The sequence below is a fragment of the Toxotes jaculatrix genome, chromosome 12 (genome assembly GCF_017976425.1).
Source record: "Toxotes jaculatrix isolate fToxJac2 chromosome 12, fToxJac2.pri, whole genome shotgun sequence".
Taxonomy (NCBI): domain Eukaryota; kingdom Metazoa; phylum Chordata; class Actinopteri; family Toxotidae; genus Toxotes; species Toxotes jaculatrix.
The window spans coordinates 410,416-482,504 of NC_054405.1; the positions used below are offsets into that span (position 1 = coordinate 410,416).

Sequence of the window (72,089 nt, forward strand, 5' to 3'; positions counted from 1 at the left end):
AACACGACCTGTCAAAGCCCGCATTTTTGCGACACTGTTTTCCCTTTTTTTAAATTTTTGATGGCGGGGGGGAGAGGGGGGGGGGGGGGGGGAATTTTCTTATGTACCAAAGGGGGGGCCCAGCAGAGAAAGTTTGGGAACCACTGGGTTAATGCATCTGTGCACATTTATTTATTTATTTCCCTTATCAATAAAATCTCTGCCTGAGATCATCTCTCCTCTATATGTCAGACATGCTGCTGTCAGTCAGGAGAGATTCAGATATTTGTTTGTACCAAACCTCATTCAACCTCTGATATTTTCTCTTTTTCTTTGGAGATGACATCACATTAAATGTATTCTTTCAATAACTTTCACTAAATTTTAAAACACATCATGTGCTTTAACCTCCAGATGATATTGAACTGCTTTATTCTCGAATGCAACCCTTTTAACTTATCAGGCTCAGCACTGAACCACATTACTTTCATTATTTTTCTGGTTTCTATGAACAAGTGAAGGATCATCAGATGTGACAAATTTAATGTGACTCCTGCTGCAGGAGGTTGTTAAAAGGATGAGACAGAGAGAGAAAAACCAAAAGCTAATATCAGAGTGTGGAAGTACAAACATGGTGTGGACGTCAGTTTTTTTTAGAACAGCCTGCTCCAGACAGACAGACATCATTCACCATGTCACACTCCTTCCATTTCATAGTGATTGGTTTAACTGTTCTTCAAGGGAAGTTCAGTGACTTGGAAATTCTCTTGTAATCAGCCACTAATTTCTGCTTTTCAATCCCATTTTCTCAGAGACACTCAGTGTTGTTCTGTCTTCATGGTGGAGAGTTTCTCTGCTCACTCAGCAAAAGCTGGATCCTCCAGATGCAGGTGTATTTATACTACAATCACCTGAAAGCCCTTGGCTGCACACAGGTGATCTCCATTTATCTAATTATGTGACTTTTCAAACCAACTGGCTTCACCACTGATGATTTAGATGTGTCCTGACTGTTTTACATTAATAATGAATTCAGATCACATTATTGAGATCTGTTTAACTTTGTCATTAAATGGACTTTTTTTCTGTTTGCGAGTGTCAAAAAAAAATTAAATTAAATTAAATTCCCTTTGATTCATTGTTATGTTGTTGTACAACACTGAATCAAAGGGAATTTAATTTAATTTCCAAGCAGGTGAAACACCTGCACTTTAAATCAACAGCTACACAATGACAAACATTTAACAGAAAAAAAGAAGAAGAAAAGTATTAATCCATTTAGATAAGAAATGATAGATTTTAGTGACACTTTCCAAAGTAAGCGAGTTCTCTCTCACACACTCCTTCTCTCTCTGTTCTGGCCTCTTAAATAAAGCTTGATTAGCAGTGGCAGTTATTTCTATGGTAATTCACAAAAGAAACACATCACACATACTTAGGATTCAGTAGAATGGAAATGAGATTTGTTCTGTGACTCAAAATGTGTGTGTGTGTTTCACCTAAATTCACATTATACTGATATCTCATGGACTCAGTGGAGGATTTTAAGACGTGTGAAATCTCTTGGTGACACAGATTTGTCATGAAGCTGGAAATCAGATTTCTAGCCATGAACAGGGCTCAGTAAACTAGACTTTATGTCTGGTTCAGTGTAGCTGCCTGACAAGTTCTCCACTTGTTAAATGAAGTGATTCAGTTACACTGACATTAAACAGCTGTGAGCTTCAGCCAATGGGATGTGAAGAGGAAGCAGCAGATGAAACACTGCTCTTAAGGCGAGTGACATACAGTGGCTACAGGAAGTATTCAGACCCCTTCAGGTTTTGCAGACGTCACTGTTGTAGATTTAATTTTAAATAGATAAAATCAGCATTTTGTTAATCATTCAGTATAGATTGAAAATGGGCCTGATTCACATTTGGTTAATTATCTATTTGAAATTTATTTGCTTTTATCACTTAACAATAGGATGAAAAGATACAGCACAGAAACTTCTCTCATCACCATCTTTTAGTGGAGAGCGTGGTACAAAGTCATGTTAGGAGCCGACAGTCTCTCCCTCCTTCCTCGTGTTTCTGCGAGAACCTCCCTAGTGTTTCTTGTTTGTCCCCTGTTTGTCTGTATTCTTGTCTGTGTGTGTATAGGCCTGGGTGTGGTTGACTTACTTTGGGTTTCCCTCCAGAGCTCCTGCTCACCTGTCTGCAATCACCTCATCAGCCACACCCTCAGCCTGCAGTGTATTAACACCACTTCTTCTCTCCACACCATGTTGTCAGTTCACAGTAGTGTTAATACTCCTGTTAATGATAATGTTTGATGTGTGCAGGTGGATAAAGCTCAGTGTTGATTAAACTGAAGAGTGATAAACTGGCTATAAAACTAAGTGACTGACTAATAACCAGAGATTACAACATCCTGAAGAAATATTTCAGTGTGACAATGAAAACAAGAACCATGGACATCGATATCTGCCTTTTTCCAAAGAACTCAGTCTTTACTACAACAGTCTGTCACAGAAACACACTCTGCTGCACAGCACAGTCTAATCCACTGCACTGCTTTCTCCAGCAGACAAACAGAGACTCTTCCTCCAGCTGAGAGGTGACATTCCACACATCAAATGTGTTTTCATCAAGAGACACAAACAAGTTCCTGTCCACACCTCCAATCTCTCAGCTGAAGAAAAACATTGCTGAAAGGATTTTGTCAAACACAGATTTGCCATCAAACGACTGAAGGCAAAAAGTGACTTTTAAATGTAGAAAATTAATCAGGATTAATGTTGTGTGAGTGTTAAACCCACTTTACAGTGTGAGCTTGATAAGAGACTTCTTGCACAGCTTCTGCTGTTAAACTCAAAGATCCATGCCTTTGTCTCCTCCAGGCTTGACTACTGTAACACACTACGCATCAGGATCCCTGGCAAGAGTCTTCAAAAACTTCAATATATACAAAACAGTGCTGCCAGGATCCTTATGAGAGTGAGAAAACATGAACACATCACACCCATCCTCAAATCCCTTCACTGGCTCCCCATCTCCTCCAGAATTCAATATAAAATATCCATTCTCACACATCAGTGCATCCATGGCAACGCCCCGGTCTACCTCAAAGAACTCCTCACTCAGCAAGCGTCATCCCGCAATCTCCGTTCCACCAACAGCAACATCCTCCATACCCCCAGAACTAAGCTACGGTCAATGGGAGATCGAGCTTTCTGCTCAGCTGCCCCCCGCCTCTGGAACTCCCTTCCAGACCATCTGAGGGCCCCACAGAGTGTGGCTTCTTTTAAAAAGGCCTTGAAGACCTTTCTCTTCAAGAAAGCATTTTAAACTTGTTTATGTTATTGTTTTATAATTGTTTTTGATTATGCTCTTTTAATTTTGTAGCACTTTGAGATTTGCTTTTAAATGAAAAGTGCAATATAAATAAAATGCATTATTATTATTATTAACTAATGTGGATGTTAACTCATTTTCTGATAATATCTTCAGTTAAAACACAATCACATGAGCTGCAGCCAAACCACAGGCTCCCAGACTCATCACTCTGCCTCCACAAAGGCTCTAAATCTAGTCACAAACTGCTTCAGTCAAAGAGAGAGAAACAAATAAATAAAACAATTAGAAAACCAGATGAAATTCAAGAGAGGAGCAGATATAGAACACAAGTGTAAACAGAAAATACTACGTTACCTAAAAACCTGTCTGAACAGATGGATTTGTATCTGCTTTGTGAAAGAGTCCACAGAGTCCACACACCTCAGACTTACTGGGAGATTATTCCAAAGTTTAGAGGCTGCAAACTGGAAAGCACAATCTTCCTGAGTCTTAAAACATGTCTGAGGTACATTTAGAAAGTCCTGACCTAAGAGATCAGCTCATGGTGTGGGGGTGCAGAAGGTCCATGGTATACTGTGGAGCCTGGACATGTAACAGTCACTTCTGCACAATGAACTTCAGTGGTGGTGGTTTTGAAATTTAAATTTTTTGAAGTCAGCACATTATACAGGGACAGTGATACACCTGGATGTGTTTCATCCAAAATAAAAATACTACCTTCATCAATTAATACTGTATGTCAGCTTTCAGGGAGTCTGAAGACGCCAACCACCAACAGTGTGAGCTGCACACTGAATGTGATATTTCAGTGTTCTTTGAATTAAACATTGTGATTTTTGAAGTGCTCATATTAAAATGTGAAGTTGAAGGACCTGGAAAAGTTCAATTCAAATAGGATTTTCCATTGTGTTGGTTGTAGTCACATCAAGTCATGATGTGAATGGTCGCTAACACTCAAACTGAGCTGGAACAGTGAAAAAAGTCTTTTTCCACTTTACAGCACAGCAAATGAAGTTGTTGATCTGAGCTTCTACTAAAGCACCAACTCACTGATAACTACAATCAATATTCCTACAACTTTTTCCCAGTAAAGCAGGAAAAGTTTGGTTTGAATCATCAGTAACATAACACAGCTCTGATATGGCTGTAATTGATCAGTAAACAGTGGCATAAGGCTGATATCCCAAAGTACAAACAAGAGCACAGGAGTGAGACTAAACTCCAAACTGTAGAGACTGAGGTAGAAGCTGCAAAAGTCCTGAGAGCTGAAAACAGAGAGACGTTTTAGAACAGAGCTTTCTCTCTAATCTTCAGCATAGATACACAAGTTTAGCTACTGAAGACACAGCTAAGGAGAGGAGAATGTTAAGAGTTGGCAATGGCCGGCTGTGTTACCAAGCCGGGTCACAGCAGCAGTGCAGCCATCCCCTACTACCCTGGAACATTGTGTTCCCAGAATGCAGGTTTACTTGTGGTTCCTAAAGTCTCCAATAGAGAGAATGGGAGGCAGAGCCCTCAGATATCAGGCTCCTCTACTGTGGAACCATCTACTAGTTTGGGTCTTGGAGGCAGACGCCCTCTCCATGTTTAAGAGGAGGCTTCAAACTTTCCCTTTTGATGAACCTTATTGTCAGAGCTGAGTAAGGCTTTCCTGAATGAGCCACTAGTTATACTGCTATAGGTCTACACTGCTGGAAGACTTCACATGATGCACTGATTTCCTCTCTCCTCCTCTCCCTCTCCATCTGTACACATTCATATCCCATTAATGTATGTTACTAACTGCAGAGTCTGGATCTGTGGTTGCAGGCAAACTACTGTTCCACATGCAAAGCACTGGTGGTTGATCTTCAACATAAATGATAAAAAGACTTGGAGGACGCCTGTTTCAACTATATAAGTCAGACTGCTGAAGCCTCATGTTTGCTTCTTTTGAACTTTGGAAGTCCCTTTTACACAGGACATGGACTGTGGATTTTATGCTCCATCATTTAGGAGGATCCAAAGCAACAACCACAAATGATTTCAATTTACATAAAAGCCTGTGAATGTTTTTGAACATTTGAAGATTAAAAGACAAACTTGAAAAAAATAGGCACCTTTCCTTTAACATGAACCAAAAATGGAAACCTAAGTTGACAATAGGAAAATCTCACAGATACAATCAGCATAAATAAACTGAACATGTACTGAAACCTTTGGGCTGAAGTTCTTGTGTGATTAGACATCATGTTAATTTAACAAACACATCCCACTGAACTGAAACACTGACATCAACTAAAAAAGGTTTTGACTTACTGAAAACCTTGGAGGTGATCTGGACTTTCCTGTAGTTTCCTCTTGTCCTTGTAACAGCAGTAGCTCCTCCCTTCCTTGTCAATAATTGTGCAGAAATATCTGAGTGCTTCTTTCTTCCTAAATCATGAGCAAGTCCTGTCCAGTCCAACTGTTTCTGCTCCTGTTTGACTTCTGAACTTGTCTCTGGCTGTGTGTCCACTTACTGCAGCCTGTGACATCAGACTGTAGAATGTTGATACATCAAAGGCATCAGAGGACAAACTCTCTCTCTCTCTCTCTCTCTCTCTCTCACACACACACACACACACACACACACACACACACATTGTTGTCTTAATATAGTTATGAGGACACATCATAACTGAAAGCCTAACTCTAACCAAACATAACCCATAATAATGATATTCAATCTTCTAAAAAATACCAAATGAATTACAACAATCATCACTCAGGACCATTCAGCTGGGTTGGTGAATTCAGCACCAAGGACAGCAGCAGCTGAACTGTACACAACTACATGTACTAACACACAGCAAATTCACAAAGTACTAAAATCTGGAGTCAGACAAAAAAGTGTGAAAGAGTTACATTTCTGGAGTTTATTGTATAACTCTGACTACAGTTTGTGTTAAGGTGTACACCCAGGCCGAGTTGAATTTTGGAGTTTATTCCCTGGTGTTCAGGATCTGGTTTTAACTCTGTCCCTGGAGTTCACGACGCATTTTATCGCGGCATGAGCAGCACAAGGAACGTCGTCACAAGGCTGGTAAGAGCATGATTTTTATCAGAAAGTTCTTTAAATGTGTGATATTTTGTCATTGTTCTCACTTTATCTACTTACATAGTACCGCTAATGACTGCGAACTTGATGTTGAACGTAACCCCATTGCTTTTACTCCATTATTTAGAGCAAGTAGCTCCCGCAGCATTAGTTAGCTAACTGTCCTTAGCTGCCATTGTGGAGCTGTTAGCTTTCACTCAAACGTTAATGTCGGCCATACTGTCTGTGGCGTGTGATGTGTCTGTATGACGGTAATGACAAACTGTTTGATAAGCTTCACAAATTAATGACGACGCGCATCTTGAAGGTAATTAATACTGTTTTGGAAATAACCATCCAACAATGCAACCGCATGTTGGTGTTTTAAGAGAATAATTTCCGGCTCAACGGCGCAGACGCAGCTGAAAAGTCAGTGTTGGCTAGCATGCTAACAGTTGAGCTTATAAACTGTAGCCTTGCTGTTTTGAACAGCGGTGAGAAACGTGCATTTTGAACCTGGCTGATCGTTCAGACCTGACAGAATATGTGACCCTCACTACTTGTGGTAAGCAGAGTTATAGGTAATGGTAATGTTTTGTCTTGAGACAGGTAATATCCAGCCAGGTCTGTGATATAGTTTTAATGTGCTGGACTTTAGATTTTATTTGCCTTATACTTGTGTGTGTGTGATCTTCAGATCTAAGTGTCCTGCAGCAAGGGTGTGAAGGCTCCTCCTCTCCAAGTCTGACAGATACACTGTCAGTCTCAAGCACTTTAAGCAGAGACACAAGTGATTCTGGATGCCAGCCTTTGATGGACAGTGTCCTTGAAGAAAATGTAATTAATTTTTTTTTTTTTATAATGTTTTCTTATTTAGAATGTGGAGCAAATTCAAAACCAGCAGTGATGACTGTGATTAAAGAGTATGAAGAGACTGGAAGTTTGAAATATTCCACCACACGGTTACTGGTTAATATTATTATCGCTCACATGCATGGAAAAGAAGGGTAAGAGGCTTCAACTTAATCCTGTATCCTTTTATAAAAACAGACAAAAATTGTAAGAGATTTTTTTCCCTCTTGCAGGAGAGCTGTTAGTAAAGCAACAAAAGAGTTTCGGGATTGTTTCACTTTTCCCATCTTTGAAAGACCCATACTCCAAAAATGATATGTAAGTTTAACTCCCTTGTTTGCATATAAGCAACATACAGTATTTGTTCTTGAGACACCTGTTTTTCTTTCAGGAACTTCTATGATATTCAAAGCAACAAAGGCCCTAACCCTTTCTTGAGTGGCGCATGAAGACAAATCCAGAACCACCTCTTCATCCCAGAGTAGAGTGGAGCTAAAAGGAGGTCCCACATCATCCAGAACATATGATGATCAGCCAATCAGAGATGAAGGCATGGAAGCCATATCTCTCCTTCACCACACAACTGATCCTGACTTAGTGTTTCAGAGGATGAGAGAAACCTTCTACTACCATCAGCAGATTCTTCATGACTCACAGTGGTCAGCTGATTTATTACACACGTTTCCACATTTCTTGGATGTCATGGGACTGGTTAGTGTTAAATACATTTTTTAAGTAAAAATATTGGTTTATTTTAAACATTTGAAAATGTTGTTTTTCTCTTTTTATTTAGATTTTGCAAGACTTCTCACTGATGTTTGGAGCAGAGGTTGCTTCAAGGTTCCTTGAAAAATGGAACAGCAGTTTTAAAGATAAAGTTATCAAGGAGGCAGGAACCTGAAAGAGACGTCTCTCTTAAAACAACAACTGAAAGCTGCTCTGAATGAAGGATCTGACACTGCTGATGAAGCAGGTACAGTTATCATCAGAATAGTAATGCAGTTATGTGAGTCGTCCAACAGTCATCAGTTTATTGTGTTTATTGATTTATTTTACAAAAGCATCTCTGAGTCTAAATAGGCCACTTAAGTCTGCAGTTAAGATTCAGTGTGAGGGCTGAACATTGCTTTGCTCTCCAGCACAGATTTATAATGACTGGGCCATTAATAGTTGTTATATGTGTAAATGTTTAAGATCATAGTAAAACCATTAGAACAATGCACAGAGCAATATCATAAACACACTACTTAATATATATAATGAGTGTAAAAGTACTTTTCACTCTGTCCCCAGAGTGGGACAGCAACATGGCTTTCTCTTCTGGTGCTGCTTCATCTTCTCACTCCACAACCAGCTGGAAGAAAGCGTCCCACAAAGATCAGCGTCGGAGAGGCAACGGATCATCTGGTAAAATTTCAGAAGGTTTGTCAAAACTTCCAAATACTGTAGATGTTGCTGAGTTTTAGAAACACATTTCTGTAAACATATTTCTCTTGTTTCAGTCATCCCAAAGCCTTGAGGATCATCTCCTGACCACTGAAGGAACCCATCAGCCATATCTTCTTACCACAGAAACTTCAAAGACCCAGGTTTTCACCTTTTATATTGTCTTGGACAAAAAGCTTCTGTCATGTCAGTCATGTATATCCTTTGGTGCTTTTGATGAGCTGTTCAAGTCACATTTTGTTTTCGGTGTGAAGTATGATGACGCTCTCTCCAGCCTGTACACATTTTTGCAGACAACTCTGTACAATATTGATACAACTGAAGAATCTCCCAGAGTAAAAGAGCTCAGAGCAAAGCTGTTAAACAAACCATAAGTAGCTTATTTAGCCAAAATGTTGAGATGTTTCCTCTGTAATTCATCCTTTGGTTCAGTGTTGCTTTTGTTCAGGAACCTCAAATGAATTCATGCCATGTATCCAGGTAAAAGTCTCTCTAGTTATTGTAGATTCAGGAGACATCTCATTAAGATACACAGCTCCATTGATAACACAAGTGTGTCTAACCAGATCCCTTTCAACAACGACACAGAGACAGTAAACAATTCTCAGTCTGTAACTGATGAAATACTTCATCTCATTTCCAAAATACTGAAGCAGCTCCTTCAGGTTCTACTCACAACAAAGACATGTGTGCTTCAGTTATAGCCAAGCTTTTGGGGAGTGGTGAACCAAATACTGTAGTTCTTTCTACAACTGAAAATTTAGAGGAATTTATCAAGCAGCTATCACTGGGAATGCCTGTCCTTAAAAACAGTTGAGTCTGGTCCAGTTAAAATGTGTTCAGTTGAAACACTGGATTTCTCTGAAGATATAACAGCATCTCTTCACCTTGATTGTGAAGCCATCGTCTGTGTCACACAGTGGGTGAAATGCTGTGGAGCTGAGTATCGTGTTGGACTCTTTGTGTGCACTGGTACTGATGAAAACATGAACCATTGTTCAGCAAAATAACATCAATCATTTTGCACAAAGTGTTTTTTGTTTTGATTGAACATGAAACTTGTTTCCATGATCACTTCCATGCTTTCCAAGTGAGTGACACTACACAGAGTGAACTGATTCTAGAAAGGGAGAGATTAAGATATTTCAAATGGTTTGATGCTCAGATGTCATATGGTTGTGATTCATAATGTTATGTTGTATCATAGAGTTGTATAATCTGATTTCTAATCTGAATTTAATGAGTTCTCTTACTGTTTTATACTTGAACTGTAAAGTGAGTAGTCGTCTACCTCAAGTTACACAATGCACCACAGAGAAATGTGTCAGTTTTTTATCCATTTGCAGACATTTTATTATGCAGTAATGTGTTGTTTACAGTGTTTTGTACAACTTCACAAATGTTTTTCATTGACATTATTTGCTGCCTGTGTGCTGTTCAATTTTTAAGAGTTTTAAGACAGCAATTAATTCAAAGTGTCATGTATTGAATTTTTAAATGTATTTGCACAAATAACAGCAAAAAAATCATCAGGATGGTGTTTGGTGGTTATTTTCCCATAAAACTAAATAATATAATAATGAATAAATTCTAACTCTAAAAGGTGTAAATAAAACACATTTTGAGTGTTAGGTGTCAAAACTGGAGAAGAGTTTATATCAAAATTAACTAAATTTTAGAGTCACACTCAGTGAGGGATGAGTATTTTAACACCAGGAGGAGTTCAAGTTAACTCTGTTTCAGTGTTAAAAATTCAGCTCCAGGAACAGAGTTATTTTAACTCTGCCACAGAGTTTATTCGATGGTCACACATGTTCACTCAGACTGAGCTGATTTTAACTCACAGAGAGTTTATTCCAGAGGCTAAAATTAGCTGTGTGTGCAGTATTTCCAGCTTTACACATGAACTTCTACAAAAATAAACACTTCTGTAGTGATGAAGAAAAGTGTCCATGTAACATTTAGGGCTTGACCATGGTTCCTGGCCCCTAAACAGAGGAGGAGCAGAGAAAATGTGGGCCAATAGGAGCTGTTTTAGGGTACTGAGTAAAGTTGATCATTTTGAATCTGATTTCCAGAAATGTCACCTCTATATTGTTTCCAAACCTCTTTGCACTCACCCCACCAGGGATGGGAGCTAACGCACTTCAGTCGCATATGCAATCGACTAAACATAAAAATGGAATGTGCGGTCGGCGAGAGCAGTTAACTCTACCACTCTCAACTTTCTGTGCTGCTGCACCACCACCACCACCGCAAACTACTGCCACGGTACAAGCCAACGTTACGGCTCCAGCAACTACGTCTGACCCGCGGGTGACTATGGGCGCCACACCCAACGCTGCGCGTGGAGGCTCTGTGGTGTCTAAACACTGCAGTTAAACACCACTCATTGAACTCCAACGAAGGAATGTTTCCCGACTCTGACATCGCGTCATTCACGTGTGGTAAAGACAAAACCGGGTACATTTTCAGATTTGGATTAGCATCGTTCTTCAAAAAACAACTTATTGATGGCATCAACAAGGCTGGGCCATTCGTGTTGATGTTTGATGAGAGCCTCAATCAGGCGTCAAAGAAAAAACAGCTTGACATCCATGTTCGATACTGGAAGGATGGCTGTGTCCAATCCAGATACTTTGGATCTCAGTTCTTGGGACATGGAAGGGCTGATGATGACATCAAGGTAAGTTAATATTCATGTTTTTGCTATATAGGCCTACTTAGACAGCGTCCTGTGGTCACTCATTTGAAGAGTTATTTATTCACAAAGATTTTAGGTATTATAGGGCAATGTTGGCAAATTTATTGTTAGCCACACAAAAGGATTAAATTGGCCAAATGCCTGCAGTTACTTGAATGCAACCTGTAGGCCTACCTGCATTTATTAACCTGTGGGGTATAGCTCCAAGGTACAAGAAAAAAACATGTTTTTAGTATTTTGTTCAATAACCTATCACAGTTATAGACATGTAATATTTGGCTCAAGTTTTGCTGTTGGAAAAAACACCACAAAATAACTTAAAATACCAGCTAATACTTGAAATCAAATGTGTATGCAGTAATGCTTCTCCTTAGCCCCAAGTGCCAAGCTTTGCGAATGTTGAGATCTATTTTACTGTATCTGAATGATTATTTTTAACAGACTTTCTCCTGTGTTGATTCACAGGAATGTGTTACACAGCTGAATATGAGGGAACTACTATCAGTTGGCATGGATGGCCTCAGTGTGAATTTCAAATTGGTGGATCTTCTCCAGAAAGAGCATGCAGAGCTCTAAGGAGGTGCTCAGGTTGTCACTGTTGGAAGCTGTGGACTTCACACCCTCCACAATGCTTTAAAGGCAGGCTTTACTGTGTGGCAGTTGGAAAAACTTCTGCGAGTCATGCACTTCCTCTTTCATAATGTTCCTGCCAGGAGAGAAGACTTCACAAGCCTGACAGGGTCCTCCTGCTTTCCCTTACCATTTTGTGGCCATAGATGGGTCACTCAGAAGGAGATACAAAGAGAAAAAAGAGGAACTGGTTAAAATGGAGAAAACTATTAAAGAAAAGGCCATGCAATTAAGACACTTTCCATAAGATTCTTTTGCTCATGAGTTCATATTAGGGCTATAGCACAGGTTTATGTTAAAATCAAGTAATAGCAGTCCACCAGTTCAAGTAGTGGATGCCAGTTTGTGAAGTGATATCAGCAAGAGTTCATATAGCAGATGCCAGCTTGTAATGCGTCAGCAGTTCGTGCAGTGAATGCCTGCTGGAACTGTACTCTGCACATTTTATGTAGTTTGTTTTATTTTTATTCACAAAGTGAAATAAATGTGTGCAATATGAAGTCAACATCAGTGAGTTTCTAAATCTATTCTGTTGTGTATAGTGTTGTATATGTCAAAATCTGTGTCAACATTAATAAGGACGCTGATTAACACTTGCAACTCTGTCATGATGGTTTTAAAAGAAAATCCGAAGGTAGGAAAAAAAAAGGTATTAAAAGGTATTAAATTTAACTTAAGGATTGCTGTATATACCCTGTGGATGTCCGTGGAGGTAAGTTGCTGTTCCATTATGCAAATGTAATGTTATTTATACCATAATCAGACCATTCTGTTCATCTTTCTATTCTTTGGTGGGTTTCACTCTCGCCCTCTTCAATGCACTCCCATCCCTTTTCTCCTCACCAACTTCACCACCAAAGAAGCTTGGAAATAGCTGAGTTACTTCTTCATATCCTGAAGGGAAGAACATTTTTGTGTTGATTCCTTACTGTCCTTTTTGAAGTGTGTTTTATTTTCTCACATTGTTGTGCATGTTCACGTTTAACAATACACCTAAGTTCACACAGATATGACCTAATTTATGCAAAAAAGGGGAAAACAGAAGTGCCTCTAGTGTCCCTCAGATGGTGTTCATAGAAAGGAATACCATAAAAATGTTTCAAAACCTTAATTCATTCGTTCATTCCACAAACATTCAAAATATACCACCTTGCATCAGCTTGTATTAATTTTTAATCCATCCTAAATTCCTCCACCTTGATCAGTCAAACAAATGTTTTTTTAAACATGTTCCCTGCTGCCCCATTGTCAACTAATTCCTGTTCATTTCTTCTGATAGTAAATCAGTTTGAGTTTTTAAACCTGAATTTAATTTAAGAGTGCTTGAGTCATTGGTTGCAGCCTGATCATTTAATCTAAAAATGATTTTTATAATGATCATACACTTTCAATACATTTTTATGTCTTCTCATTCTTTACATTGTTCTTTTTATTCTGTTCCAGTCAGGTGAAGACCCTGTCCTGCACCTGGAGAAACGTCCTCTCTCCTCCCCAGTGCTGCTCTATGATGGATCAACCACCATCATGGCTGTGGGTAACGTACCTGTGACCACCCTCCTGCAGGAACATTTCTCAGAAGAGATGCTGCTGTTAATGGCATACTACTACACATTGCACTTAACATACCCAAAATGAGTTACAGAGCTCCTCTCTGTTATTCAGAGGCAATTGGCGACACCATCCACAATCAAGATGCCACTAGTGCACACAAGAAAGCAATCTTCATTGAGAAGTAGCTGTCAAGCAGTATTTTGTCAGGTCAGTTGTTCTTGTTACTGTTCGCGCTGCCTTACAATAGTTTTGTGTATTCTGCTTATTACAGTGTCACTTGGTTATTTGCTTAAATTACACAGGGGTTCCAACAGATGTTGAGTTTTACCTCATCAAGGTCTGTATTTCAAAGTATACTTTCATTGAAAAATGCTGATACATAACTGAGAGGGCTGAGAATTAGTTTTTCTTTTTGTGGATTATGGAAAAATGATATTCAAATGTCTTTATTGTAAAGATTGATTGATTGTAAGAATGCATAGCAACCCTAACTCACTGCTGATGATGCTGAGTGTTAAATAAATGTTGACAGCTCTTATAAGCCATTCTGTTTGGGATTTCTGTAGAAACCGTTAAGATATATATATATATTCTAAAAAATAAGGACAAGTTTTAGGTTTTAAGGTTTAGTTTTAAGATGAAGTAAGCCTTGTTTCAAGATAAACCAACTTGGATTAAGACAGAGCTTAGTCATTCTTCACGAAGTATTTTTTCTCTATATCTAAAATATTTTTTAAGCTAATCTTCAGTTTAATTTGCTAAAACTAAAAACAAAATATGTATTTGCTTATATTTAGTATATTTCACATATTTTGGGTTACATTTTAAGTAATCTCATCTTAAAACCAGCATTTTCTGCTTATTTGAAGCCTTCTGAATCCCTCTTTAGACATGCTTATTTCTAGATTTAACAATCTTAATTCAAGAAATCCTGTCAAGTGAAATGATCTTGCTGCATGGAAAGATAATTTCACTTGTTTTGAGTACCTTTTCCCTCAGATTTAGTGCTTTTACCTTGTTTTCAGACACCCCTTTTTTGCAGCATGCTGCATCTCCCTGCACAAATTCTTTCTCTGGGCCCTTTGATAAGGCATATGTGCATGAGATTTGAATCAAAGCACTCTTTTTTCAGTGGTCACCCAAATTGATTTTTAAAAATGTTTGTAAGTCACTTGTGAACCATAATCAGCTTTTTAAATGTTGTCAAAATAAAACCGGTGATTGGGAATTTATGGCAAACAACATGCTGTCAAAGTAAATTGGCTTATTCTCAATGGGAACAAGTACATCAGTGACAGGTCTCTAATTATCACCAATGCAAATGAGACAGTGCCTGTCTTTGAACTTATAAAAAAACATTTATGCGGTGGACAGTTCCTTATATTTTGAATACCAGCTTTATGTGGCTGTGGGTTGGAACAGAGATCTTTTAGCATATGAAATTGCTGTACCTAATCTTGCCCAGGCAACTGAGTTGATAGATGCTGAAAAGCGACTTGATCATACATATTACCCAGTCAGTTTCAAAAGCTGTGTGTATGTTTTAACAAAATACAACAATGATGTCATTGCACTTAAAAATTGAAATGAATAACCATACTTTAAAAGGGGAAGATGTGATGAGATAGCTGTAATGGCTGTGATTTGTTATTGTCTTTGTTGTAATAATAACACACAATAATTACTACATGTAATGTTACACAAGTACAGCTTTGTAAATAAATGTGTTTATGTGGAACAACACCACCACTTAATTTACATGTTAACTCATTTTAGGCTTTGTTTACTTTGTAAGGAAAAAGAAGACGAATACTCTCAAAACAATATTAATTATCTTACGCATTTTACTCTTGCATAGTATATAATTCGCAAAACAAGATCAAAAACACTTTTTGGCTAGATATAAGATTGTAACTCTTAGTTAGATCATTTTTGCAGTGTATACAGTAAACAATCATCACAATCATTTCAAGTTTCCATCATATTATTCCTGAGATAATATGAAACATTTCCAAATCAGCACTTCAGGAGCTTTGGCACCTTCTAGAGGCAGTTAGTGGAAAGAAGCTCAGGTGAAGAGCAGATTTCATTGTTGACTCTCTTTAATATCACACTTTGTGAATGTGTTCCTCTTCTGCTCTCAGCTTTCTTACCCTGGACTTCATCTGTCAGCCAGTGATGATGTTTAACCCAGCACATGCTTCATGGTTCACTTCTGTTTATCTGAACATCTCAGCTGCCATCCCTGGTGGGGTGAGTGCAAAGAGGTTTGGAAACAATATAGAGATGACGTTTCTGGAAATCAGATTCAAAATGATCAGCTTTACTCAGTACTAGAGATAGACCGATTTTTCAGATCATTAGTAGTCAAGGAGGCTGATAACCAATATTTGGAGCCGGTATTCATTTGCAGTAAAAGTGAAAATATTGGCGTCAAAACTTTGAATAACTCCAACACTTAACTTTGTTTAAATGGCTTTAAGCATATGTTTATTAAACAGCTTTTCAGATTTGCAACACATTAAAGGTTGCTTTTTTTTTTTTCTCAGACAACAGACATCTTTGTTTTAAAATTCTAACAAAAAGTGCAGGGAGTTCCCAGGGTCAGCAGCATCTTTTATAAAGTTAACTGAATATTAAATTTATAAAAGATTAAAGAGATTTAAATAAACTAAATAAATAAATAAATAGCTTCCTGAAATTTTATAAAGTAAATAAAACAAAGTTAAATAAAAATTTGCACGGAAATGTGACACTCAAATCAATTAGTAGTCCCAGCTGAGCAGCACCAGACTGTGGTGTTAAAAGCAGAGTTAAAAGAGTTGTTCAGCGTGCTCTCCAGTGAGATGGCTTCTCTTGCTCTCCTAAATTGCAGAGACTTCACTGAAGACGTGCTCACTTGGGACTGATGAGGGTGGTGCACATAGAAACTTTCTTGCTTGTTTTTCAAGTCTGTCCATCTGCAATAAGGGTTTGAAAAAAAGAGAGAGAAAGTGGGGCCACATGCTGACATATGCTCAACTCATCATGCTTCATTTATTACAGCATGTGTGAAGCCTGTAGTTGATTTTATTATGTAAATGTTATATTGTAACAACATGTGATAGCAGGGACCCTGTCATTCAAAACTAGGCTGCTACATTTCTAATGATTAATGTTACTATAGCTGAAAAAATAGTACAATAGCAATAGGAGAGACTATTGATCCCTGAACACCATGCAGTTCATGTAGGCTTTATGATGCAGCTACATTATGTCTTAAGTCTTGAACAGCAACATCCTGCTCCTCTCTACAAGAAACTATCAAAGAAACTATCACAGAAACTATCACAGAAACTATCAAAGAAACTATCAAAGAAACTATCAAAGACACTATCACAGAAACTATCACAGAAACTATCACAGACAGCTTCAGGACCCACTTCATCTAACAATATGTCATGTTCTGCTGCTTGGGATCAATCAGCACAGAAAGAGGTAAAGTAAAATAACTTGGTAGTTAAACAGCCATTATTGTCCTACAGTTATCTCTCAGACAGACGGTGCTTTGCTGTCAGTTTCTGCAGTGGCACACACACACACACACACACACACACACTATTCTCCAGCCATCCCCTCAACGTGCTTCCCTGCAATAAAACTAACGAAATTTTACTCTCTCTCTCATTCATACACACACACACACACAGACACATACTTCTGCTATCACGGACTATTTCCATATCGATATTATCATCAACCTTGTTTCCAGTGATTAACAGACACGTCTGGACTGACTGCGAGCGAGCAGAGCTGCTGCTCTGTTTATATAACGTTATTGTGCCTCGCAATAACGTTACTAGTTGTGAGTTGCAGAAAACTGGGACGTTTATTACAATTTCGGGAGAGTCTGCTGCCTTAACTTCCCTTCTAAACCTGCGCTCCGGAGCCTCTCGGTAAAACGTTTTCTCCGCCGTGTGTGTGAGAGCACTGTGCATTCAGTGTTCACTATTGATTGGCTGTTACCCGTGCCAATCAGCTCTGCTTGTACCCAATCAGATGGTGCTGTGTGTGGGACAATGCTGGAGACAGAGTAGTGAGTGCAGAGGTGCAACTGCACCAGAGCCAAAATAACCCAGTTTTAAATTGATCTTTCATCGGCCGTTGGATTAAAAAAAGGCAGATGCCGATATGCGTCAAAGTGCCGAATATGGGCGCCGATAATCGGTCTAATCCATCTGCCTAAGAACGTTCATATGAAGGAACACATACACAAAAAAAGGGAAAAACACGACAGAGCTAGGTCAAACAAAAACTAACAGAAAAAAGCAAAGAAAACACAGAAATAGTGAATGAAGAGGTGGTGCCTAACAAAGCCAAAGCGCCTCAGACAAGCGCTTTGCCCACTGCCGCCAGCTCAGGGACCTTTCAGACCAGTCAGTGACTCTTTCTCAAAAAAACACCCAGGGACTTTCCGTAGAGAGTTACCAGTACTGGTACTAGTGATGTGTCGGTCTCGAATGAAACGGCTCTTAGTTTGTGGCGCAGATGATTTTCTCTGTCTGAAGGTAAATGTCAGCACTTTTAATGTTTTACTCGTCAACACTTACTGTTGTTACCTGAATTATCTGATGGTCGAGTTTTTTTGGATGTTGTACTTTTTTTAAAAATATATATTGCGTTATGGTGTTTAGTTGTGTAGACTCTGAGTTGTCACTGTAAACTCAGGATGAGGCAGGAAGAGGACCGTCATTCAGACATGGCGGCGCGAAGATACGCAGCAGTTTGTGTCTCTTCATTTATTCATTATCCGCAATGTTGTGTGGATATTCACAGTAGAAGCGGTGGAGTCAGAGTAGAAGCAGAGTGAGCTGATGGTCAGTAGCTGAACACGGAGCCTTTGTTAGTCTGTGGCTCCACTTACTGCTGACTGAAGGCAGCTTTTCCTGCCTGAATCAGCCTGTGGAGGAGGCGGACCTGGGCCGCTGCTCTCCCGCAGCCTGAGCCGCTAAATGCGGTCTGAGCTCGGCCGGACAGCGGCTGGAGAACAGCTCTGACTTTCTCTGTCATTAGATGAACTCTACGGGACTGAGCTCAGAGGGACTGGCAGGGTTTTTCAGGCTCTATGTCAGGGGTATTCAACTAAAATTTTAAGAGGTCCAGTGAGAGAAAATTTCTTCAAGCGAAGGTCCGGAACACCATAATATATATATATAGCCTCATACTGACTTAAATTAAAGTACAATTCAAAAATAATAACAAAAAGTATAAGTAAATCTGGGCTGGAATGGTGTCAGGGCCATCGTCTCTCGCTGTCTCCCGCTCACTCGTCTCGCTGTCTTCTCTATCTGTCTCCGCCTCACTTGTCTATAAATGTCATCTCCTTGTATCGCTAACTTCCCTCTCCACCTGTCACTCACCTCTCATCTCTGTATTCAGAGTCGCGCTTTCACTCTCGAATTTGATTGGCTGAGCAGCGTCATGTGGAATGGCTTAACTCGCATGCAATTGGTCTGTAAGGTCCGCTAAATAGATACTGTAAAGACAAGAAAAGCTGTGCTGGTTAAAATATTAGCGTCCCGTTGTGATGTAGAATAATCGATAATTTATTGATCGTAGGTCTGGGTCCGCATAAGACGGCGTCTGGGTCCGGACCCGGACCGCGGTCCGCCTGTTAGTGACCTCTGCTCTATGTGATTTTCAGAGAGACAGTTAACACTCCATCCACAGAGTCAGAGGCCTCCTGGTCCTATCAGGACAAACTCTACCTGATGAATTAGATGATAAAGACCCAAATCCATAAATACTCTCACAATAAAACATCTCAGCAGCTCTGATAGGTGATTATATCTCTGTGGCTGGTCACAGTACAAACAGAAAAACTGTCTGTCAGGACATATTTGCTGTTTTTATTGATGTCTATCTGTGTCTCTGCTGTTTGGTTTGGTTTGTTGTTGCTGCTTCATATAGTTCAGACTTTACTATTAGAAAAGGCAGGAAAGTGCCAGGGGCCCCAACTAAAAGGGCCCCTGGAATAATATTGAGGAGAAATGAACTGAGTCTCAGTTGTTTTGTGTGGAATAATCACCTGCAGCTTGTTTCATCAAGTCATTTTCTTCTGAAACACTGCAGACAAAGATTGTCAGATAAAATCAGTGGATCTCAGTCCATCTGTGTGTCAGTGAATGGAAATGGTCGTCTCTGAATCATGTGTGAAAGATATGAAAGAGGAAAGAAGCCAATCAGTGGAGGAGCAGCTGATATTTCTACAGGACAAATGATGGAGACGATGATTTCAGTTGATGTGCAGATGAATGATTTGTGTTTTCTCTCCAGATGAAGGTAGAAAGTGTGTGTGAGCTGATGTGGATGTGAATTCAGCATCATGAATCAGTGTGAGGACAGAGAGGAGGGAGCCCCTCACCCTAAAAAACTCTGTGTGGGGACCATGAGATCCAGACCAAAAGCTCAGAGGTGAGATGAGGATCTCTAACTGTCCATGACTCTTCTCCATGTCAGAGCTCAGCACTCACATCACTGCACCATCATTATTCACACTCAAAGCTCTGTGTGTGTTGTGTTGAAGGCCAGAGCAGCAGCACACACCAGACTCTGCTGGACCTGGACCTGAACATGGACCTGAGCCCAGCTGTGTGTCCATGAAGAGTGACAGGTCAAAATTTGACCCCATTAATTTCAAAGGACAGCCTCCCTCTGCTGCAAAGAATTGAGCTGCAACTGACTACATATTTTCTTCTTTACTATGAGAACACTGTATGAATGTCGTCCCTGTCCCCATGTCCCTGATGGTCTTAATCTCTGTGTCAACCAGGATCCATCAGAGACCAAACTTCCCTGAGCCCAGCAGTGTGTCCATGAAGAGTAACATGTCAATGGGTTACCTCATTAATTTCAAAGGACAGCCTCCCTCTGCTGCAAAGAAGTGAGCTGCAGCTGAGTTTAAAATGTATCAGACAGGTGTCCTGTATAACTGGTCTTCTATGAAAGATGAAGTGATTATGTTTTGTCTCCAGGCTTCATGAATGACACAGTATATGAACATGATCAGGTTGAAACACAGGCTTTAGTGGCAAAGTTGATGTTTCTCTTTTCAAGAAAAGCACTTCTTATGTTCTTATATGTGTCATTCAGATCAGAAGTAAAACTCCCTGTAACTCAGCACCTATCCAGTTCCAGTGTTTGTGTTAGTGTCCTGTAGCAGAGGTGAGACTTCTGTCAAACCCAGTGTGAGTCCTCAAAACTCATCATTTAAAAGGTGGACTTGTTGTGATGACTCTAGGTCATGAGGTACAGAATTGATTGCTTGTTTCCTCTCATTGAGAATGTCACAGCACAGTAGTGTTTGCTTTAATCAGGACAGTCACCACAGAACATAAAAGCAGCTGTTGTTTGTGTACAAAGCATAAAATGCTCACAGATGCTGCAAACATAATGTGAGCTAATTCTTCATGATTCCTCCACAGAGTGGACCAGGAGAGCTCAGAGGTTCCCAGTGCTCAGTCTGCCCAGCAGCATCAAACACACCTGGACTCCATATTTATGGTCTGTGCATGGACAACAACTACTTTGACATCTGTTGTGTTGATAATAATCTCCATGCTGCACTTTTTAGAGCAGTGGATTGTCAGTGTGTCCAACATGGATCTGATGTTTGGCTCCATGGTTTTACTTTGATTGTGTCATTCATATAGTTTTCTGTTCCAGCTGCTGGAGGAGAACATTGTGACTTTTGTGAAGAAGGAGCTGAAGAAGATCCAGAAGGTTGTGAGTCCAGATTACCCACAATGCTCAGAGAGTCAGAGGGAGGATGAGGAGGTGTTGGACGGTGAGGATGAAGAGCAGAGGAGGAGCAGCAGAGAGGCTTTTGTGAAGATCACAGTGAACTTCCTGAGGAGAATGAAGCAGGAGGAGCTGGCTGACTGTCTGCACAGCAGTAAGAGGATTTCTCTAAAGATTCAACATGATGGACAAATGGGACATTTACTAATGTCTCAAGACATGGAGGGAAATATGTTCATGTGTGTTCTTTAGGGGGATGAACATGTCATGTTTTCTTTATGAATCAGTCATTGATGTTGCTTCTTGTTTGTTCATTCAGGACATGTTGCTCCAGTTTGCCAACGTAAACTTAAATCTGCTCTGAAGAAGAAGTTCCAGTGTGTGTTTGAGGGGATCTCTAAAGCAGGAAACCCAACCCTTCTGAATCAGATCTACACAGAGCTCTACATCACAGAGGGAGGGACTGGAGAGGTCAATGATGAACATGAGGTCAGACAGATTGAAACAGCATCCAGGAAACCAGCCAGACCAGAAACAAGCATCAGACAAGAAGACATCTTTAAAGCCTCACCTGGAAGAGATGGACCAATCAGAACAGTGATGACAAAGGGAGTGGCTGGCATTGGGAAAACAGTCTTAACACAGAAGTTGACTCTGGACTGGGCTGAAGACAAAACCAACCAGGACATACACTTCACATTTCCATTCACGTTCAGAGAGCTGAATGTGCTGAAAGAGAAAAAGTTCAGCTTGGTGGAACTTGTTCATCACTTCTTTACTGAAACCAAAGAAGCAGGACTCTGCAGGTTTGAAGAGGTCCAGGTTCTGTTCATCTTTGACGGTCTGGATGAGTGTCGACTTCCTCTGGACTTCCACAACACTGAGATCCTGACTGATGTTACAGAGTCCACCTCAGTGGATGTGCTGCTGACAAACCTCATCAGGGGGAAACTGCTTCCCTCTGCTCGCCTCTGGATAACCACACGACCTGCAGCAGCCAATCAGATCCCTCCTGAGTGTGTTGACATGGTGACAGAGGTCAGAGGGTTCACTGACCCACAGAAGAAGGAGTACTTCAGGAAGAGGTTCAGAGAGGATGAGCAGGCCAGAAGGATCATCTCCCACATCAAGACTTCACGAAGCCTCCACATCATGTGCCACATCCCAGTCTTCTGCTGGATCACTGCTACAGTTCTGGAGGATGTGTTGGAAACCAGAGAGGGAGGAGAGCTGCCCAAGACCCTGACTGAGATGTACATCCACTTCCTGGTGGTTCAGTCCAAACTGAAGAATGTTAAGTATGATGGAGGAGCTGAGACAGATCCACACTGGAGTCCAGAGACCCGGAAGATGATTGAGTCTCTGGGAAAACTGGCTTTTGAGCAGCTGCAGAAAGGAAACCTGATCTTCTATGAATCAGACCTGACAGAGTGTGGCATCGATATCAGAGCAGCCTCAGTGTACTCAGGAGTGTTCACACAGGTCTTTAAAGAGGAGAGAGGACTGTACCAGGACAAGGTGTTCTGCTTCGTCCATCTGAGCCTTCAGGAGTTTCTGGCTGCTCTTCATGTCCATCTGACCTTCATCAACTCTGGAGTCAATCTGCTGTCAGAAGAACAATCAACCTCCAACTGGTCTAAACTGTTCAGATACAAACCTGATCTAACACAGCTCTACCAGAGGGCTGTGGACAAGGCCTTACAGAGTCCAAATGGACACCTGGACTTGTCCCTCCGCTTCCTCCTGGGTCTTTCACTGCAGACCAATCAGACTCTCCTACGAGGTCTGCTGACACAGACAGGAAGTGGCTCACAGACCAATCAGCAAACAGTCCAGTACATCAAGAAGAAGATTGAAGAGACTCCCTCTGCAGAGCAAAGCATCAACCTGTTCCACTGTCTGAATGAACTGAATGATCATTCTCTAGTGGAGCAGATCCAACAGTCCCTGAGTTCAGGACGTCTCTCCACAGATAAACTGTCTCCTGCTCAATGGTCAGCTCTGGTCTTCATCTTACTGTCATCAGAAAAAGATCTGGACGTGTTTGACCTGAAGAAATACTCTGCTTCAGAGGAGGCTCTTCTGAAGCTGCTGCCAGTTGTCAAAGCCTCTAACAAAGCTCTGTAAGTGTATAGATAGTTGGATTTATTCATCATTATATAAAGACTCTGCTATTTTATTCAGCAGGAGGGAAAAAATTCCTCTCTTCTTTAATTCCTTATCATCATCTCTGAGCTCTGAGCTTCAGCACATTGAATCTGAATTAAAATAATGGATCCTACATTAAAGAGCCAAGTGTCAGCTTTAATTTGAGCAGGTTGACATCAGTATAGAAAGAACTGTGTGGGAGATTCAGCCCTTTTAGTGTTTCAAAAGTAACTGGACAAATACACATGAAGTGAAACAAACTCATCAGATTTAATATTTAGTGTAAAATATTTTGCAGTCATTGACTGTAGTATCCATTATTATATTTTAAAGTGAATGTGTTGAGAGCCTGAAGAACAAAAGACTTTTTGTCTGTCCAAATTACTTATAACTTACTGCCTTAACTGTACATGTCTGTTTATTAATGATTGTGTCATATGCCTTCTCTTAACCCTGGTGTTTTAGCAAACTGTAGACCTTTATCCAATCTCCCCTTTACTTCTAAAATTCTTGAGAAGGCAATTCAGTTGTGTGACCATCTTCATAGGAACTGTTTGTTTCAAGTTTTTCAGTCAGGATTTAATTCAATTCAGTTCAATTCAATTTTATTTATATAGCTCCTTCCACATTCAAAACTGTCTTGAAGCGTTTTACAGAGACCCAGAGTCTGAGTCTCAGCTAGGAATGGAGGAGAGGAGGAGAAGGACATGCAGCATATAAACATGATACAAACAGGGTTGGCAATGTTAGAATTCCAGTGTCACCGAGTGGAGGGACCGTGACACTTTTTCTCTGTGGGGAGCAGGCACATCAAAGCAACAACACTCAGGGGTAAGTAAGTTAAGAACAATAGGTAAAACAAAGAGTACTCCGGCCACTTGAATTAAAAAGTCCCGCAGGTTGTCCACCTGACCAGATGGAATGTAGAGAGTCCCAGCAGCAGAGGCAGCAGGCCTCTGCGTGGCCGTTGGATGGTAGTTAACCGCAGGAGGGGTGGAACGCGTCCCCACCCCTACTTTCACCCGAGGCTTCCCCCTTTCGCACCGTGCGTCTGTGGCGTGGTGGGGGCCTGGATGCCCACTCGGCAGCGGCGCACACAACTCGACCGGGGCGCTCCTCTCGCGCTGTTCACCGGACAGCGCGAGAGGATGGCGTGGCGACAGTCTGCCCAGCACTCGTACACAGTGTCCTCAGCCGCTTCTCCTCCCGATCAACTCAGCTGCTTCTTCCGCCCGCTGCTCCCCTTTCCCGCTGTCCGCGTCTCTACAAAAGGAGAACAAACTCGCCTTTCGCGCCACACACACACCTGTCTCTTATCCTGTTATCCAATTACTTTCGGTCGATGCGCACACACCCTCTCAAACATACATACACACTTAGAGACACGCACACACTCACCCTGTGACACCAGCATTTAGATTACAGTTAGTGGATACTGTGTGCTCAGCAGATTACAGTTATGATAGGAAACGGAGCACAGAAGCAAAAAGCTGTCATGATTGGTAATTATTTACATTATAGTCTGCATTGAATATTAATCCAACATGTATTTGTAGCAGAATGGAACATTAAACATAGTAATGTGTTAGAAATGGATCATTGTAGACAATAAACAGCAGCAGGTGGGTGGAGCCAGGACCACAGACAGAGAACATGCAGCTCCGTGGGGCAGAGATACCTGCAGAAAGGTACAGAGACAGAGAGACCAGAGAGAAACAAGCACAGGACTACGGGACAGAGAGTGTTCGGGAAGCAGACACCCTCTGTAATTTTAAAATTAGGCTTAAAATCTTTTTTTTTTTTTTTTTTTTTTGACAAAGCTTATAATTAGTTGCAGTTAAAGTCTTAGTATCTCTGGCTCCGGAGCTGCATGTTCTTTGTCTGTGGTCTTAGCTCCACCAACCTTCTGCTGTTTATTGTCTACAATTATCCATTTCTGAACTTCATATTCATTGAACATGAAGTTTTTTCTTGCCACTGTCGCCTTAGTGCTTGCTCTGGGGTCAGGCTCTGGGTCTCTGAAAAAAACGCTTTGAGACAATTTTGATTGTGGACGGAGCTATATAAATAAAATTGAATTGAAAAATTTACTGTCATTTCTCGAGCAGAATAAAGAAACTCCTCATTGGTTAGCAGGTGGATAAAGAGCTGATATTTCTGCTTCACTCAACAAATCTGTTTGATGTTTGGCCCAGTTTTCAAATGCAGGTCTGTTAGTTTGCTGTGAGCTGCAGAGCAAACTGAGAGATTTGTTCCTTTGATTGTCCTTTCAACACAAATGTTATTTGACTTTTTCTTCATTGTTTCCTCTTCAGACTGAGCAGCTGTAACCTCTCAGAGAGAAGCTGTGAAGTTCTGTCCTCAGTTCTCAGCTCCCAGTCCTCTAGTCTGAGACACCTGGACCTGAGTAACAATGACCTGCAGGATTCAGGAATGAAGCTTCTGTCTGCTGGACTGGAGAGCCCACACTGTATCCTGGAGACTCTCAGGTGAGTCCATGTTACAGTTTGTTTGAAATGACTGCAGATATGTCTTGAGTCCAACTATGCTGACTTTAAAGAGGCCCATATCTAATGATTTTCATAGTTTATACAATCTTTGAGCTCTTCTTTGTATTTTGCTGTTATTCAGCTTCACATATATGAACTCTGGCTGAGATACACAAACTCAGTTATGCTTTGTTATAAAATGGTTTAGATGATCATCAGTAAAAACAATGACAATGAAAACAATGAAAACATGATGGACAAATGGGACATTGAAAAAAGCTGTCATAATTGGTAATTATTTACATTAGAGTTGGCATAGAATATTAATCCAAAATGTATCTGTAGCAGAGTGGAACATTAAACATGTGTTAGAAATGGATCATTGTAGACAATAAACAGCAGCAGGTGGGTGGAGCCAGGACCACAGACAGAGAACATGCAGCTAATAAAGATGGAATAACTTCCTTATATTTGGTAACAGTATTATTAGACAAATATCTACAGTAGTTAATTTTTTTCCCCGATGCTGTGCAGTTCATTATTGTAAATTCAAATGTTACTAAAGAATGATGGGATATAAGAGGGTTCTGAGGGAATACAGTCAAATATTCAGCTTCTATGCCATAGGTCAGTACAAGATCAAGGGTGTGATTAAAACAGTGAGTTGGTTTGTTAACATTTTGCAAGAAGCCAATCGAGTCTAATACTGAATAGAATGCAGTCTTAAGGCTGTCATTGTTGGTATCGACATGAATATTAAAGTCGCCCACTATAATTGCTTTATCTGTACGAAGCACTAAATCAGATAAAAATTCAGTGAATTCAGGATAGAATTAAGAATAGGACTGGTTTTTCTGTCTTCCAGTTTGGATGTGAGAGGCTGAGGATAAGGCTTTCAAATGTGCTATAACTCGGCTTAGGTCTGGGATTAATTAATAAACTTGAGTGGTAGATTGCTGCCACTCCTCGTCCTCGGCCTGTGCCTCGAGGAATGTGATAATTAATATGACTAGCAGGGGTTGACTCATTTAGACTGACATATTTTTCCTCCTGCAGCCATGGCTCTTTACATGCTGCCTTTCATTCACCCATTCACACACACTGATGACAGCCAGCTACCATACAAGATGGATCCTATATTAAAGAACTGAGTCTCTCGCTTTAATTTGAGCAGGTTGGCATCTGTATAGAAAGAACTGTGTGGGAGATTCAGCCCTTTTAGTGGTTCAGAAGTAACTGGACAAATACACATGAAGTGAAAAAACTCATCAGATTGTCCTTTCAACACAAATATTATTTGACTTTTTCTTCATTGTTTTCTCTTCAGACTGAGCAGCTGTAACCTCTCAGAGAGAAGCTGTGAAGCTCTGTCCTCAGTTCTCAGCTCCCAGTCCTCTAGTCTGAGACACCTGGACCTGAGTAACAATGACCTGCAGGATTCAGGAGTGAAGCTTCTGTCTGCTGGACTGAAGAGTCCACACTGTACCCTGGAGACTCTCAGGTCAGGATCATCAACCCTCATATCTGATTTACATCAGTGGATAAACAGCCAACTTGTGTAGGATTGTTCAAAGTAAATTTTCAACAGTTCAAAAGAATTTTCTAGACTCAGACAATTATTCATCATTTTCTCTTGTTTTTGCTTCAGTTGTTTTTTTTTTTATCCTACAGATGATGTTTAAGGAATTTGCCTTAAATACATTGAACCTGGACCGAAACTAAAAACAAAAATATGAACAGAAAAGAACAAGAAAACAGAGCAGCAGGTGTTGACAGAGGGTTCCTGTGTGATGTTGTGTGTGTCTGCAGGCTGTCAGGATGTCTGATCACAGAGGAAGGCTGTGCTTCTCTGGCCTCAGCTCTGAGCTCCAACCCCTCCCATCTGAGAGAGCTGGACCTGAGATACAATCATCCAGGAGACTCAGGAGAGAAGCTGCTGTCTGCTGGACTGAAGGATCCACACTGGAGACTGGACACCCTCAGGTATGGAGAGGCCTGCTGCAGCCACAGACAGTGTGTGATAGAGGAGGAAGAGCTGGAAACATTTAGTGTGTCACAGCTGATGACAGATCTCTACACAAGTGCTTTGAATTCAACAACAACACAAAGAGGGGTTTTCTCTAATTCTGACTTCAGTATCTCATCATGACTCACTGTGTCATATTTAAGAGAAAATATGTGACAGCTGTTTTCTGTGACCTGAGCAGGACTTTCTCAGACTGGATTTCATGCTGCATCAGCACAAAGCCAGCGTGGAAACATTTGAGCTGCAGCTAGTTGAACTGCTCCTGAACCAACAGAGTCACTTTGAGCACTCAGAGTGCTTTCACCACAACAACCCCAAAGACTTTAGATACCTGTTCAGTGCTGACACACTAATAATAACATCCCAACAATAATAAGAGCATCTACACTGCTCAGAGACATTCATCTGCCAGTGTCTCAAACCAAGGAGGAAATGAAATCAGGTCTCTGATCATGTCTCTGTCTTCTAAAATATCCATGATCAATAATCAGCTGAACCTCTCTGAGATCCTGATCTTGTCATTCTGAGATCTTTTGTTGTGTCTGACACCAAAAGTGATATCAAATGGAGAAGACAAATGATGAAATCTTTCCTCCATGTCACCTCCCTGCTCCGTATAATTCCAAGATAAGGACTCCAGGTCCTTTGTCTCTTTGCTGAATGAACAGAATAATCAAAGCATCTGTATATGAGAGCCATGTAATGTCCATGTTTGCATGCTGAAAGAGAACGTGCTGGTCTGACCCCCCTCCTCCTTTCAGGGTGGAGCCTGGTGGAGTCCGATGGTTGAGACCAGGTCTGAGGAAGTGTAAGTGTGGTTTTAATTTGATTCCTGAAAACAAAGCAGCTCACATTCAACCATCTTCAAAGTGTCAATCAATGATCAGGTGATAGATCAATAACTGCAGCTGTGTTGTGTCTTCTTCTCTCCATCAGATTTCTGTGAACTCACCATCGACACAAACACAGTAAACAGAAAGATCAAACTGTCTGACAACAACAGGAAAGTGACACATGTGAAGGAGGATCAGTCATATCCTGATCATGCAGACAGATTTGACCAGTGTTCTCAGCTGCTGTGTAGTAATGGTCTGACTGGTCGCTGTTACTGGGAGGTCGAGTGGAGAGAATGGGTTGATATATCAGTGGGTTACAGAGGAATCAGAAGGAAAGGAAACAGAGAAAACTGTTTGTTTGGATGGAACGATCAGTCCTGGAGTCTGATCTGTGATGGTTGTTGCTCTGTTAGGCACAATAACAGAGAGACACCTGTCTCCTCCTCCTCTTCATCATCTTCCTCTGTCTCTGACAGAGTAGCAGTGTATGTGGACTGTCCTGCTGGCTCTCTGTCCTTCTACAGAGTCTCCTCTGACTCACTGATCCACCTCTACACCTTCAACACCACATTCACTGAACCTCTGTATCCTGGGTTTGGAGTCTGGTGGTCTGGTTCCTCAGTGTCTCTGTGTAGAGAGTAGCAGAGAGAGTCTCCTCCTGTTAGAGAAACTCTCTCACTGTTGAACAGATAGTTCAGTCTGTACATGTCTGTCTCTTTCACTCACACTCACCTTTTCAGATTCATGTATTAAAGCAGTTTATTTTTTAACTATTCTAAATGATTCCTTGTAAACTTTTTCCTCTTCCAGTCCTTTAAAGATGGAAGCTACGATTATTACAGGAGAAAAATGTTGCTGACTTTTACTTTTTAAGATTCTAATCATGATCTTGTCCTTTCACATTAAAAGCATCATTGTGAACATCAGTGTTTTGTCTTTCTCTGAATCTTGGGACAACTGAGCTGATTCAGTTCAAACTAAAATGCTGCCACAGTTTATCTGAACGATCTCACTTTGAGAGAGCCTGTCACCAAGTGGGGGCATTGGAGCATTGTGTGTCCCCATTACACCCCTACACCTCCCAAAATGACTTTTCAAGTAAAAGAAGAAAATGAGATACATTAACAGTCTGTGTGTTCACTGCAGAATCCTGGAGAATGTGCGCTCTTTGAGCAACAAGGTGGACGAGCTGCAGGCCATAGTTAACTACATGCACGAATATAGAACTGCATCAGTGCTCGCATTCACAGAAACTTGGCTTGGCAATAATGACAGTGATGACACGATGCACATCGACGGCTTTGCCCCCGGATCCGACTCGACCGGGACACAGAACGCACTGGGAAGCTACATGGCGGAGGTGTGTGTTTCTATGTAAACACAGGCTGGTGCTCCACGGTAATCATCAGAGAGGAGCTGTGCAATGCAGACATTGAGCTTCTGTCCATCTCTCTTCGCCGCTTCTATCTTCCAAAGGAGTTCCCCCAGCTCTTCTTCATCCTGGTTTACATTCATCCCAGAGCAAATGCAACTGCAGCTGCTGAACACATAAAGGACACTGTAAACAGACTAGAACTCATGTCACCAGACTCTCCTAAATTCATACTGGGTGACTTCAATCACTGCACAGTTGACAAACCCCTGAAAGGATTTCAGCAGTACTGCAGATTTCTGCACGACCCGACTAAAGTAAACACTGGATAAATGTTATGGATCTATCCCCAATGCATATAAGTCTATTGCTCTTCCTCCTCTGGGCTCCGCAGACCACCACACCATCCTGTTGGCACCAGCCTACATCCCGGTCATAAGGAGAATAGAGAGGACTGTCAAAAACATCAAGCAATGGACTAATGACAGCATTGCCACTCTGCAGGGATGCTTTGAAACCACAGCCTGGGACAACATCCTGGCATCCACCAGTGACATCAGCGAGCAAGTAGATGCCGTGTCATCATACATTTCTTTCTGTGTGGACAACATCATTCCCTCCAAACAGGTCACCATCTTCTCCAACAACAAACCCTGGATAACCAAAGAACTCAAGGAAATCCTCAACAAAAAGAATCTTCTTCACTGGCACTGAATCTGAAAAAAAGGAGGTGAACAGAGAGGTGAAAGCTGCCATCAGAAAAGCCAAGACAGAGTATAATACTAAGGTGGAGCAAAGATTCACTGAAGGAAATCTACGCTCAGCTTGGCAGGGGATTAAGAACATGGCCGCTGTAAATAATACACACACCACTCACAGGACCATCCAGGTGGAAGGCAGCAGCCCAGCGTCCCTCCCCAACGACCTCAACTCCTTCTTTTCCAGATTTGAAACAGACAACACCTCCAAAACAGAAATCTTTATCTCCTCCCTCACTAATGCTGAAGTGGAATTATCCTTCAGCACAGTGGAGGTGGTAAGAGCTCTGAAGAGGACCAAAACAACCACAACCTGGTCCTGACAATATCAGTGGACATGTCTTACAGCACTGTGCAGAGCAGCTGGGAGGTGTGTTACAGCTGCTGTTCCAGATTTCTCCTCTGCATTCAACACCCTGCAGCCACACATCCTTGCAGAGAAACTACACCACCGTTTCCACCATTCATAAACTTCCTGACCAACAGATCACAGAGAGTGCTGGTCAATAACATCCTCTGAGACTTCATCTTCACCTCCACCGGTTCCCCTCAGGGCTCATTTTATACACCGATGACAGCAGGTCCACCCACCCAGTGTGTGATCTGGTTAAGTACGCTGATGACACAGTTCTCCTGTCCCTGCTCTCTGGCTGCTCTCACCACCTGGGCCCAGCACTCCAGCAGTTTGTGGACTGGTGCGACAACTCCTTTCACTTAGATCTTTGAACACAGTGTGTGAGCAGCAGACACTGAGGACAGCACATGCAGGACTCAGAGGAGAAGAACAACCTTCATTCGCTCTAGCTGTTCTGCTTCTCAACTCCCTACCACCCCCCCCCCCCCACCCCCCCCCACCCCCATGCTATTATTGTGTGGACTCTGTAAACTGTTCACGTGCCTTGAATTGCCCCCCAGGGGACAAATAAAGTTCTTTGATTTTATTTGATTTGAGGTAGACTACTACTCACTTTACAGTTCAAGTATAAAACAGTAAGAGAACTCATTCAATTCAGATTAGAAATCAAATTATACAACTCTCTGATACAACATAACATAGTGCATCACAACCATATGACATCTGAGCATCAAACCATTTGAAATATCTTAATCTCTCCCTTTCTAGAATCAGTTCACTCTGTGTAGTGTCACTCACTTGGAAAGCATGGAAGTGATCATGGAAACAAGTTTCATGCTCAATCAAAACAAAAAACACTTTGTGCAAAATGATTGATGTTATTTTGCTGAACAATGGTTCATGTTTTCATCAGTACCAGTGCACACAAAGAGTCCAACACGATACTCAGCTCCACAGCATTTCACCCACTGTGTGACACAGACGATGGCTTCACAATCAAGGTGAAGAGATGCTGTTATATCTTCAGAAAAATCCAGTGTTTCAACTGAACACATTTTAACTGGACCAGACTCAACTGTTTTTAAGGACAGGCATTCCCAGTGATAGCTGCTTGATAAATTCCTCTAAATTTTCAGTTGTAGAAAGAACTACAGTATTTGGTTCACCACTCCCCAAAAGCTTGGCTATAACTGAAGCACACACGTCTTTGTTGTGAGTAGAACCTGAAGGAGCTGCTTCAGTATTTTGGAAATGAGATGAAGTATTTCATCAGTTACAGACTGAGAATTGTTTACTGTCTCTGTGTCGTTGTTGAAAGGGATCTGGTTAGACACACTTGTGTTATCAATGGAGCTGTGTATCTTAATGAGATGTCTCCTGAATCCACAATAACTAGAGAGACTTTTACCTGGATACATGGCATGAATTCATTTGAGGTTCCTGAACAAAAGCAACACTGAACCAAAGGATGAATTACAGAGGAAACATCTCAACATTTTGGCTAAATAAGCTACTTATGGTTTGTTTAACAGCTTTGCTCTGAGCTCTTTTACTCTGTCTGCAAAAATGTGTACAGGCTGGAGAGAGCGTCATCATACTTCACACCGAAAACAAAATGTGACTTGAACAGCTCATCAAAAGCACCAAAGGATGTACATGACTGACATGACAGAAGCTTTTTGTCCAAGACAATATAAAAGGTGAAAACCTGGGTCTTTGAAGTTCCTGTGGCAAGAAGATATGGCTGATGGGTTCCTTCAGTGGTCAGGAGATGATCCTCAAGGCTTTGGAATGACTGAAACAAGAGAAATATGTTTACAACAATGTGTTTATAAAACTCAGCAACATCTACAGTATTCGGAAGTTTTGACAAACCTTCTGAAATTTTCCCAGATGATCCGTTGCCTCTCCGACGCTGATCTTTGTGGGACGCTTTCTTCCAGCTGGTTGTGGAGTGAGAAGATGAAGCAGCACCAGAAGAGAAAGCCATGTTGCTGTCCCACTCTGGGGACAGAGTGAAAAGTACTTTTACACTCATTATATATATTAAGTAGTGTGTTTATGATATTGCTCTGTGCATTGTTCTAATGGTTTTACTATGATCTTAAACATATACACATATAACAACTATTAATGGCCCAGTCATTATAAATCTGTGCTGGAGAGCAAAGCAATGTTCAGCCCTCACACTGAATCTTAACTGCAGACTTAAGTGGCCTATTTAGACTCAGAGATGCTTTTGTAAAATAAATCAATAAAAACACAATAAACTGACGACTGTTGGACGACTCACATAACTGCATTACTATTCTGATGATAACTGTACCTGCTTCATCAGCAGTGTCAGATCCTTCATTCAGAGCAGCTTTCAGTTGTTGTTTTAAGAGAGACGTCTCTTTCAGGTTCCTGCCTCCGTGATAACTTTATCTTTAAAACTGCTGTTCCATTTTTCAAGGAACCTTGAAGCAACCTCTGCTCCAAACATCAGTGAGAAGTCTTGCAAAATCTAAATAAAAAGAGAAAAACAACATTTTCAATCGTTTAAAATAAACCTGCTGACCTCAATTTTCACTTAAAAAAAAAAAAAATAATAATAATAATAAATATATAAAGTGTAATACATCAGCTGACCGCTGTGGATCATGAAGAATCTGCTGACGGTAGTAGAAGGTTTCTCTCATCCTCTGGAACACTAAGTCAGGATCAGCTGTGTGGTGAAGGAGAGATATGGCTTCCATGCATTCATCTCCGATTGGCTGATCATCGTAGGTTCTGGATGATGTGGGAGGATCCAGAGCTCCACTCTACTCTGTGCTTTTGGATTTGTCTTCATGCGCCACTCAAGAAAGCCTTTGTTGCTTTGAATATCATGTTTCAGTGTTCCTGAAATAGTAACTGTGTGGTGGAATCTTTCAAACTTCCAGTCTCTTCATACTCTTTAATCACAGTCATCTCTGCTGGTTTTGAAGTAAGAATTTGCTCCACATTCTAAAAAAGAAAACATTATAAACATATTTACAACTACACTTAGATCTATGTTGTAAGCAAATACATTTATCTAATACCTGTACATATTACTTGCATTTTTTAGGAATTATGTCTAATAAATAATGATTAAAATCTAGTTGTATACAAGCTGCAAGCACACTGTCCATCAAAGGCTGGCATCCAGAATCACTTGTGTCTCTGCTTAAAGTGCTTGAGACTGACAGTGTATCTGTCAGACTTGGAGAGGAGGAGCCTTCACACCCTTGCTGCAGGACACTTAGATCTGAAGATCACACACACACAAGTATAAGGCAAATAAAATCTAAAGTCCAGCACATTAAAACTATATCACAGACCTGGCTGGATATTACCTGTCTCAAGACAAAACATTACCATTACCTATAACTCTGCTTACCACAAGTAGTGAGGGTCACATATTCTGTCAGGTCTGAACGATCAGCCAGGTTCATAGATGCTTCAGTAGATGGGAGGTCTGAAATGCAGACAACACATACAGCTTAATATGAACTGATTAAATACTGTACTTTGGAATTCTTATCATCCACTTCTCACAATCACATATTTTTGTCTGTGTCAAGATACAAATCTCTCAAAATATAAGTGCAGCAAAATATGAATGTTTAAATGTCCTACCATCATCACTGTAGATGAAGAAACACAGATCTTTGAAACATCCTCATCCACCTCTGCTCCCTGTTGATCTGTGACTTTCAGTGTTGTAGTCTCTGGGATAAGAAACTTCTGCTGGACTATACCATAACAACTCCACGTTACAACATGTTTACATCTTTATTCATTTAATACTAAACATCTGACTGACCTGCACTGAGAAAATCTGAGAAGCAAGCCTCTTCGAGTTTAATGTCCTTCTTCTTCCCTCCATGTTGTACTTTGATCAACATGTTGGTTTGACATAAAGGAAGAAAATGTCCTATGTCTGAGAATAACATGTTCAAGTTAAAGTTTATCCCAACTACACACTGTTAAAATACACGTTTCTCACCGCTGTTCAAAACAGCAAGGCTACAGTTTATAAGCTCAACTGTTAGCATGCTAGCCAAAACTGACTTTTCAGCTGCGTCTGCGCCGTTGAGCCTGAAATTATTCTCTTAAAACACCGACATGCGGTTGCATTGTTGGATGGTTATTTTCAAAACAGTATTAATTACCTTCAAGATGCGCGTCGTCATTAATTTGTGAAGCTTATCAAACAGTTTGTCATTACCGTCATACAGACACATCACACGCCACAGACAGTATGGCCGACATTAACGTTTGAGTGAAAGCTAACAGCTCCACAATGGCAGCTAAGGACAGTTAGCTAACTAATGCTGCGGGAGCTACTTGCTCTAAATAATGGAGTAAAAGCAATGGGGTTACGTTCAACATCAAGTTCGCAGTCATTAGCGGTACTATGTAAGTAGATAAAGTGAGAACAATGACAAAATATCACGCATTTAAAGTACTTTCTGATAAAAATCATGCTCTTACCAGCCTTGTGACGACGTTCCTTGTGCTGCTCATGCCGCGATAAAATGCGTCGTGAACTCCAGGGACAGAGTTAAAACCAGATCCTGAACACCAGGGAATAAAGTCCAAAATTCAACTCGGCCTGGGTGTACACCTTAACACAAACTGTAGTCAGAGTTATAAAATAAACTCCAGAAATGTAACTCTTTCACACTTTTTTGCCTGACTCCAGATTTTAGTACTTTGTGAATTTGCTGTGTGTTAGTACATGTAGTTGTGTACAGTTCAGCTGCTGCTGTCCTTGGTGCTGAATTCGCCAACCCAGCTGAATGGTCCTGAGTGATTATTGTTGTAATTCATTTGGTATTTTTGAGAAGATTGAATATCATTAGTATGGGTTATGTTTTGGTTAGTGTTAGGCTTTCAGTTATGATGGTTAAGGTTAGGTTAGGTTAAGGGGCAAGAGAATGCATTATGGCAACATGTGTCCTCACAACTATAATAAGACATGTGTGTGTGTGTGTGTGTGTGTGAGAGAGAGAGAGAGAGAGAGAGTGTTTGTCCTTTGATGCCTTTGATGTATCAGCATTCTACAGCCTGATGTCACAGGCTGCAGTAAGTGGACACACAGCCAGAGACAAGTTCAGAAGTCAAACAGGAGCAGAGACAGTTGGACTGGACAGGACTTGCTCATGATTTAGGAAGAAAGAAGCACTCAGATATTTCTGCACAATTATTGACAAGGAAGGGAGGAGCTACTGCTGTTACAAGGACAAGAGGAAACTACAGGAAAGTCCAGATCACCTCCAAGGTTTTCAGTAAGTCAAACCTTTTTTAGTTGATGTCAGTGTTTCAGTTCAGTGGGATGTTTGTTAAATTGGCATGATGTCTAATCACACAAGAACTTCAGCCCAAAGGTTTCAGTACATGTTCAGTTTATTTATGCTGATTGTATCTGTGAGATTTTCGTATTGTCAACTTAGGTTTCTATTTTTTGGTTCAAAGCATTATGGTTTGTGTTAAAGGAAAGGTGCCTATTTTTTCAAGTTTGTCTTTTAAACTTCAAATGTTCAAAAACATTCACATGCTTTTATGTAAATTGAAATCATTTGTGGTTGTTGCTTTGGATCCTCCTAAATGATGGAGCATAAAATCCACAGTCCATGTCCTGTGTAAAAGGGACGTCCAAAGTTCAAAAGAAGCAAACATGAGGCTTCAGCAGTCTGACTTATATAGTTGAAACAGGCGTCCTCCAAGTCTTTTTATCATTTATGTTGAAGATCAACCACCAGTGCTTTGCATGTGGAACAGTAGTTTGCCTGCAGCCACAGATCCAGACTCTGCAGCTCTGGAGGTGGAAGTAACTGCAGAGACGAGAAAGCACAACACCATGGGAGAGAGAAGAAGCCAAGTTAGTAACATACATTAATGGGATATGAATGTGTACAGATGGAGAGGGAGAGGAGGAGAGAGGAAATCAGTGCATCATGGGAAGTCTTCCAGCAGTGTAGACCTATAGCAGCATAACTAGTGGCTCATTCAGGAAAGCCTTACTCAGCTCTGACTATAAGGTTCATCAAAAGGGAAAGTTTGAAGCCTCCTCTTAAACATGGAGAGGGCGTCTGCCTCCAAGACCCAAACTAGTAGATGGTTCCACAGTAGAGGAGCCTGATATCTGAGGGCTCTGCCTCCCATTCTCTCTATTGGAGACTTTAGGAACCACAAGTAAACCTGCATTCTGGGAACACAATGTTCCAGGGTAGTAGGGGATGGCTGCACTGCTGCTGTGACCCGGCTTGGTAACACAGGCGGCCATTGCCAACTCTCAGTACTTGCCTCGGTCCTCGTTAGCCTATCACCACATGAGGGCACTCTATAAAAGTGTGCTGTCGCCATCTTGACCCTCTCTTGCTCCTGGCTCAGAGGCTCACTTCCTGATCGCCCGCTTCCCTCCGTCTTGTCGTCGCTGGCACAGACGCCGAACTGCCGATCGTCCACCGACATGCGCGGCTCGTGGGTTCATTCCCAGTGCTGCAAATTAGCCGCAGGTTGCTGCTATCCTCCACTGTTGCTGAGTGGACACGCTCAGCTTCTCTCTCCCTCAGGTGATCACACGTAGCCTGATCGAGAATTATTTGCCAGCTGCTTTGTCCTGCACGGAAAAGAAATACAGCTGCTTTGCCTGCTTTGCCTTGTTCTACCTTTCCGGGGTGTTTCTGCCGCGGTTCTCCGCTGCGGTTCTGCCGGTCGCTCGGGCGCTCCGGTGTTGCTGCTGTCGGGCTGCGCAGGTGGACAACGCAATCACCCCCTAACTACGCGAGTATTGAATGGGCAGTTTCGTTTGCCTTGGGCCTGGACTTTTAAAAATTGATTGAATGCACGGTGGGGTTGCTCTTTATTTAATGCTCCCATTTCCTTTGTTGCGTTTAGTTAGAATGGGTTTTGGGTTATTATTTTGATTATTATTAATTTTTTAAATAACTTTATTTCTATTAGGTTAGGTTATTTGGTTTATTAAATGTTGTGTTTAACTAGGTCCTGTGCTGGTGTTTTTTTTTCTTTTTTTTTCTTTTCTTGCTTATTTTTTGACGTTCTGTGATTCAATTAGCTCTGATATTCAGTTGGATTTTTTTTCAGGGTGTCCGCGGGGTCTTAAAAAGTCTTAAAAAGTCTAAAATTAGACATTTTAAATTTTAGGCCTAAAAAAGTCTAAAATACAGGCTATTTTGCACTCAAAGTCTAAAATTGAGTTTGAGTAATTTAAGACCAAACGTTTCAATGCGAAATATCGATACAGGATTAATGTTTTAAAAAAGTATTATTTTACGTACATTACCACGCCGTTCTTTTTTTTCTCTAATGGTGGCGGTTATGGTCTGTGTAGTCCTGAGTACATGTTGATGTTGGCGGAACGCACGATAAAAACTACAAATTACAGACTACGTGAAACGGAAATGTACTGTCGTCACAGGATGATCAAGAATTGTTCTTCGCGGGCTGTGTAGAGTGCGAGAAAGGCGGGATTGGAGAAATCACACAAATATGGGAAAGTGTAAATTTAATGACACCTGGCTTGTAAAGGAAGAGTTTTCTGACTGGCTAAAACGTGTTCCAGAGGACGACAGTGAGGCATATTGCACCTTATGCAAAAGAACGCTAAAACTCGGGACCCTGGGCTTTAGGGCTCTCGAGTCCCATATGAAGGCTAGCAAGCACCAAGAAGCAGCTAATGCTGCGCGCCGTTCTCATGGAATCACCCGATTCTTTGCCACGGCTGTGGCAACAACTTCAAGCAGCACGCAAAGAGATGTTCGTGACTCAATGGTGTCTTCTGAAACAACGAAAGCAGAAGTGTTGTGGGCGCTAAACACTGTGGCCAAACACCAATCGTATAGAGCGAACACCGACGTCGGTGAGTTGTTTCGCCTCATGTTTCCTGACTCGGACATTGCCAGAAATTTCCAATGCGGGAAGGATAAAATCGCCTATATCATCAAATGGGGAATCGCGGAGTTCGTCAAAAAAGAGCTCATCTCAAAGGTGACCGGCCCTTTCATTTTAATGTTCGACGAAAGTCTGAACCGCGCATCGAAAAAAAAACAACTGGACCTTCACGTGAGGTACTGGGATGGCGGCCAGGTACAGTCCCGTTACCTAGGCTCTCAGTTCCTGGGCCATGCTACAGCAAACGACTTGCTGAAGGAGGTCAAAGTAAGTGTTTTTATATTACATGTATCCATTTACGCCGGATATGCCCAGATTAAGGCTCTTGAGGACCAAATTGCAATCAAAAGTGCAGCGCTCCGAAATATGTAATTAATCTTCTTTGTAATCTTTTTGGAATCTTTTCTTTCTGCTTTTGCCTCGTTAGTGGCCCTCAGTTCAATATGGGATTTTGAAATTGGCCCTCATCCTCCATAATCTGATGTAAATGATGAAAATTATGGCTGTATATATATTCGTTTCATTTACAATAAATGTCAATTGACTGCAATCTGGGCTTGTTCTTTTTTTTTTTTTTTTTTTTAATACTCCGTGAAGGTCTTAAATTTCACCCACGATGGTCTAAAAAAGGTCTAAAAAAGTCTAAAATTTCACTTGTTCAAACCTGCAGACACCCTGTTTTTTGTTTTTTGTTTGTTTCTTGACTGTTTCTTTTGCTTGTGACAAGAATTTTATGTGCTTTGATTAATTTGTAAGCATTGATTTATTGTTTTCTTTTGTTAGTATTTGTATATTGGTTATCTGTTTTCCTGTTGGGAGTGACCCCACGAATTTTATTTCCTTGTCCCCTGTTCAGTGGCTGAGAGCCGAAGGTGGTGGTGGTGGTGGTGGTGGTGGTGGTGGTGGTGCCGGGTGGTGGTTTCCCCCTCTTTCCTGTGTCATGTGCCTCCTCTGGTCCTGGGTTCCTTTCACTACGTGTGTGTGGGTGTGTGTGGCTGTCATGTGTGGCTGGGGTGATAATTTTTGTATATTATTTGGGATCCCTCACCCCTCTCCTGGAGCTGGCCCCCTGGTAAGCCTCACCCCTGATAGGGTCTCCCCCCTTTCCCCTCACGTCCCCTGTGTGTGAATGGTGTTTTATAGTATTTTAATACTCTGTGTGTGAATGGTGTTTTATAATGTTTAAAGACATACTGAAGTTATTTTGAAATAAAGTATATTGATTATTGCTCTGGAACTACGTCTCTGCCTGTTGTAAAATGAACCTCGGTGCCTTGGAGTTGGTACAGTTGACTAAAACTATTAACTTGGGCGAAATTCCCAAGGTGGTGTTGTCTGGCTTCGTAGGTTGCTCTTAGTTGGGTGTTGTAGTGATCGACACCATCCGCTATCTGCTACAACCCCCATTATCATCTCTCATCTCCCTCACTCGCCACACTCAGATCAACAACTTCATTTTCTGTGCAGTAAAGTGGAAAAACACTTTTTTCACTGTTCCAGCACAGTTTGAGTGTTAGTGACCATTCATATCATGACTTGATGTGACTACAACCAACACAATGGAAAATCCTATTTCTATCTAACACTGAAATATCACATTCAGCGTGCAGCTCACACTGTTGGTGGTTGGTGTCTTCAGACTCCCTGAAAGCTGACATACAGTATTAGTTGAAGAAGGTAGTATTTTTATTTTGGATGAAACACATCCAGGTGTATCACTGTCCCTGTATAATGTGCTGACTTTAAAAAATTAAATTCCTAAACCATCACTGAAGTTCATTGTGCAGAAGTGACTGTTACATGTCCAGGCTCCACAGTATACCATGGACCTTCTGCTCCCTCACACCATGAGCTGATCTCTTAGGTCAGGACTTTCTAAATGTACCTCGGACATGTTTTAAGACTCAGGAAGATTGTGCTTTCCAGTTTGCAGCCTCTAAACTTTGGAATAATCTCCCAGTAAGTCTGAGGTGTGTGGACTCTGTGGACTCTTTCACAAAGCAGATACAAATCCATCTGTTCACACAGGTTTTTAGGTAACGTAGTATTTTCTGTTTACACTTGTGTTCTATATCTGCTCCTCTCTTGTATTTTATCTGCTGTTCTTATTGTTTCATTTATTTGTTTCTCTCTCTTTGACTGTGAAGCAGTGTGTGACTAGATTAGAGCCTTTGTGGAGGCAGAGTGATGAGTCTGTGCTTTAAATGACAACTGGGATTGTGGCCAAAAACTTCTTAGCTAAAAATACAAAATGCTGCTTCATCCTTGATAGACTTGATAATGAGCTCACGATGAAACTAATCTCACTTAAGGTCTCAATCATTGTTCTCCTTCAAATCTTATACCAACAGCCTGTAAAAGAAACAGTGTTCTCCTGTTGGCTTTTTAATTAGCTGTTGAATTTAATGTTTTATTAGTGATATGATTGTCAGTTGTTAATGTGAATCACAGTATGTTGCCTCTTAAATACAGTCACAGCAGTGTTTGTCCTTCAGAGCTGTGCAGAGGCTGAACTGGGCTGTGTCTCTTTTGTCACAGTGAGGTGTAAAGGTGCTCTCATGAGTGTTTGTCTGCTGACTGCTGGTAGAAATGAGTGTAAAGTGTCTTTCTGTCTCCTGTCAGTCCATAATAAGTCCTCCTTCAAGGACTCCAGGACTGGTTTCAGAGGGTTCTTCATCTCTCTCTGCTCTCTGTGCTTTGCACCACCTACATTCCAACTTTGAGAAGAGTTTTTGTCCATCAGATCTTTGTTTTTTCATCAATACAGTAATGTGCTCTTTCCTCACACTCTGGTTTTCCTGTGACTTTGCAGTAAACATTATTTTCTGTCTTCACCTCTTTATTGAAAGTGAGGAGTGATATTCACTATCTCTCCATTGCCACAGACAGTTTTAGTTGTTGTTTCTGCAACAGATCAGCTGCTGCACAGAGAATCATTTGGACTCATGTTTCTTTTAGATCTCGTTCAACTTCTCTTGTGCTGTTAGACCTTAAATCCACAGAGTCCTGCTGTATGTTGGTCTCTTCTCTGCATCACACTGAGATAACAGTTACACCTGTCACCTGAATCAAGTAGGAAGCTGATGGTGAAAGTTAAAGCTGACACTATATCATCATGTTCTGGGAGTAGAAGCTGTAAAATAACCAGGCTGGATGGAAGGAGGAAGCATTTTTTCCTCCAACATTATTTCATCATTATTTTCAGTTACTGGTATTTTCTCAGTCTGGGTCCAGAAACAAAACTTTCTTTGTTTACTACAATGACTTTAAGGTGATTCTTCATCTGTTTGTAAGTTTGTGTTTTCATTGTATTTCTTTTATTTCTCTCTCTTCTGTTGTGGGGCTCCTGTCTCCTGATCTCCTTCATCCTGGATCTTCTTCTTCACATCCTAAAACAATGACTTATTTTTATGCTGGTGTGAGAGTTTACATGCAAGTGTGTTTGTTAACTGTGAATCACATTGTGGTTAAGTTTGTGTTTGGGAGATTTCCTCCCTGTGTTTATGGATACAGATGAAGGTATCAGGTCATTCCATTATCTGATGATCTCTACCTGTTAAACCATCCAAAGCAGCTCTGCAGTGTTTCCATCTGTGTTCATGTTGCTGTTTGAGGGTTAAGACTTGGTTTCAGGGTTAGAATTGGGTTTTGGTTAGAGTTAGGGTAAGGGCAAGGGAATGCATTATGTCGGCAAGTGTCCTCACAAAGACATAAGTACCAGTATGTGTGTGTGTGTGTGTGTGTGTGTTTGTCCTTTTATGCCTTTGATGTATCAACATTCTACAGCCTGATGTCACAGGCTGCAGTAAGTGGACACACAGCCAGAGACAAGTTCAGAAGTCAAACAGGAGCAGAAACAGTTGGACTGGACGGGACTTGCTCATGATTTAGGAAGAAAGAAGCACTCAGATATTTCTGCACAATTATTGACAAGGAAGGGAGGAGCTACTGCTGTTACAAGGACAAGAGGAAAGTACAGGAAAGTCCAGATCACCTCCAAGGTTTTCAGTAAGTCAGTACATGTTAGTAGTTCATGTCAGCGTTTAGATTAGAAGTTAATGTTTTGAAATGTTTTGTCCAAATGATATGTTTGTGAATTTGGGACGACAAGTAATCATACCCATAAGCCCAGTGGTTTGATTGTGTGCTTATCATTCTTTTTTGCTGATCATGACTGTGAGATATTCTCATGGTTGCTCAACTTCTTAACTTTGTTTTGGTGTGATGCACTGTAGTTTGTGTTAAAGGAAAGGATTTCTAGGAAGTCTGTACTGTCTGCAACAAGATCCTTTCTAAAGAAATTCTAATGGAAATGATGGAGCATAAAATCCACAGTCCCTGTCCTGTGGAAAAGTTGACTTCCAGAGTTGAAAAGAAGCAAACATGAGGCTTCAACAGTCTGAGTAGATCAAGTTTCTATCTTCCAGGTATTTTTAGTCCAAAATTCTCCTCTTTGTGTTTCTACACCTAATGTTTCCTTGCAAAGCTGTGGTGGAGAGATGGAAACACAGAGAGGAAATTCTGCACTAAAAGACAAACATTTGAAGATACCCACTTGATTCTGTTTAACAATGCTGATGAATTTTGGAATTACTATTTGCACAGAAACAGGACTGTGGATTTTGTGGCCTATCATTTCCACAGAAATTGTTTAAAGAAGGGATCTCCTGGCAGCCAGTATGGACAGCAGGAAGAATTAGATCAAACACCAGTGCTTTGAATGTGGAAATGGGAATGTGAGTATATCTTTAAGTGATTTGGGTTTTTTATGCCTTTATTATGGACAGTAGAGAGATGACAGGAAATCAGGTGGAGGCAGAGGCATCAATGTTTCCAGTGGAAACTGAATTAGGGATGTTGTGGTAGATGTTCAGAAGCTTAAGGTTGTTACAGAGGTGCCCTGAAAAGTAGCATATTATGGGCTTTTTCCATTAGCACATAAGCTGTGATGGCATGCATTTCCATTACAGCCTCACAGTGGATCAAGTTTCTATCTTCCAGGTATTTTTAGTCCAAAATTCTCCTCTTTGTGTTTCTACACAAAATTTAACTTTGAGGAATTTAATTGTGTGCTTGCTCCAAATGCTATGCTAGGTCTATGTGGAGCAGCCTGTGTGATACATTATGTTTCTGTTTGTTTTCTATGAAACTGTGAATATTATTAGCTGACTGGATGAATAGAACACAAGAGAGATTTGTTTGTGCAGATAGATGAGACATTAATGTGTCGACTAACCCTTATTTTAAGATGCACACACACTTTGTTCTGCAAGTAGTTATAGTTTGTTATGTCAGAGCAGCATCAGGTAAAACAATGAAGAATGATCAATACAGATCCTGATTTGCTGGTGTGTGTGTGTGTGTGTGTGTGTGTGTGTGTGTGTGTGTCCGTGAGGTGTTTATGGAACTGACAAAATCATCTTGACATCTTGATGGAAAAGAAGGATGAAGGAAAAGTTCTCACTGCAGCAGCTGTAGAATTTTATTATTATGAGCACAATTACACCACAAGAGCCAGTTTGACTCTGTCATTTCCAGGCTCTGTGTTTCCAGTTCACCATTCACCACACAATGATGTACTTTATTTCTTCATGATGACTCTGAAGAGAGAGGAGAAAATTTCTTCTGTCATTTTTCCCTTTTTTCTCACAAAACAAGTTTTAAAGATTTTCATGATTCGAAGAAAAACACATTTTCTTGGTGGCCGAAGAAAATGATGAACTGTGTCATGACTAGCCCCTAAGGGGGCTGTTTTTGGATCTTTTTTGGGACTCTGGAACTCTAGTTTAAGTTTTGTTTATAGTTCCTGTTTTATTTTTAAATTACTGCCCTTGTGCATCTGGTATTGTTGTACTTCCTGTCTTTGTCTTGTTTCCCTCCTTTTGTGATTGTCTGCCCCGCCCTAATTGGTTTCACCTGTTTCCCCTTACCTGTTGTGTATATATAGTCTGCATTTCCCTTTGTCTGTTGTCAGTTCGTTTTTTGTCTCATGTTTTGTCCCATGCCATTGTCATACGTATTGTCTCATGCTTCTGTCTCTTGCCTTTGCCACGTCTCGTTCCTCGTCTTGCCTCTCGTCATCGTATCCCCAGTCAGGTTTTGTATTAATTTGTAACTTTGTTTCTTGTTCTCCTCTTTAAGAGTGATTTTGTGATCACGTTTAGTGCCTTTTTCCCCTTTATGGGTGATCTTTTGTTTGTTACTTTGTTGGAATAAAATATTATTAGTTTGAACTACACCTGTGGGGTTCTTGCATTTGGGTCCTAGTCCTTGCCTCCCAAAGTCGTGACAAACTGTTCCATCATTTATCCAGAAGTTTCTATAGTAATGTGATCATTATTCTGTGACTGTGACAGGAGGAGTTCAGTGAATTGATGTGACTCGTCTGTGCTCTTTCACTGCTCATTTTAATGAAGTATATATTCCCTCTCTGTATTATGATATTGGATTGTAACTCAGCTTTACCACAACACTGTCATTGTACACCTGTATGTTTTGTTCACCGTGTTGATCCATCTGTCTTCCTGTATTCATTCTCTCACTCCCTCACTCACTACAACCACATACACTAAATACACTAAACTGTATTAAAGTGTGGAAAAGCAAATCCATTATGTGTGAAACATAATGTGGCTGGATGATGTTCAGAGGAAACAGATTTTCTGAATGAATGAGGTAATGAAGTTTATTAACAGCAGTGGAGGTGGGAGACTGGGGTTTGTATCCAGAGTCCACTCTGTGGTTAGGTTTGGTATTTACAGCTATTTAACAATACACACAAGCTAACTTGCATACGGCCTAATACAAATGTCACACACACACATTTCATCAGAGAGACCAGCTCTCAGAAATAAGTCCAGCAGTGGAGACAGTCCAACAGGCTCCACATGTTTCTGCACTACTCTACTACTGTGCTGAGAGGAGACTGTACTGAAGCTGTCAGCTGTACCATCAGCCTCTGAGGCTGCTCTGCTCTCTGTGTCACACACTGCTACTGTACATGAAGACTGCTGTCAGCTCGGCTCAGCTCCACTCATCACTAATTTCATTTAGAGCAAACAGAGCTCTGCTGTAACAGGAAGCAGCAGAAAGTCAGAGGCTTCGCCGTGAGGAGCGCAGACCTCTCTGTCATGTCAGGTGTTTTCAGGAAGAAAAAGAGTGAAACGATCCTTTGCCTTGAAATCCAAAGAGGAAAGCGACGGCGGGGATCCACACGGTGTGTATCCAGAAGTAAAGCATGGTGTCCTTTAATCAGCTGCAAAAGCTCCGCGCTCTTCCCGACGAAGCTCCGTGTCCAGCGGTTCATTTCCAGAAGAGAAAGCGCTGCAGATGAAGCCGAGCGGAGGAAGAAATCCCAGTGTGAACGCTGCTGATGAACACAAGAGCTGGAGACTCTGTCTCTGCTTCTTCTGCTGCTTTCACACGGACATTAGCGACCCCTACCGGAACTGTTATCCAGAGAGGAAGAGACTGTGTCTGTGTGTGAGTCCTCTGTCTCTGTCTCTGTGTGTGTGTGCTCAGTATGTTGCTACTAAAGCAGCGTTTCATGGTTCAGGACTGACAGCAGGACTAATGTGGACAAGTCCAACTCATTTCATTCAGCTCCATAACCATGATTTGTCACATGGAGTGAAGTGAAGCCAGTGAAGAGGAGGGGAATGGGAGGAGGAAGCAACACAAACTGTTTACTGGTCTCTGATGGGATCTTAGCCAGCAGTTTGTCTCTGTGTTATTCTGTCTCTGCACCGTTAAACATTCATACTCAGGTGGACAGTCACAGTGGACACTGTCTAATGTCCAGAGGGGGGAAAAAAATTCTTTAGCTGTGTGATGTTCACTGACACTGACCATGTGTAGTTTAAATACATGTGTGCAAGTTTATTTTCCTTAAGACAGAAGATGAGCTGATTAATGCAGGAAACAACATGAGTCAGACTCAAGTATCTGCCTTTATAATTCTAAAAACATGAGCTGAGGACAAAAGGTGAAGACGACAGCTCATATGGAAAATTGGCACATTAAGAAAAAAATATTTTTTTTCTGTTAATAACATTAGTGCATATTTTCCACTTTTGATATATGATGGTATTATAGAAATATATCTGTCTTTTCAGTCTAAAATCCTTCTAGTGTATCTACAGGAGCTGATTAGTCCCATATATACAGTGGTGTTCCAGTATATGTCAGAGGTCAAAGTGAAGACAGTCTAGTTGGTCTCATTGGATAAAGCCAGTTATCTGTGTGCAAACAAGCGTGACAGCAGATTTATTCCACTTAGTTCTGTCAGAGCCACTGAAGCTGTTTCTTTACTTTTTATTCTTCCCTCCAGCTGCAGTGAGAACATCTACAGAAGAAACATTATTATTATTATTTACTGTCCAACACAGTAAAGTGTAAATGATGGACATTTACTCAACACAACTTTTTATTTCCACTGTCACAGGATAGAAAGAACAAAGAACTTCACTAAGAGCCTTGTTTCATAATTCATTTCCAGCCCACAGTGTTTCTGTCCTCCAGCAAACCTTTGGATGTCAGTGTGTCACACTAATGTTGGTGAATCTGAGGCTGTGTTGACTGAGAGAAGAAGCTGTGAGATCTTTTAGACCCTGAGGACTCACTCTGGACTGATTTGATAGATGCTCCACAAATAAAAGTGCTTCTCCACTCAACTAACTACTACTCCTCATAGGGACTGTCTGCAGGAACTGAAGCTGCTTTTGGTCAAAGAGATATTCATGTGTTCACTGTTCACTCAGGACCATTCAGCTGGGTTGGTGAATTCAGCACCAAGGACAGCAGCAGCTGAACTGTACACAGCTACTAACAGATAGATGCGGTGTGTACAACATTCATGTTAATATATCTGCTGAAATCCTGTTGGAAGTAGCATAAAGTGTCCTCCAGGCTGATGGCAGTAACCTGCTGCAATTAGCCAATAATGAGCCCATTAGCCTCTATAATGAAGTTCACACATATTATTATTTGCAACACAGGATGAAGACAATTAGTTTTAAAAAAGAGGCAGAGACGACTGCTGTTCTCTCTACAATACAAAACAATTATCACTGTTTACACTCTTTATTTTTCTCATATGGTTCCATTTTTTCAGTGTTACTTCAAATTGATGAAATCACAATCATCTCTCTATCATCTCTTATTTCCATCCTACCCTTTTTTCCCAGATCCCAAGTCCAGTTCTCCTGCACTGCAGCCTCGTCTCCACTGACTCTACTGTTGCAGGGTGTAGACAGATATATTCCTCCTTCTGTCCACATGCTGCAGTTCAGCTGCTACTTTTCACCTGCCAGAGTGGAGCTTCAGTGTGATGGTGTAATGCATTCACACATGGTTCACACTGTAAATGTGTGAATCCTGGTCCATCAGTGAATTTGCTGTTGGGATGATCAGAGGGTTTGTAGAGTTATTATGCTTCTTCCTCTTTGCATCATGATTTTCCACAGACTCTTGTCAGTTACAAAACAAGTAGAAAGTCTGAACGTGCAAACTTTCCATCCATCCAGTATCAGGATACAGTTGAGAAAAGATGTGTATTGATTTAAGCTCTGAATCTGACAGCACATTACACAGCTCTCTCTCCACTCTGAGCTGTGACCTCCAGCAGTGGATGATTCACAGTAAAGTTGCAGACACTCTGTGATACTTGTTCTCTGATGCTAATGACTCTTGGAGCTCTACTTTCCTCTGCTGTTTGTCTCTGTCCTGAATAAAGAGCTCCTCCGTCTATTTCTGGTGACTCCATCCCAGTGGTTTCCATTGTTTCATCATGTAAAACCCGTGAAAGTTTCCCTCATTTACCTGGTTTTAATAACACGTTGCCTCTGACTGAGAGCCAAGTGACTGTAGAGCAGAGCATCACTTTCTGGTTCAGATCCAGTTTAAAGTGTGTTGGTCTCTGTCACTGGGCCTTTACTCCACAGAGAGAACTGGATCTCATCATTAATGGAAACAATCCTAAATATCCTGGCAGAGAGAGAAGTGAGTCTCCATCCTCTCTTTCCACTTCACTTATTCTCCTTTACAGGAGTTCACTCTGCTGTGAACAGAGACACCAGCTGCAATGTCTCTTCATAGAAGAGTTAAAGGAGGAAGAAAGATGATCCACAGCCAGTCAACACAGAATAATAGGATCTTTGTAGGGACTGTTGGTGTCAGTGTTCAACCATCTGGAACAACAACAACAAATCAGAAAAAAAAACATCCTCTGAGGTGATGGATCATCAGTTCAAAGCTGCAATTGCAACTATTGTTGAAAGCATTTTAACTTTTCAACACTGAAAATAATTCACAACCTGACAAGAAAAACTCTATATACTGAAACACTGACATTGATACAATTGACAGTTTTATTGCTTCATGATGCATCTGCTTCATTGATCTGATGTATTTCTCTGTGAGTCACATTGTACTATAATCTGTGCAGATGTTCCAACTAACATTCAGTATCTTCATCCACAGAAACTCCTCCACTGGCTCACAGAAGACACAGAGACAAAAAGGTGAAGCTCCCATTTACCTGGACACTGAGACACTGATTCACTTCTTCTCCTCAGAGCTGCTGAACTGTACATGGTGTTTAAATCAACTGTCAAACAGCTTTGTTTAGCAGACAAATCAGAGCCATAGTGGAGCCGTCTGTAGCAGTTAGTCTGAAGAGTCCTACAGCTCAGCAGCCTGAGGAGCTCAGAGGGAAGAAAGAGAGGCAGAGGAGGAGTTCAGCTGCTTGCTGAAGATGCTTTGAATCCACTAGTAGTTTATAATGGGGTCAAAGGTCATTCTGGAGGGCAGTGACCCTTCAATATGAGACTCAAAAAACCATAGATAGTCAGTTTGTTAAATCATCAGACAGATGAAAAAAGGCTCCAGCTTTGCTGCTGTCAGGTGGTGAAATGCTTCAAGGTAACTCAGCCTTCCCACAAAATTGGTTTCACGTTGCAGAGAGATTCTTATTAAACCAATGTTAAAAAAATCAACACATAATATTGACACCAGCAACCCTTTGATAAACAGCTATTATGTCCAATGGAGCCTCCATATTCAATCTATTCTTCACCAGAAAGAAGATAATTCTGATCATGGTATAATTCTTCATCATTCTTTCATCATCTTTTGTCCCAGCAACATAGGTGCAAAGTAGATGTCATTCATTTATCATTCTGCTCTCAGGTGTATAACCACAGATGGTTATTATACAAAGAATCAGTTGGCCTCATTCATTGATCCTCTCTGACGGAGCTACTGCTTTGTTTTTCCTCCACACACCCTCCACAGTGTATTCCTCTCAAATCAGGAAATGTAAACTGTGTAACTAAGAAGCAGCTGTGAGCGAGGTTACCAGTCCACTGTACATGATGACAATAAAAAAAGAAATAATGCTACTGAATGAACTTATTTCTTCAATATGACAGATGATGCTTGAAAAATATACAGTTGTAAGAAGCAAAGGAAACAAGAGAAGAAGCTTTTACAAAAACAAGGTTCATGCTGCATTTTCACTTTGCACTCATCAAACACACATTCACAGATGACTACATGAATACATGACTTTATGTGTGTACAGGTCTTTGACAGAGGCACAGGTACTGACATACGTCTGAGATGCTAAGAGAGAGAGAGGTTAGGGCGAGGGAATGCATTATGCCAGAGAGTGTCCTCACAAAGATATAAGTACCAGTATGTGTGAGTGTGTGAGTGTGTGTGTGTTTGTCCTTTGATGTATCAACATTCTACAGCCTGATGTCACAGGCTGCAGTAAGTGGGGACACAGCCAGAGACAAGTTCAGAAGTCAAACAGGAGCAGAAACAGTTGGACTGGACAGGACTTGCTCATGATTTAGGAAGAAAGAAGCACTCAGATATTTCTGCACAATTATTGACAAGGAAGGGAGGAGCTACTGCTGTTACAAGGACAAGAGGAAACCACAGGAAAGTCCAGATCAGCTCCAAGGTTTTCAGTAAGTCAGTACATGTTAGTAGTTCATGTCAGTGTTTAGTTCATTTAGTGAAATGTTTTGTTCAGATGATTTGTTTGTTAACTTGATGTGATATTTAAGCACACAAGATCATGATGTTCAGCCCAAAAGTGTTTGGGCACACACACAAAAAGTAGCTGTTTTAAATATTTCCATCTTACATCTTACATCTTACTCAATGTTGGACAGGAATGGATCTATAAGTGATCAGACTCAGTAACAGCCTTTATCAGATGATGGATAGTCAGAGAATTCTCGTCAGGTGGATAAGGTGATTATTGATTGCTTCTGGTGCTTGGAGTTGCAGAGAAATCCAGATGATTATTGTCCTTATTAAACATTGGATTGGTTAGTGGCGTTTTAGCATGTATAAAGAGACTTTTTATATGGATTGGTGTTGCTTACAGCCATACCACCCTGGGCACGCCCGATCTCGCCTGATCTCTGAAGATAAGTAGAGTAGGGCCTGGTTAGAACTTGGATGGGACACCACCTGGGAATACTAGGTGCTATAAGCCTTTTATCTCCATTTTTGATTCAGAATAAACAAAAAAACATCATCCCTAAACTAGGGTGGTTCATCTCCATCTTGTGAGGTGGCTTTGTTGATTTAGAGTTATATGTCAACTTTTGCAGTCTGTCCACAAAACGGCAGTGTTGACCTGCAGAAGCTCTCTGGCGTTGGAGGGGATGCTGGCGTCTTTGAGACAAGAAAAGTGTACCACGTGGGACTTTGCTTTCTTTCCCAAGAGACAGCTCGACTAGGCGTTTGCCGCACGCCACAGCCTATTTGCAGCAGTGTTTGTGTCTTTTCAGCCATAAACGTAACAGACAAAGGGGAGCTGATGCTCAAGGCACTGAAATGTGGGATTATGCATTGTAGGCACCGTCAGCCAGAGTGCTGTGCCTGGTGACCACCACCCGCTCTCTTCCAACTGCAGCTCATACTTACCTGGCAGGGGAGATACCATGATCAACAAGGTGGTTCACCCAGGGCGAGGCTCAGCCATTGCACTCCGGCTGTGCTGACCCCTGTGAATTCCCCAAATGTGGGAATCTTGACTGCATAATTTCTGGTAGTGGGGGACTGCGTTCATGCTCTCCCCTGATATGTGTGTGTAGAAGAAAACACAATGTGTCAGGAATGCCTGTGTGCTATCCTGTTGAAGACTCTCCATCTTGTGAGGTGGCTTTGTTGATTTGGAGTTACATGTCAGCTTTTGCAGTCTGTCCACAAAGCGGCAGTGTTGCTCTGCAGAAGCTCTCTGGTGTACACTACAGAGTGGCGTGTTTAGTCATGTTTCTAGACTTTGAAGAAACCTAAAAATATAAAGATAACTGTGTCACAACACACACACACACACATCTGGTATCATGTGGACAGTAATAATGTATGAAAGCTTTCACTGTGATTACAGAAATCATTTACATTTCCTGAGAATCAACTGTCTCACTTCTCTACAGAGCCCCTAAAGTGACATGGGGGAAAAAAAAGAAACGTTTCTAGTGATAGGTGTGACATCAACGTTATAGGTGTTATGACAGATGAGGAGTTAGGACAGTATATCAGACGATATGGGGACAGAGTTGCAGTCAGAGCATTTTGTCGTCAAAGAACTGTGACAAATGAAAAGTCAGGAGGAGTGGAGACAGTGAAGTCTGCTCTCATGCAGAGAGTTAGAGACAGGCTCAGGGAACAATGGAAAACTCCTGCCAACAGAGACACACAGGGCTCTGGTATTGTTGGCAATAAACGTGCAGTCAAAGCCACCCGGCAGGTTGAAATGGGATGGCTCCACTTTGATAACGGCACTTATCACCAGATCAAAAGAAGAAATGGAGGTGGAACACGGCACCTGTCAGTCCAGAAATCAGTAACTATGGGTGAACTGCTGAAGACGGGCAAGGGCTTGTTTTTTCTAAATGGATATTCATCCAAAGGACCAGTGGAAGACTTTGAGTTTAATATTCGTGATTACAGTCACAATGCAGTATCCCCTGAAGTCACAGTGAGCCAGCACAACCTCCAAGGTTAAAGACTTAATCCTTCTCTCTGATGCATCATCAGACTTTGAGCCTACAGATGAGAGGCCAATGAAGACAACTTATCTTCTGCCATATTTCTGTTATCAATACATTCTGTACATACTGAATATGATGAAGTCTGGAGGGGGCGGGGGGTGGGTGTCAAGTGGGATCGGGACTAACATGTATTACAGATTTTAAAATAAAAATAAGTTCAACTCTTTCTTTCTTGACATGTAATCCATTATTCTTGCATTTTGTGTACATCCACCTCTACCCACAGAGTTGGCCAGATGTTTGTAACTGTTCATGAATGAAATTAACCACGTGATCCAAAGTGATGTATCCCTTGCACTGAAACAGACTACAAGACTTCAAAATTCGTTTTAAATATCTTTCAGACACAATATGACTGTGACGACTTGCAAGTAAAGCAGCAATGTCATTATAAAGTCCCAGGTTAAAATATAGCGGAACTAACTCTTGTACTGTCATTTTCACACAGAAACACAAACCAAAATGCAGTGGATGATCTCCCAGACACCATGCGCACATGCAATACTTTCTGGTGCAAACAAGATACTTTCTGGTGTGAAACGTTTCATTTTCTTTTTTTCCCATGTCCCTTTAGGGACTCCGTACTTCTCTGACTCTGACACCAAACTATATTTCCCATCATTATGGAAACAGCAGGTGGACAAACGTGCACTTTTGTATCTATGAGGTTCTTTGTTCCTTCTATCCTGTGACAGTGGAAATAAAAAGTTGTGTTGAGTAAATGTCCATCATTTACACTTTACTGTGTTGGACAGTAAATAATAATAATAATGTTTCTTCTGTAGATGTTCTCACTGCAGCTGGAGGGAAGAATAAAAAGTAAAGAAACAGCTTCAGTGGCTCTGACAGAACTAAGTGGAATAAATCTGCTGTCACGCTTGTTTGCACACAGATAACTGGCTTTATCCAATGAGACCAACTAGACTGTCTTCACTTTGACCTCTGACATATACTGGAACACCACTGTATATATGGGACTAATCAGCTCCTGTAGATACACTAGAAGGATTTTAGACTGAAAAGACAGATATATTTTTATAATACCATCATATATCAAAAGTGGAAAATATGCTATTTTTCATGTTTTTAGAATTATAAAGACAGATACTTGAGTCTGACTCATGTTGTTTCCTGCATTAATCAGCTCATCTTCTGTCTTAAGGAAAATAAACTTGCACACATGTATTTAAACTACACATGGTCAGTGTCAGTGAACATCACACAGCTTTAATATGGGATAATTTAATATGGACATTAGACAGTGTCCACTGTGACTGTCCACCTGAGTATGAATGTTTAACGGTGCAGAGACAGAATAACACAGAGACAAACTGCTAGCTAAGAGACAGAGGACTCACACAGACAGACTCTTCCTCTCTGGATAACAGTTCCGGTAGGGGTCGCTAATGTCCGTGTGAAAGCAGCAGAAGAAGCAGAGACAGAGTCTCCAGCTCTTGTGTTCATCAGCAGCGTTCACACTGGGATTTCTTCCTCCGCTCGGCTTCATCTGCAGCGCTTTCTCTTCTGGAAATGAACCGCTGGACACGGAGCTTCGTCGGGAAGAGCGCGGAGCTTTTGCAGCTGATTAAAGGACACCATGCTTTACTTCTGGATACACACCGTGTGGATCCCCGCCGTCGCTTTCCTCTTTGGATTTCAAGGCAAAGGATCGTTTCACTCTTTTCATTTCATGTCCTGGCGTTTTCCACTAGGAAACACCGGAGCTGAGAGGGAAATTCCAGCTACCGTGGATGTTTATTGTGCGTGTGTCCGTCTGATGCTGACTCGAGTTGTGAAGGTCAGTGAAGTGACGTCCCTTCCTGAAAACACCTGACATGACAGAGAGGTCTGCGCTCCTCACGGCGAAGCCTCTGACTTTCTGCTGCTTCCTGTTACAGCAGAGCTCTGTTTGCTCTAAATGAAGTTAGTGATGAGTGGAGCTGAGCCGAGCTGACAGCAGTCTTCATGTACAGTAGCAGTGTGTGACACAGAGAGCAGAGCAGCCTCAGAGGCTGATGGTACAGCTGACAGCTTCAGTACAGTCTCCTCTCAGCACAGTAGTAGAGTAGTGCAGAAACATGTGGAGCCTGTTGGACTGTCTCCACTGCTGGACTTATTTCTGAGAGCTGGTCTCTCTGATGAAATGTGTGTGTGTGACATTTGTATTAGGCCGTATGCAAGTTAGCTTGTGTGTATTGTTAAATAGCTGTAAATACCAAACCTAACCACAGAGTGGACTCTGGATACAAACCCCAGTCTCCCACCTCCACTGCTGTTAATAAACTTCTTTACCTCATTCATTCAGAAAATCTGTTTCCTCTGAACATCATCCAGCCACATTATGTTTCACACATAATGGATTTGCTTTTCCACAGTTTACTACAGTTTAGTGTATTTAGTGTATGTGGTTGTAGTGAGCGAGGGAGTGAGAGAATGAATACAGGAAGACAGATGGATCAACACGGTGAACAAAACATACAGGTGTACAATGACAGTGTTGTGGTAAAGCTGAGTTACAATTAGTGCTGCACGATTAATCTAATCGCAATCGCGATATCACGCTGTGCGGTTACGTAACCGCATAAAAGACTGCGATTTGCGATTAAATGTAAACCAATGTGGATTAATTGACGCCACATCCACACGCTGTGGGCAGCCGCAGGTGTGGTCACGTGACTACGCGGCTTTCAGCAAACAGTAGTGACCGACATGGAAACTGATTCGTTCGCACGAAATACTAATTCGAGGCCACGAAATAGGTATAATATGCGCGCGAAATACTAATACTATTAGTATCATTCCTGGACAACTAGGTAAGCAAATCGAGCGCACCGTTTCTACAACCTGCAATAATCTGCGCACGGGGCAAGTTGTAGTGACGGTGCGCTCGATTTGCTTACCCAGTTGTCCAGGAATGATATTAATAGTATTAGGCGACCCTGCAAGACGTGCAGTGTAAAACCTGCAAAGCTAAAGTCGCTACGTCCTGAGGTAATACGACCAATCTCTATCAACATATGAGACAACACAGAGAAAAATTCGACGAGCGCATGCAAATAAAAGCCCAACCAAGTAACGTGAAAGATAAAACTGAAAACCGCCTGAAAGAACCACAACGTATAATCACGGATACATTTTGAAAATATTTATTTATTTTTTAATTTTTGATATTAAGTTATTTGGAACAGTCTGTAATCTTCAGGTTTTTTATTTTTTTTGTTTCTCATTATTCTGTGTTGTCCTTGATATTCAAGCAAGTGGACTCATGACACCATTAATTTATAGTATCGTAATCGCAAATCGCAATATTGTCCACAATAATCGCAATCGCACATTTTCATCAAATCGTGCAGCACTAGTTACAATCCAATATCATAATACAGAGAGGGAATATATACTTCATTAAAATGAGCAGTGAAAGAGCACAGACGAGTCACATCAATTCACTGAACTCCTCCTGTCACAGTCACAGAATAATGATCACATTACTATAGAAACTTCTGGATAAATGATGGAACAGTTCCTCATTTTCTCCGACCACCAAGAAAATGTGTTTTTCTTTGAATCATGAAAATCGTTAAAACGAGTTTTGTGAGAAAAAAAGGCAAAAATGACAGAAGAAATTTTCTCCTCTCTTTTCAAAAACTTTCAAGAGTCATCATGAAGAAATAAAGTACATCATTGTGTGGTGAATGGTGAACTGGAAACACAGAGCCTGGAAATGACAGAGACAAACTGGCTCTTATGGTGTAATTGTGGTCATAATAATAAAATTCTACAGCTGCTGCAGTGAGAACTTTTCCTTCATCCTTCTTTTCAAGATGTCAAGATGATTTTGTCAGTTCCATAAACACCTCACGGACACACACACTGTGTGATGCTGCTCTGACATAACAAACTATAACTACTTGCAGAACAAAGTGTGTGTGTGCATCTTAAAATAAGGGTTAGTCGACACATTAAGGTCTCATCTATCTGCACAAACAAATCTCTCTTGTGTTCTATTCATCCAGTCAGCTAATAATATTCACAGTCTCATAGAAAACAAACAGAAACATAATGTATCACACAAGCTGCTCCACATAGACCTAGCATAGCATTTGGAGCAGGCACACAATTAAATTCCTCAAAGTTAAATTTAGGATCCATTTTTCAAGAGAACTTCCCAGAACCTTTTCAGTCTATGAAGCTTTAAACATATCAGCTCTCTCACACTGACTGAGGCTGAATTCTGAACAGCTACAAGATTTGGAGCTTAGTGACCATCATCAAAAGACAAGGAAACAGAAGAAAGGAAACATTTCAAAGAATGAATGCACCATTTCCTCATATGAAATAGTTTCACTGCTCCTTCAACAACTAGGACTTAATACAGTCCTGTAGATGAGCTGCATGGAGCAGAAAACAAGAATCAGAGCTGAGAGTCTAAAGTGGCAGAGTATCTTCAAATGTTTGTCTTTTAGTGCAGAATTTCCTCTCTGTGTTTCCATCTCTCCACCACAGCTTTAGGTGTAGAAACACAAAGAGGGGAATTTTGGACTAAAAATACCTGGAAGATAGAAACTTGATCTACTCAGACTGTTGAAGCCTCATGTTTGCTTCTTTTCAACTCTGGAAGTCAACTTTTCCACAGGACAGGGACTGTGGATTTTATGCTCCATCATTTCCATTAGAATTTCTTTAGAAAGGATCTTGTTGCAGACAGTACAGACTTCCTAGAAATCCTTTCCTTTAACACAAACTACAGTGCATCACACCAAAACAAAGTTAAGAAGTTGAGCAACCATGAGAATATCTCACAGCCATAGGTATGATTACTTGTTCTAATTTCACAAACATCATTTGGACAAAACATTTCAAAACATTAACTTCTAATCTAAACACTGACATGAACTACTAACATGTACTGACTTACTGAAAACCTTGGAGGTGATCTGGACCTGTAGTTTCCTCTTGTCCTTGTAACAGCAGTAGCTCCTCCCTTCCTTGTCAATAATTGTGCAGAAATATCTGAGTGCTTCTTTCTTCCTGAATCATGAGCAAGTCCTGTCCAGTCCAACTGTCTCTGCTCCTGTTTGACTTCTGAACATGTCTCTGGCTGTGTGTCCACTTACTGCAGCCTGTGACATCAGACTGTAGAATGTTGATACATCAAAGACATCAAAGGACAAACAGGATTTGATTTTAAACATGGAGTGGCTCCTCCCCTTCATGGTGTTTGTTTTTAGTGTGTGAAAATGCAGAGTTTGGTCAGAGTAGAGAATGTGAGAGGAAATGGCTCAGGTCAGGGTCTGTTGAGAATGTATTTGAATAAGTGAAAGTTACAGGTAGGTGGTTATCTTGTGTAAAGATGAAGTGTTTGTGTGAGTGAATTTACATGTCGAGATGTGTATTTTATCTGGCAAGTATTCAAACTGCATAGACAATAGGTTGACTGAGTTGTGTTAGGAGTGTGTCCACATGTTTGTAGACAGAGCAGAGTTTGTAGATTCAATTTTCAAAGAGAGATGATTGCCTGATGCAGTTTGTGCTCTCGCCTGTGGGCGTGGCTTTACAATGGCGTATAAATGCCTTTGTATGGTAGTATGTCGGCAATGCATTGCTTTTCAGCAATCTCCTGAGATCTTGGACCATTAGCATTTGAGAGAAGGTCAACATAAGTACCAGCATGTGTGTGAGTGTGTTTGTCCTTTGATGCCTTTGATGTTTCCATCTCTGCTGATGTTGATGTTGTGAAGTGTCATCTATCTATCTATCTATCTATCTGTTTGTGTGTGTGTGTGTGTGTGTGTGTGTGTTTGTCCTTTGATGCCTTTGATGTATCAACATTCTACAGTCTGATGTCACAGGCTGCAGTAAGTGGACACACAGCCAGAGACAAGTTCAGAAGTCAAACAGGAGCAGAAACAGTTGGACTGGACAGGACTTGCTCATGATTTAGGAAGAAAGAAGCACTCAGATATTTCTGCACAATTATTGACAAGGAAGGACAAGAGGAAACTACAGGAAAGTCCACATCACTTCTTTTGGTTGCTCTACTTGTCTACCAGACATTATGGTTTGTGTTTATAGTTTGTACTTTGAGATCTCAGCCTGATCTCATGGTTTACTGATCATTTCCAATCTGTATAAGAGGTGTGTGATGTTACTGCCAGTGCAAACCAAACATTTTCTGTTAAGACTCCTGTTAATGATAATGTTTGATGTGGGCAGGTGGATAAAGCTCAGTCCTTTGTCGTCCTTTGCTGTTTCCTTTTGATGTGGATTTTTCAGGCCAGGCTGTAGACCCAGCTAAGGGCCAGTTGAAGCTGAGTCCAAGTCTGGCCGAGTCCCCACACCTTACTCTTTTACTCTTCATTCAAGTGTTCAAGTCTTCTTTTCAAAGAGGCACATCTTAAGCACTGGAGACCAGAGAAGTTGAATCCATAGAGCTTTATTCTTCAATACAGAATTCAAAAGCTTGAGATTTACCATCTGTGCATCACTTTTTATATTGTAAATTGTAGCTGTGTTACAGACCAAGGGACATGTCTGACCACATCCCTTTTTCCTTTCATTAGTTATTTTTTGCATGATTCTACTCATGTCTAAAATGTAGCCCTTCCCATTTTGCATCAAAAAAGTACAGCACGTGACCTTTACACATGACCAGTGGCAGACTGTTGACCAGGTTCAAGGAAAGGTCTGGGCGTAACTGGGTATATCCCTTTCTAATTCCCTCCATTTGATTGGTGTGCATCTATCTTTTTTTTCCTGGTATTTTGCAGGTCTGATGTCTAATGGAGTTTTTTCTCCCGTGCACCACAACACCCTCCTAACAACCACTCTCTAACCACACTTTGTTTTTTAATGGAATCTGGACTTCTTTTGATCAGTTTTTTTTAAAAAAAAACTTTCCAGTGCCTCTAAAGCTCCCAACACATGCATGCAAAGCATGAATGATTATCCCTTGTGATGCAGCAATAGCAGGCAGAGGCACACAAGGCAGCAACAAGTGCTGCAAGGGCAACCACCAATGGAATCTCCCTCACTGAAGTACACACAGATGGGTGAAGCACAGAAGGGTGAGGAGGGGTGAAGCATGGATGGATTCTTACATTGCACAAAATCTGACACAACAATATTCAGCAGCTGAGAGACGCACAGTGAAAATGTCATTTTTAGATAAGTAACAGTCGTGAGTCATGGTACTGATGGATTCTTCAGAGCTGTAGGGATGAAGGACTTGATGAGTGTTTGTCTGCTCGCTGCTGGTAGAAATGATTGTTCCCCTCAGTCCACAATGAGACATTTCCCTCACTAAAACCTCCAAATACAAGTTCTTCAAGAACAGATATTAATGTGGAACTTCACAGAATAAGGACACTGTTACTGAAAATTCAGAAATGTTGGGAAACACAAATATCCTCTTTGTCAAGTTAGTGATGTCACAGCAGCTGCTTCACCTGTGACAGGTAAAACACCTGACACTGTGCTGTTGAAGCAGCAGATGTTGAGCTGATGACTGCTCATAATGGAGAAAATGATCATTAAATCACCTGATAATAGAAATGAGATTGATGTTTACCTCTCACTCTGTCCCTGGGGGAGTGTGTTTGCTGTTTGGACTCACATGTTTCCTCTGAGTTTTGCAGAATGGGCCTAAAAAATGAACTGAATCAAACGCAGACCAGTATCCTGCAGTTTAAATGATGATGTGAACTTTGTGACACTGTGAGATCAGTGTTTGTTCTCTTGGTCAGTCAGAGGGACAATGTGTGTCCCCTCAGTGCCCAGACCTCGGTCCTGTCCTCTCATATCTCCCCATGTTCTCCTAAAGCTGATCCTGAATTGATTTGTAATCATAAATGTCTCATTTATATTGAGCTAAAACAGAAAACAATTAATGTCAGTAACAGTGATTGTTCATCGTCTCCCTCTTATGTTTCTCTTCTTCTAACACCTGCTCCTTCATTTCTTGCTCCTTTTCTCTAAGTAAAAAGTGACAGACATGTTCTTAGCTGTTAATCAGTGTGTTGATTCTTTCACATGGATAAAGTGTAGTAATGAGCATCTCAAACATTAGAGCAGGCTGAAGACCACAAGGCTGCTGCTTTCTGCTCCTTCTACCAGATCAGATGTTAGAGAGGTGAAGTGAAACCTTCCATGGCTCATTCTAAAGAAATTAGACATGATGTGTTCACTTTCTCACATTCATGTTGTTCACTCTTTTGATTTGATTCCATTGTTTTCTTGAAGTGAAGAACTGTTTGGTGTTTTTACAGAATAATGTTCATTAATTTGTGCTGATGTGGCTGTTTGAGTTAAATCACCACCTTCAGGTAGATGTGGACCTAAAGCTCCTGGAGCTGGAGTTGTAATAACAGCAACAATGTTTTGATTGTTATTTTTATTATTATTCTGTCTGCCTGACAGATAGCTAACAAATAAATAAAAAGACCCAGTAGACTTTCCTTATTGCTTTACTGACTCTTCTTATGTCTTTCTTGTAAAACTGAAACACAAATAGATACACAACATGTTACAAAATAATTATTAATACATACTACAGTTCACATCAGAACACACAATGAGGCTAAACAATAAGGTAAATTAGCTATAATGGCTTAACTAGCTTCTTGCTAGCGCTTAGCTGAGCGATTAGCATGTTTTCCTAAACTTAAAATAAACATCTCAAACACTACCTGAAATAAGACCCCAGTGCCACAAACAAACAAACGAAATGCATTCACTCATACCGACGGTTCCATTCCAGGGCTCGACAATCAACTTTGTGGTGGAGCACTCGAACATCGCTACACACACCAGAGTCCGGCAGAAAAGCTGCAGTACGCAGAAAACGTCACTAGGTGGAGCTCAACCCCACACAACACAACTTAACTTTATTGAAAAACTGACAAAGTCAGAACAATTATTATTATTATTATTACTATTACTAGTAGTAGTAGTTGTAGTAGTAGTAGCAGTAATATGTCATATTGTGTTATTTATTCACTTGTTTAAACTTCTATTGTCTTTTTATTGGCCTGTGTCCTGTTGCTTCTCTGTGCTGTGAATTCTATTGGCTGCTTTAGTCTCATCATTCATTTTGTAACGTTGGTGCAGATAAAACAAAAGGACGCTAAAACAATGCTCAACACTTAGTGACACTTTTAAAGGCAAAGTGTTTGATTCACTGTGTTTACTGTGGTTTTTATTTCCATCACACTGTAAAAATGGATTTGTTGGCTCAACTTAAAAAAAAACAGTAACCTGGCAGCCTTAAATTTTTAAGTTAGGCCAACTAAAAATGTCTAGTTCTTTACACTTTAATGTAAGTTGCTATGACTTACAATAATAAGTTTAAATGACTAATATGAAAGTTACAAACAGATCAACTTGATATTTTAAGCTTAGTCAATATAATTTTTGTACTACTAACAAGGACATTTAAGTTGTTTGAACTAAATGCCTAGTTGAAATGACATTACATTACATTACATTGTTTCTCAAACAAGGAAACATCAGTTGTTCCAACTAAACCCATTAGTTGAATCAACATAAAATTTCAAGGCAGCCAGGTAACTTTTTCAGTGGAAGTCGACCTCACTAACAATTTTAGGTTTGATGAATACTTTTAAATTGAATTATTTGTCAGGCCAACTAAATCACTTATTTTCTAAAAAGACTGAGTGGACTGAAAGGAAATTACTTTTTTTCCCCAAATAATATGTATTTGGTCACAAAGCTATAAATCCATAACACCAAATAAATTCATAACACCAAATACATGTAATCAACAGCATAACAGTTATAAAGTTCGAGGTGCTTTTAACAGTTGCACTTGAAAAATTGTGAACATTTTAAGGGGTCCCACCTGTCTTTATCCATAGGAAAACAACTAAACATGGACTACTTGACAAGATCTCATCAAACTATGCTTTGTAGAACCTTGTTTTTGAGTGCAAGAACTTTGGATGAACATGCTGCCCTGCCAACATCCATGAGTACCTTCTGCATCACCTCAAAGGTATATTTCAGTCCCTTTGGGTAGTCAATGTTGAGACTATACAAGAGGCCAATTAGCACAGCAAAGGCGTGTGGTACAGTTTTTAGCTGATGAATGACAATCTTGTCCTCCAGTATCACAGCAACATCTAGAATGTCTGTGAGCATGTCTCCATCATCAGCTTGGCTCGTCATGAAGAGCAGGCCCACATCAACTCTTTTTGCCACTTCCTCCTCAGAATCAGAGGCCTGAAAACAGAGGGTGAAAAGACAAAAATCAGGTATCCAACACAAAAGATTCTAGCATGCTAATTATTTTCAAATTAATAAAAAAGCACTCCCTTCTCTGTCTCCCTGCAGCAAACTTTGCCCTGACTGCCCCGTTGACTCTGGCTTTTGTCTTTTAATAGCTGCCATGATGGGTTCTAGTCCTTTTGTCAGCCACCAGGAGGGCTGTGTTCAGAATGTCATACCAACGTACTATTCATACTAGGTATGACATCAAATTGAGTATATAGTGTGTTAACTGAAAAATTCATGGATGTATACTAGATTTTAAAGAATTTGAGTTTGTTGAGAATTGAGGAAATAAACTTGTAGCTAACCCCTTTAATATTTCACATAACAAATAAAATTCTATAGTAAAAGTCTATGTGTATTTCTTAGTGTGCTGTTATGTATGTTATGCATAGTTATGACACACCTCACAAACTTTGAAGAAGTTGGAGGGGTCCTCTCTCAGGTAGTGAGGCAGTCCAAGCAACGCCGCAGCTCTTCTCTTCTGGTTGGAAGTCTACAACACAGAGCAACAGTAATGGAAGACAAACTGTGTCCCACCTGCAGTAATTAAGACCTGAAGATGGAATGTATGCATGCTTGTATCAGTTGATGAGAAGCAACAATATAGTCAATTAAGATCAGACTAACATTACTTGAACATCAGAGACTGTGGAGCATGGCATTGCTACTGGCCCACACTCTGTAGAAGTCCAGCAATGTTGAGGAATACTTGTCAAGTCCATGTAAGAAAGACTGGTGGAGATCAAGCGAAACCAGGTGCATGAACTCTGCAGCAATCTGCAAAGAGACCAGAAACTCCTCTTTAATCCCATCCATCCCTGAAACACAATGATGTTATAAGTGAATACACAACAGGATATACCCAAATAAGACATCAAAGAGACCCTATACTGAAACAGTCTGCAGCGTTGTAACATTCACGAGAGAAGGCATGGGCAGACTATTCCACAGAGGACTGGTATGGCTGCAGTTTTTTGGACAGTACACAGCAGCTGCCCTCTGCTCTGGACTCTGGAGGATAGGTGGAGGGGAGGCTAGTTTTATGCACAACAACTCATGTAAAGGCCATGTACATTTTACATCTAAACAATGAAAATGAAAACATTTTTTAAATATTGGGGAAAAATATCACTTTACTGAAATTACCTGTCTTTCTGAAAGCAGTGCTGGCCATCTATCTGCAACTTCAGATACTGGAGACTCATCCTCAACAATCTCCTTCCTCCGCAAGGCAAAGGTGCTCCCCATCAATGCATCAATCAGTTTCCAGTCTCTCTTCTTTTTCTGCATCTCCTCTCTCAGAGTTTTTCTTTCATCTTCAAGGTTGTTCGGAGTCTGTCCTTGAGGAACTTCGGGCAGGAAATTGATCTCTGACCACTTTGCTCTCTTCATTTTGTTGGTTCTGTTGCCCGAATCTGATGACCTCTTTTGATTGACTGTAAGCTCTGGGCAACCAGCTAAACGGTACTTCTGGCGAAGATTACCCATCTTAAAACTGAAGGCAAACTTCCAGCTTTGCCATCCATCTAAAGAACCTGGGTCCCTCAAACAGGGATGCTTTTCAACCAGGGCTTTGGCAACATCTTCAATTTGTCTTGCCGTTGGATATCCATTCAATTCATACATAATACTCCCTACTCTATCAAGTATGTTGCTTTTCATTGCAGGAGTCACTGTCAGCAGGGAACCATCCTTTGCATAAGTCTCATTCCCTTTCCTGAGCTTCAGTTCAACATCGTAAGCAAAGGATGGTATGATAAATGGGTGATGCCAGTGCTTGGTACGACTGGTTGATGGAGACTCAACTGATGACCCACTGTCTGGCTGCTCTGAACCACAAGTGTCCAGTGAGGATGCAGAGGGAGGTGAGATGGACGGTTCCTTCAGAATTATCTTCAAGCTTAGCTTCTCCGATGGTAGCTCAGATATGTCAGTCAAGTTGCAGAATTCATTGTTGAATTCTGGGTCACTAAACTGGACAACTATATTACCTGCTAGGTTGAGCTTGCTTTTTAGTAAAGTCTTTAGTAAAGTGGATAGTAAATCATCCACAGTCTCTGGAAGACAATCAATCTGCAATCTCCGGATGTCATCAGCTGCAAGAATGATGCGCAGCAACATGTTGGCCACTTAAAAGAAGAGAATCATAATTTTAAGACAGTGGTTGGTGTCAATTCAGTTTCAATTCAGGGAATCAGTTAAATTCAAAATGCAAAATTAATGTATTGATAAATCATTAGAAATAATAGCCCCAGGAATTGTCATTAATATGCACATGGTTCCCACAGACATTTACAAACAACAACATTTCAAAGCTTTTCACTAACATTTCCAAAATATTCCATTTCTGTGACTTCATTTAATTAGTTTAAAATTGGTAGGCCTTTTTAGAAACCATAGGGCTTAATAATAAGGCCGTTACTCCAGGTGGAAAGAGGAAATGAGAGGGAGAGGAAAAGAGAAGAGAGGAAGGAGAAGAGAGAAGGAAGAAAAGGAGATAATAGATGAAGGGAATGAGATGGAAGAGAAGGAGATGAGGGGAGGAGAGAAAGAGGAGAGAAAGAAGGATAGGAAGAGGAGATGCATAAAGAAGAAGAGAGAAGAGAACAAGGTGAGGAGAGGAGGACAGGGGGAGAAGTAGTGAGAGGAGGGCTAAAGAGGATGTCGAGAGAAGAAATGGTCAAAAAATAAAAAAATAAAAAAGGCTTACCTCAGTGAAGTAGAAACGTCTTGGGTGAGACCAGGAGTTTTCCATGCACCATATATGGGGTCAGTGGGCAGTAGTCATTCAGTTCTTCTGGTTCAGCAACTAGAAGATCTATGGAAGGTTTTTTGGTCAGTTCATAGCATCGAAGGTGCTCCAAGTACCAGGATGAAAAACATTCAGTGGTGAATGATGCCTTGTCAGCCACAATCAGTACTTTTAGAATTTTACCAAAATCGGGCAGTCCACCTGTGCTACCAATCGAAACAAACATTCCCTCAGAGTACTTTGTGCCATGTAGAGTGACATTGGTAGCAAGAGACACGGATGTAACATCCTTATATTTCATCTTAATTGCATGTTTCACAGACTCATCCAGAATATCTGTTGAAACCACAGATAGATTGGCAACTTCCACTGGTGGCTTGAAAAGGCTGGGCATGTCTAGCAGGTAAGCCAACATGATCTGATGTTTTGTGGCCAATGTTAGCAAAATGTTCTTGAAATTGTTCACATCCCGCACAACTTTTTAAAAAAAGCTATGTTTTCCTTCAAAGCGGATTGTCCAACACTCCAGCAAAGGTCCAAAACAACGAATGAGGTAAGGATAGTGCTCCAGGAAATGGTGTTTTGGCCTCAATTTAAAATCAGGAAAGGCCTCCAGGAGCAGATGTCTGTGGGAAGAGATTTTAGATTGATTGATAGATGCATTTTCACTCTCTGGGACAAGTTCACCAATCATCAGAGGAAGCAGTCTTAATAGAGTCCAGTTCTCGTGTCCATTTCCAGTGAGTGAACCACTTACTCTGAATGTCTGGGGTATTGTCTGTGGCTTGTTACTCTTATCAGAGAATGAGTATGGGAAGTTCTGAATGGCAGTATTCAATACATCCAGAGTAAAGTAATTACTTGAAATTAACTTCTTCAGACACAAACTAAGTTCAATGGGCACAACTCCCTCCAAAAGGTCATGGAGAAAGTCTGGTGGGAATCCAGTTACCGTGTTAAAGTAACTCAGCCTATTCAAAACACAGTCTCTTTTAACACCATTTACACATTGTATGTTTTCATTTTGTCTAAGCTCGACAATATCAGCCTCATGGGACAATTTTGTCCTGAGAGAAAATAATCCACTTTTCACTTCAGTTGTCTGAAAATCTTCACGACTGACTAAACAAAATCTGCAAAATTTTTCTACATTAAAAGATTCTTGGAAACCAGCCAGGGAATGAGCCCCTAAGTTATCAGCAGAGACAGAGAGAACAGTTCCACTGACATTAGCCCCTAACCTCTGGATAAACAGTCCATGGTTTTCAAGTAGCTCGATGTCTTTTAAAAGTGGTTCCAGAATTTTCTCATATCCAAATGTTTTTACATCATTACTCCGACACAACACAGCAAGGTATATTGATGATAAAGATGATGTAAATTTGACTGGCAGATTGGCTAAACCCCAATACAGCACACACTTTCTGTTTTTTTTCTAGATGTACCCAGAGGGTTACAGATTTCAAAGTCATCTATAGATAGCCTAAGTGCAAAAGATAGCTGTTTTCTAGACAGCAGTGGGTTTTCCTTGAAGAAGGAGCCGTCACGATATGACTTAAAATGACCAAACTGCGAGTTAAAAGGTTCAACTAACAATATCATTCCTTTGTAATAACTCGGTTAAAACACTCAGAATTGGCACATAAACAAAGGTTTTCTTCTTGTCACCAGCGTCTAAATTGTACTCCACTGGCTCAATGACAGGGAAATTATCTCTGAAATACAATGACCTCTTATGGTCAGTGCCAAAAGGACCTGTCTTTGAAAGTAAGTAAAGAGGATTTGTTTCCTGTAGTGTTTCTGTCAAAAGATTTAAAACAGCGCTGTCAAGCTTATGATAATGTATCCTTAACACATTTTCAATGGACCGACTAGTGAACTCTCCTGCCAAAACGCCAATTTCATAGAGTTCATTCACTATTTCCTGTGTAGCTGTTTTGGAGACATGCAAAATTGTCTGCATTCGTAGGAATAAAGATGTAAGTCTATGCCTAACTGAGTCTCCATTCTCTTCATTATCTTCATCACAATCATTTTGAGGGATATCACTCTCTATAGGATTAGTTTTTGTATGTTCTTCACTGGTAGAAATTGGTGGACTATAATCAGAAATCAGGTCAGCTCTTAAATCTGTAAATCCACAATTACTATGGTGTCGACTTTTATGTGCTGTAAAGGTAGAATACACATTGGACTTGAATGCACACAATTTAAAAGGACACTTAAGAGTTTCCCTATTTTTCAAATGACATCTCAAACGAGTAAAATATTGTTTAAGACTGCAAGGCTCAGAAAAATCACATAAATCACACTGTAATCGAGAAGTCAGTCCTTCAGATTTACAAGAATGAAACCCATGCCTCAACAAATGATTCTTTAAAGCAACTTGTGTTTTAAAAGAACAAGCACAGTCATTATAAATACATGGCAAGGGGCATGATCTGCTGTAATGTGAGTGCTTTACTTTGTAATGTTTTATAATGCTACGCTGGTTCGGTGTGGAAAAAGCCAGTCCTCCAGACCTGTAAAAGGAACATGTTCAGAAACATGTCCAAAAATAAATAAATGAAAAATCAATCACGATTCTCTTTTTTTCAGCTTACACTCTTACAGGACTCATATTTCATTTTGCCAAAAATTGGACATTTTATGAAGCAGCAACATGTCAGAAAAGCTAATTCACCAGCCAACAATGACTCATATTTGATACAGCAGTCTCACTGTTGAACTGCTCCACACTGCCACACCTCATTTGCTGATAACTAATATGTTTTTATTTATTTATAGTGCTGAGACGCCAGTAGCCTTCTGAATCTCACGTTCTCATGTTCTATGATGTGAACATCTGTCTATCCAAATACTGAACCCAGAGGCAGCGCTGCACTTTTGTCCAGTAGTACACACCTGTAGCTTCACTTTTCATTCAAACAGTGTGGCTGCCACAGCTGTTAAATTTCATCAATGAGACCAACATTTATCTTCCAAGAAGAATTTAACTAGCCAGCCGTTAACCTCTAAAAACCTGTGGGTAAGTTAATCGGCTTGCTTTCTACCCAGGGGTGACGACAGAGCCCGGCTGACATTCAGAGGTGAGCAGCTGGGCTGCTCGTAGCTGAGCACCCCGGCGGCCGCCGATCGGCTGGGCCCACAGGTGGCTCTTCACTTCTCCGAAAAAATATTGGGGATCTAAACGGAGCCGTACGTGTGAGGGAGGGAGAGAGAAAGAGAGAGCGTGCATAACCCTGTGTCAAATGTAGCTACAGAACGGAGTTAAACAATAAAGCTGCTGCCCTGCCATGGAAGAATGAGTGCTCTGGGTCTTCACTGAACGTCTGCTGTGTGAGGGGGGTTAAACACAAGCATCATCGCTCGTCCCTGCAGTTGTACACGGCTCCTCTGTGCTTTCAGACCACGATCGGAAGGCGAACTAGAGCGCTGTATTTGAAACCACTCGCCCACCTGTCCCTCCTAGCCAAATGCTTTGCACATTTATTTAATGTTACTGTATACTGTCGTGTTCACAGCGGCCAGGAATACTGTAATATGCAGTAACGGTAGAGTAAACCATATCGAACAGTCGACTGTATTTGAAACCGCCTAATACCGGAATCGCACATGCAAATAAAAGCAGGTCTAAGGAGGTGTGCGCCGTGAATTTGCAGAAAAACAAAGCTAAGGAGAACGAAGCTAAATCTGAACGGTACCAATGCATGCACACACAATTTAACCAAAGCCGTGGCCAAAAACAACTAGACGGCCCGCTTTTATCTTATATAGGCAGGGAAATTCTGATATCAAAATATCGTTGCTGAATTCTGACAGTTTGCTAGCTAAAAAGGGTAATATTTTGTAGATTTAAAGGCTCTTTGTAATAAATATCTTAAGAAACCTGACATGGAAACCATTTAAACACTGAAAGAATGGCACTGACTGAACCTTATAACTTACAAAAGTAGTTATTTACCTCATTTTGTCCACTGGCGATGCTGCGTCTGGATTGAAATGGCCTCCTTTCCAAGTGAAACGCGCCAATCTTTGACTTGTAGGGTTGAAACAACTCAACAATCTGAGTTACCTAGACTGTTCTAATTTAACTGAGGAGTTGACAATATTAATACTTAATATTTCAAGTTGGCCCAGTGATTTAGATACTTTTAGTTGGACTAAGGAAAAAGAGTTGAGGAAACAAAAAAACCCAAATTCATTTTTACAGTGTATAGACACTGTTACAGTTAAGGATATAGCCCTTAGTAGGGCTGGCTCAGGCAACTGAATCATCCCCTAGTTATGCTGCTATAGGCCTAGGCTGCTGGGGGACATCCCATGATCTACTGCGCACTTCTTCTTCTTTCTCTTTCTCTCCTCAGACCCACTCTCAAATTTATTAGCCTTTATTACATGTCATTAACTCTGTGTCCTCTCTGTCCCGTAGTCCTGTGTTTGTTTCTCTCTGGTCTCTCTGTCTCTGTACCTTTCTGCAGGTACCTCTGGCTCCGGAGCTGCATGTTCTGTGGTCCTGGCTCCACCCACCTGCTGCTGTTTATTGTTTACAATGATCTATTTCTAACATGTTTAATGTTCCATTCTGCTACAGATATATATTTGATTAATATTCTATGCAGACTGTAATGGAAATAATTACATCATGACGTCATGACAGCTTTTTGCCTCTGTGCTCTGTTTCCTATCATAACTGTAATCTGCTGAGCAGACATTATCCAATAACTGTTCACTAACTGTAATGTAAATGCTGACGCTCTAACATTGTCCATTTTCTGTATTATGCTACATGTCCTTCTCCTCCTCTCCTCCATTCCTAGCTGTCCTATCTTCCTCTTTTTCCTCCTTTCACCCAGCCCGGCCATCGGCAGGAGGGTCCCCCATCTGAGCCAGGTTCTGCTCAAGGTTTCTTCCTGTTAAAAGGGAGTTTTCCTTGCCACTGTCGCCTTAAGTGCTTGCTCTGGGGTCAGACTCTGGGTCTCTGTAAAGCGCTTTGAGAGAATATTTCGCTATATAAATAAAATTGAATTGAAATTGAATTGAACACCAGGTCTGCAGGTCCAGTGAGCAGCCTTTGTAAAAAAATGGAGCCTAAAGGCAGCATGATGTCATCAGCATATGCTGACAATGACACAGGGATATCACAGCCAGGAAAATGAACACCAGATCATGTCTTAGTTTGTGAAGAAGAGGCTCTATGGCCAGACTGTACAACATCCCAGACAGAGGACATCCCTGTCTGACCCCTCTCTGAATATCAAAAGGAGCACTAATGCCCCCCATTCATTTTCAGAACACTCGCAATGTCACCGTAAGGAACCTGGATCATGGCAATAAAACCTGAGCTCAAACCAAAAGCAGCTAAAGTTTGCCACATATACTGGTGTTCCCCGGTCAAAAGCTCTTTCCTGATCTATGGAGATCAGCCCAGTATCTTCACCCAGTGAGCCAGAAACCTCAAAGACATCTCCAATTAGAGTGATGTTATCATTTATCAGCCTGCCAGGTACACATTAAGTCTGGTCAGTGTGTATGACAGAAGCCATCACCTCCCTCAGTCTGTCACACAGTTCATTCAGCACCAACACTCTGTCCACCCCATGGGTTGGTGCATAGATATTAACAAAAACTAAAGTCACCTTTTCATACTGAGCTGTGATTTTCATTAAACAGCCTTTGATGATTTCCTCAACTACACAGGAGGAAGGACTGAAACTTCTGGAGAAGA

The 72,089-nt window shown here is 40.9% G+C and overlaps 1 long non-coding RNA gene, 1 other non-coding gene and 1 pseudogene across 2 annotated transcripts; all 3 read left to right on the top strand.

Moving 5' to 3' along the window:
* Nucleotides 1–20,160: 20,160 nt before the first annotated feature.
* Nucleotides 20,161–21,076, top strand: LOC121191138. The gene is made up of 3 exons (XR_005895067.1): nucleotides 20,161–20,213; nucleotides 20,373–20,483; nucleotides 21,025–21,076. It is a non-coding gene; the product is annotated as an uncharacterized LOC121191138 (long non-coding RNA).
* Nucleotides 21,077–51,639: 30,563 nt separating this feature from the next.
* On the top strand, nucleotides 51,640–51,758 carry LOC121191316 (annotated as a pseudogene).
* Nucleotides 51,759–52,184: 426 nt separating this feature from the next.
* LOC121191318 lies at nucleotides 52,185–52,348 on the top strand. Its single transcript, XR_005895086.1, has one exon. It is a non-coding gene; the product is annotated as a U1 spliceosomal RNA (small nuclear RNA).
* Nucleotides 52,349–72,089: the final 19,741 nt, after the last annotated feature.